Source organism: Equus przewalskii, chromosome 5 (genome assembly GCF_037783145.1).
Source record: "Equus przewalskii isolate Varuska chromosome 5, EquPr2, whole genome shotgun sequence".
Lineage (NCBI taxonomy): Eukaryota > Metazoa > Chordata > Mammalia > Perissodactyla > Equidae > Equus > Equus przewalskii.
The window spans coordinates 82,510,292-82,574,607 of NC_091835.1; the positions used below are offsets into that span (position 1 = coordinate 82,510,292).

The 64,316-nt window shown below is 42.3% G+C and overlaps 2 protein-coding genes across 8 annotated transcripts; both read right to left on the reverse strand.

Moving 5' to 3' along the window:
• Positions 1–24,915: 24,915 nt before the first annotated feature.
• LLPH (LLP homolog, long-term synaptic facilitation factor) lies at positions 24,916–32,013 on the reverse strand. 7 transcript variants are annotated; one of them, XM_070621969.1, is made up of 5 exons: positions 31,796–31,911; positions 31,222–31,376; positions 30,157–30,368; positions 27,144–27,231; positions 24,916–25,274 (listed from the first exon to the last, which is right to left on the reverse strand). In XM_070621969.1, the coding sequence occupies exons 3-5, from the start codon at positions 30,163–30,165 to the stop codon at positions 25,105–25,107; spliced, it is 267 nt and encodes an 88-aa protein (XP_070478070.1). In that variant the 5' UTR covers positions 30,166–30,368; positions 31,222–31,376; positions 31,796–31,911; the 3' UTR covers positions 24,916–25,104. The 7 variants fall into 7 exon arrangements, with proteins under 7 accessions (XP_070478070.1, XP_070478067.1, XP_070478072.1 ...); XM_070621966.1 differs by lacking the exon at positions 27,144–27,231 and having other exon boundaries at positions 31,796–32,013; XM_070621971.1 differs by lacking the exon at positions 31,222–31,376 and having other exon boundaries at positions 31,796–31,858.
• An 875-nt stretch (positions 32,014–32,888) lies between these two features.
• On the reverse strand, positions 32,889–60,468 carry TMBIM4 (transmembrane BAX inhibitor motif containing 4). The gene is made up of 7 exons (XM_070621965.1): positions 59,894–60,468; positions 49,787–49,895; positions 48,665–48,770; positions 45,262–45,295; positions 42,608–42,725; positions 36,968–37,013; positions 32,889–36,173 (listed from the first exon to the last, which is right to left on the reverse strand). The coding sequence occupies exons 1-7, from the start codon at positions 59,988–59,990 to the stop codon at positions 35,967–35,969; spliced, it is 717 nt and encodes a 238-aa protein (XP_070478066.1). The 5' UTR covers positions 59,991–60,468; the 3' UTR covers positions 32,889–35,966.
• Between the last annotated feature and the right edge of the window lie 3,848 nt (positions 60,469–64,316).

Genomic DNA, 64,316 nt, shown 5'->3' on the forward strand with positions numbered 1-64,316 from the left:
GAATAGGTTTTGGTCTGGACCTTTTGAGGATCATTCTCTTGTTTCAACTTTTCTAAATAAAACTGTCCATCTTTAAGTGCTATTTTTACTATAGGAAGGAGTTCAGATTATGGTAGAAAGGTACCCGAAACACTGCACACCCAAGGAAAATTGTTTCTATTGAATTAGAACCGTAATCGTATTTGCAACGACAATGAGGAGATTGTCTATAAGGCACAGAGAAACTGAGATTTTTTTTCCATGCCCAAACTCCTAACTATCCCCAGTGTTCATTCCTCTTTTTTGAAAGAAATGTGCCATTCATTCCTAATTTCCTTTGATCAATCCTTCTGTTATTTTCTGAGAATCTACTTGTGTCTGAACAGAGCAGCAACGGAAAAATAAGGCGTGTTGAATGCAGTGAACAAAAGAAAAGGTGAGGAATCGAAGGAGAGAAGAGACTGTCCAGAGAAAAGAGATACAGAAAAGGTGGAGGGAGGAGAGACAGAGAGACCAGGGAATGAGGGGGAAGAAGGCAAGAGAGTGAAAGGAGCAGAGAAAGAATCTGAAGTGGGGAGGGGGGCAAGGAGGGAGGCAGGGACCAGAGCAAGAGAAGGGTGAGACAGGAAAAAGGGGGAAAGGCCAGAGAGAAAGGACAGAAAAAGAGAGAAACTGAGGGAAATGACAAGGGGTGGGGGAAGAGAGATGAGCCAAAGAAGGGTGGTGCGGGTCGGGGGACAGAGACAACACAATGGTCATCCAGCCATCAAGAAACTCAGCGGGCCGAGCTGGAAGGAACGTCATGGCACAGCTCACCCTGCCCCGCCAAGGAGACGCAGAAACAGGCCCAGGGAGACTAAATGAGGAACCGGAAGTCACGTGGCTAGATATCATTGCTGACAAAGAGCCCCAGAAACCAAACCCTAGGCCCTTCGCAGCCTTTCCAGAAGGCGATGCGGGCTACACCCGCCCTCCGCCCCGCGCGGCGGGGAGGGAACCGGGGCTCCAGCGGCGCCCGGGGCCGGGGCGCTGCCCGAGGGACCCCAGGGCGGGACCTGACGGCATCTCAGAAATAAGACAGCAGCAGTAATAAAACGAATCCCCGCGGTGTGTGCAGGAGGATGCTGCTGGAACCCCAGGGCCCGCCGCCGCCTGGGACCCCCCCCGGAGCCACGGCCCGGGCCCTGGAAGGGCATTTCTCTACGTCCCGCTCCCAGGCGTCCCCGGAGATAAGAGTAGGCTCTGCCGCCCACGATGGTCGTGAGAATTACGTGACATCCTCGGGGCGGTGTGAGGCTGCAGTGCCGGGCACACCACGTGCAGGCGGGTTGGGCTTCCTTCTCGGATTTTTTTGAGCGGCAGCGCCACCCAGCTGCGTCCAGGGCGCGCAACGGGCTGCCTCTCCCGTCTGTGAAGTCCTGACTGTGACCCGCCTGCGGCATTTGTTGTGAATGAATGAGAGGGGACCGTCCTCGGCTGGCATCCAGCCGCCGAAGCCTCTCTCTGAGACACCCGCTCGGCGAGGGTTTCCAAGCCCACCTACCGGTTCTTGAGACCGAAGTGTCTTGGTTGCAAAGGGTAAACTTAATTTGGCATTGGGCTGGCTTGGCTGCAGACCTAGTGGATGCTATTTGTTTTGAAATGAAAACGGAAGATTTAAACTAAGGCAGGACTTACTGACTTACAAACACTAATGCTGCGCTGTTGCCTTTCCTATTAACATAGCCTTATATGCGCTCCAGCGGAGGTGCTGATCCCTCGGCGACCACCGCCACATCTCTCCTGTCACTTCTGAGGGCTCTTTTATTACAGGAAGTGCAGTAAATCAGTGGGGAGGCTGACTAGAATCCCTGTTAGAGGCAAGCGGATAAAAACGAGATTAGGGAGCGCGAGTGCATCTCTGAGCCACGGCGCTTCCCCAGACCAGGCGCTTCCCCAGACCAATCGCACTGAAGCGTGGTCTCCTTCAGGCCGGAGGAGGGAGCCGGCATCTGGGAAAGACTCGAACTCGGACTCGGGGAGTGCGAAGCAATGGTCACTGGCTTCTCTCTCTCTCTCTCTCTCTCTCTCACTCTCACTCTCTCACTCTCTCTCTAACACACACACACACACACACACACACACACACACACGCACACACACAAAGAGGAGGCACGATTTTCCTCAGGTGAAGTGGTATTTTCCCAGAGTGAAGTTTAAGACCTTCTCCAGATGTTCTGAAATCTGCTTTGCAATAACAATGCTTCCCACGTGTGGCGTACATTCTAAGTACCAGGCACATACTGGGAGTTTTACTTGTGTAATTTCATTTAATCTTCACAACAAATCGGTGACCCGGTTAGTGTTCCCCTTTTAAAGATGAGGAAATGGAAGTTCAGGGAACAATAATATTAAGAATAGTTACATTTTTTAATACATGTGCTAGATGGTTTTGTGTATGCTTCTTCATCTAATCTTTTTAACAGTTCTGCGAGATGCATTTTTGTCCCTATTTTAAAGGTGAGAAGAGCGTGGCTCGTAATTATGTATCATAGCTACCATTTACTGCAAACTAATTGTGTAACAGGCACTGTGTCACGTCTCTTAAATATAACACATTATCTTTTGTGATTCCTATAACCTAGTGACATGAATCTTATCATCTCCACTTTACAAATAAGTAAGTGAGGACACGGCAAGGCAGGCATTGTGCCCAATATCATTCAACTAAGACAAGGCAGAGCCAGGATTTTAACCAAGATTTTGGTGATTTCAAAGCCTGAGTACTTAACCTATGCCATGCACTCTCCCTACTTTATTACTGTTCTAATTTTGCATTTATCTTTTCCTTAGTCTCTATTTAATGTGACATAAACGATATAATGAAAGAAACTCCAAATCTAGAAGACATGGATTCAAAACCAATTTGAAGGGGCTCCCACTGTTCAAATCTGGGACAATCTGAGCATCAAAACAAATAATGACAGTAATGGATTATAATCCATTCAGTAAGTAGGAATCTGTGAGTCCATACTGATATGAATGAAGAGAAGAGAAAGCTCTTTTTTAAAGTAGAAAGCCAGCCAATAAATACAGAAAGAATGAAAGAATTAGAAAATCACCATAGTGACAATCACCATAGTAATAACTAACTCTTGCAAGAAACATCAATGGATGCCCAAACTAGTGGGTGAAAGTAGGAGACTCTCCAAGAATCTCCCCACAAAATATTTATTAAGAACAAGGGGAAAAATAACCTTACAGTGGAGAGACAAGGCAGACCCCACAATCTTCATCAAGAAGTAAAAACACCACCAGTAACAGGACAAAAAGATAAAGCTGCCTCTTGATCAGATGCAGTGAAAAGAATAAAGCATCCATGATACTGATGGGGTTCAGGGCAGGCCGCCCCAAGATGTGGCACTCTGGTGTGCAGACTATTTGGAGCTGAAGACAATAAAGGCTCAGACTCAGCAAGAACATTGGACCTTTCCCCACTATCTGCCTAAAAGAAATTTAAATTAAAGGCCCATCTCCAGGACAGGCCATCACCATAGATAACTCTGGGTTTTGGTAGACTGGGAGGATCCTTGCTAAGCCCACTCTTATCAAAGTTCTATTTACCAAACATTTGCTTTTCCATTTCCATGTGGGTTGCCTTCCTCCCCTTTGAAGCCCCAAACCACTACCCCAAACATCCTCCTTGTCTGTGGCTGAAGATACTTAAACAGGCAGCCTCAGCCAGTTGACTGAGTTGCTCAGTTTTCCTAAGCCTCTCCCATGTATACATGTTCTAAAGCTTTAAAGATTTTCTCCTGTTATTCTGTCTCATGTGAATTTAATTCATTGTGCAGCCAGAAGGACCTGGAGTGGGTAGAGGAAATGTCTTCCTCCCCTGCAATACCTTAGTCAAAAATGCACACTGGGGTCCAATCATGAGAACACATCAGAAAAACAAATTGAGAGACATTCTATGAAATGGCAGGTGTATAATCTTCAAAAATGCCAAGGTCATGGAAAGACTGAGGACCTGTTCCAGAATAAAGAGACTGGAAACACAACTGAGTACAGCAAGTGACCTTGGATTCGATTCTTTGCCATAAAGAACATTACTGGGAGAACTGGCAAAATTTAAGTGTGATCTCTGGGTGAAGAATATAGATTTCTTTGTACCATTCTTGCAACTTTTCTTTAAGTTTGAAATTTGTCAGATAAAAAATATTTCTTAAAAAATTCAACCTCCTTCTATGTGTCCTTGGGGAAGTCACTGAACTTCCCTGAGTTTGTTTTTTGTTTCGTAAAAGTGGGAAAATAATTCAGTAGTTTTGTTGGGACTATAAATGAGATAGTGCATACAAAAACACTTGGAACTTATTAGGTGATCAATAAATACTAGTTTTCTTTTTGTTTTCAACCTGTTTATCTAGTACTTTGAACTTGATCAATTGGAAGAGGAAGAGTTTGGAGGGAATAGCATAACTTATGCTTATTTCTCAAGGTGAACAAGTAACGCTGGTAGAACATTCCAGAAGCTTCAAGCTCAGTGCTTTACTTTGAGTGGCCTTATAATCTGTTTAGGAATTATCATTACACAGAGCAGTTTCCAAAATCAGGGTCCATAGACGTATTCTGGGAGGCCCAGAGAGTTTTCTGGAGCAATTTTTGTGTTTCCATTTAAATTAAGATAATCTCATCAGCATGATCACATTTAATTGAGTGACTTCAGTGTCCATGGCTGCAATCGTTTTTGAAATCCAGAGCCCACATTTACAATGGTGATTCTAAGCAATAGATACCACATAGTCCCCCTTTTATTATCATGGGTTAATGAGAAAAAGAAGTGGATTCTATAAGTAATTTATGAATTGGCACCAAGTGAAGGCTACTGCTAGTAAACATGGACCCCTCGTGTGAAAATAAGAAAGATGTCCCTTCCTCACGATATCTTACCTACATCTGTCAGACAAATTGTCCTACTATAAACAGTAAGCATAATAAATTAGTAAATGATATACTGCTAGCAGGTGATACATGTTATGGGAAAAGAAGAAGTGGAGCAGGCGAAGCGGAATCGGGAAGAAGTGCTGGCTCAGACCTGGGGAGAGGCATCGCGTTCAGCATTAAACAGACTGGCCAGAGTCGGTCCCACTGGGAGGCAATATTTGAGCAAAGACTAGATAGAGGTGAGGGAGATGCCTGAGACAAGCAGATCTCTGCAGAAGAGGAGTTAAGAAAGAGAAAGCCAAGTCACTAAGGCAGGAGTATGTCTGGTGTGTTCCAGGAACAACAAGGAGGCCAGTGTGGCTGGAGCAGAATAAGTGAGGAAGAGACAGCAAGAGAGATTGTCAGAGAAGTAAGGGTGGGGAGTGATAATGTATGGTGTTGCAGGGCATTGCAAGAACATGGGCTTTTAGTTTGGGTGAAACGGGATTTTGAGTCCAAGAGCAACTTGATGCAAATTACGTTTCAAAAGGATTACTCTGAAGGGACTGTAGGCGGCCAAAGGAGAAGCAGAAAGACCTGTTAGGATGCTGTCTTGTGGCCCATGTGAGGGATGCCCATGGCTCAGATGAAGGGGGTAGTCAGCGAGCATGATAAGGAGTGGCAAGATTCTGGTTCTATTTTGAAGGTAGAACCATGTGGATTTGCCTAGAGATCAGATAAAGATGCGAGAGAAACAGAAGACTCAATGATGGCTGCAGAGTCGTTGGCCTGAATGATTAGAAGATGGATTTTCCAATCAGTGTAAGAGACAAGGGTGTAGGTAGAGAGGTTTGGGAAGGGACAGCCTGACTGGGAGTTGGACACCCAAGAGGATATATGTTTTGGAGCTCAGAACTGGCTGGAGATGGAAACGCGCGCGTCCTCGGTATTTACAGTTGTGAGTCCACAATGTGATGAACAAGGGAACATAAGCAAATAGAGAGGAATGCAAAGAAATGAGTCCTTGGACTCTCCAATGTTAAATGCCTGGGGAGAGGAGAAGGACCCACAGAAGAAACTTAGAAGGAATATCCAGTGAGGCAGACAGAAGACCGTTAAGTGAGATGTCTTGGAAGCCAGATGAAGAGACAGATTACTGGTTCAGCTCTTCACTTGCTGGTAATAGGACTATACATGCATCCCATTTGCCATGTAACTCTGTAGCGCCCTCCCACTGTGGATGGAGATACTTGCCCACCTCCCCTGGGCACATGACTTTCTTTGATGTGTGTGAATGAAGCAGAGGCTTGAAGCGGACTTCCGTGGTTGGTTTTATCTCTTGCATTCCTGGCATTTTCCGTGAGAAGAACATGTTCTGGGCAGCTGCTGGTTGAAGGAGAATGCAAGACTCATGGAGCACACCGGAACCCAGCTGTAGCCTGAGCAGGTCTGCCCCACCTAACTCGCAGACGTCTGACCCTGAGAAATCAATTTATTGTAAAGCCGCTGAGCTTGTGATCTAGCATCGTCGCAGCAATAGCTGACTAGTATAACCACACGAAAGTCCCCAGCAACACTTATACAACCCAAGGAGAAGGGGAGTGCCTGACCTTGGTCAGAACTGCCTTCATTTGATTTAGATAAATGATGCAACATTTCTTGCACCTGCATAATGTGGTATAAATTCGTTCCTGCCAGTGTATCTGTGTGTGTGTGCATTTTAATATTTCTCAGCTGATGCTCATCACCAGGCTCAGGAACTACTAGACTAGATGACCTGTAAGGTTTCTTCTAAATCTTCAGGATTCTACACAACCCAACTCACACCATTTGTTCACCGCATTGCATGTAGCTCCCCCATTCTGGCAGTTTCTGCTGTAAGTCACGTGGAGGCCACTCTCTGCCTTACGCTTTAGTATCATCACTTCTGAGGTCCTTTGCAACCAGCAAAAGCAAGAGGCCTCCACCCTTCCAGAGGCTTGTGTCACAGCCTTTAGAGGAGGTAGCAGGAGGTGAGGACGGATGGAGCAGGATGTGGCGCGAGTTACTGCCTCGGGTGGGGAGGAGCGGGGAAGACACTGCTGCGTGATGCCAGCCTGCTTGCGATAGATTGGGAGGGGGTCTGCAAACAGGGCAAAATTCTGTTAATAGCACAAAAGTGGAAACAAAAGTACCATACTGGAAGTATTGGATAGATATCAATACCCAATGGATACTTAGTAGATTTGCCTTTTGAATAGAAAACATGATAGAGGAAAAATGAAACTATGTGGAATATTTGAAAGTCTCATCATCACAGATGTTCCACTGGTATCCTGGAAATTCCTAGACAGGGCCTGACCTGAAATGTAGGTGGATCCTGGGAAAATAACTGCTGGGTTATCTCGCTCTCTCTTCTTTAACAAGCCCCCTGTAACTTCTGGAAAGCATACAAAGTTAATGGGATTAAATTCTACCTTTTGGGAAACTCTCAAGCACTTTTAAAGTTGTAATTCATCTTAATAAGGTGTCAACACAAAAAACAGACCGGTATTCACATCAGCCCTGAAAGAATTCTTTCTATCCAAAGAGATGGAAGTTGACTGGATTAGAAAGGAATTTCCCTCTTTATCTTTAGAGATTTCAGAATTCCTTCTTTTGTTATTATTTCCTTCCCTTTCTCTCCTGGAAGGCTGATCTATTCCTACTTTTTGCTTACTGATCCATCTCAGCCTACTCCAAAGAAAGAGAGGTGAGGTTTAGACAGAGCACAGACGACGTTTCATTGCTCACCTCCCGTGAACGAGGCAGAAGGATCCTGTCGGCACTGCTGACTCTTCTGGAACATCTTTAGATGCTGGTACCATTCTTCTGTAACCTTTAATTCCAATGCAAGGAGTGCGAGTGTGTGTGTGTGTGTGTGTGTGTGTGTAGGCACACATGTCAGGGGTGATAATATATTTATTAAACACAAAACAGCTTTCTTCAAAAACATACCTGCTCTGGGAGGCCACGTGCTTATTCCAACTCTGAGATGTGCATTCATCAAGTAGACTTTAAAGGTTGGTTACACTGACCGGAATACAGTCTTTTGACAACACGATCTCTCTTAGGTTCATCAATCTCAGTTAAATAACTACATCAGTTAAATAATCAATTTCAGCCAAATAAAATTGTAGTACATACATACAATGGAAAGTTTTCTCAATTCTGCAGCTGTTAAAAAGAGTTAAACTCAACTTCCAAGATATATTATTAAGTGCAAAAAGACAGACTCAACACTGTGTGTAGTGTGCTACCATTTGTATGATGGGAAAAAGAATAGATACGTATGGGTTTATGAAAGCACACAATATTTCTGACAGAACACATGGGAAACTTTACCTGTGGTGGCCAGTGGGAGGGAGGCGTGGAAGGAGAAAAACCTGTGTGTGACCGTATATTTGAATTTATCATGCGTACGTTTCACCTATTCAACAAAAGAGCAAAATAATGAGAAAGAAGTCGCAGGCCCATTTTCTGTAGTTATGTGGTAGAGCCCTCTCCTGACAGAGGCTGGGCTTTGGGGCCAGGCAGGTTAAGATTTGGATGCCCGTGCTTACTGGGGGACTTCCTGTGGGTCCCTTGACTTCCCTGACCGTCCCTCTTCTTCTCTGTAAAATGTGGGGAACCACAACCTTACAGGATTGCCTCGGGATTAACGGAAACGATGAATGGGAAGACCCAGCAGGCACTCAGAAAACCGTAGCCACGTCCTCCTTGTGTGTGGGAAGGGGCCTGCTTTGCTTATATGATGTTCTTACTAATTTTTAAAGAGTTAATTGATTACAGCCCATTTTTTCCCATCTCTGTTACTGCCATCGGTTGTGAACAAACCTCTGACGAGAAGCACCTGCTATGCCACAGGGAGCACATCTCAACACCAGGATCTCGGTTGAGGCATTGCCTAGGGAGAAAAGGTGGGTTTGAAGAAAAAAGAGGGAAAGAAATTCTTACTACTTGTCTTGGACATGAAATTTCACCATTAAATTTTTCTCTTTTATATCTTGGTGGCTGTAAATCCCCAGCAGCCTTGGTGCAGATGATATTTAAACCTCATCTGCTAACACTTTGCAGGGAATTAGTTTAAGGAATTAAAATCTTTCCCTTTCCCAAAAACTGCCACCCTTAAAACAGAGGACTGTGAAAGGGGAGGCCAGCCAGCCTCCAGTCTATTTCAAACTGCAGCTTGCTGTGATTTTAAAAGTAACTCTCGTTGGGGCTGGCCCCATGGCTGAGTGGTTAAAGTTCCACGCACTCTGCTTCAGTGGCCCATGTTCACGGGTTTGGATCCCAGCACAGACCTACTCCACTCATCAGCCACGCTGTGGAGGCATCCCACATACAAAATAGAGGAGGACTGGCACAGATGTTAGCTCAAGGCTAATCTTCCTCAAGCAAAAAGAGAGGAGGATTGGCAATAGATGTTAGCACCTCCCGGGATTCTGGACAGAAAGCCCACACAACTGTGAGCAACGCCCTAAAACAGGCCTCACAGCTCTGCCAAAGGCTGGCGCTACTCCCGCAACACAGGCACCGTCACCTTCGGGTGTGTGTCCTGCATGAATTCTTCCCTCCAAGGACTTTCCTTGCCCGTCCATGGTAATGGACTGAATGTCGCTCCCTCCCCCAAATATTTGGAATATTCTATTCCAAAATAGAATATCTGCAGGCCCCCTTTAGGCCTTGTCAAAGACCCCCTCTAGGGTCTATGACCTCCCCAGGTGAAAAAGTTTTTACGGAGTGTGAATTCATCTTTCCATCATTGCTTGAGGCAGCACCATAAATTGTGACAGTCACGGGAGGTTGAATGGAATGCAGCCGTGCATGCAAGCTCTGCGGATGGGAATCACATCTGACTGGGTGCCATCAAACAAGGCAACTGGCCCCTGGAAACTCTGCTGAGGTCTCGGGGGCTGGGGAGCAGGGAGAGGAGAGGAGGGAAGCAGGCCTGTGGGGCTCGCACAGCCGGCCAGCTCCTCATCTCAAAGAAATGAGGTTTGGCTTCATTCTTTTCAACCCACTGATTGCTTTATTTCAAATTACCCTAACTACTTAGCATGGTAAATTAGGTTGAAACCCCCAAAAGTTTGCAGAGGATGTCATCTAATCTGATTAAAAGGAATATTCCCATCGCAAGCGAGGGAGGAAATGGAAATGACTCTGAGTGCACTGCTATTAAATAATTTGCATAGACTTGCATATGCTACACATCAGAAAAGCATATGCTTTTTAGATTTAATGAAATAATTTTCCCTCTCTATTTCATGTTATAGTCTCTGTCCTTCCCTATCGGTCTTTTTCTCTTCCCATCTGTCTCTTTTTGAATGTTAAAATTATTTCATTGCAAGGGTACATAGCTATGCACGAATTACATGAAATATGCTAATAGTCCCGCTGGCAGGGCTGGGAGGTCCTGAAATTGCATTGCCAAGCTTGCCATGTGCCCCCCTTTTGTCCCCCCACGTAATTAAAGGCTCCCTTTATAGCCCTTAAAAGGTTCACGTTGATTCATTTGAGGCTTTCATTGATGGGGGGAGGGTGGTTAAAACCAATCCTTTGGCTCCTCTTTCCAAGTGATGTTTTCCTCACCCTAAGGAATAGCATCTAAATCAAAATGAAAATGAAAGAGAAAATCGCCATCAAGCTCATGTCATCCATATCTGTTGAGTCTGTGAAGCTGCCATTGTGGTTGCACGTGTACAATAATCATCTTTGAAAGATTTTTGTGCCTGCTCTGCTTTTCAAGGTTCAAAACCCTTGACAAATGTTGGCTGCTGTTAAAGCGCCACCCCCATTTTTATCAATGGAGACAAGGAAGCCCAGATAGAAGAACATGATGCCTTAGTGGCAGGGGGTGGGATGGGGGATGAAATCTATCTATTTTTGTGTTCTCTATAGACATTCACTGGTTTTCGGTAATATTTTAGCAGATCTCATGTTCAGTTGTAATGTAGCCAACAGAGGAATTCTAGTGAATTCCCCAACAAAATTACATTAGGATCAAATGTGATCGTTATAAACACTATCCAGATGTTGGGGATGGACTGGATATAACTCTTTAAGCCCCAAATTACAGTATAATAAATGCAAGCATGGGGATCTGCCAATACATCTGAACTTCGTGTCGGAAACCAGGTCTGACCTTAATTTAACTCTATAAGAAACTAAGAGTTTCCCCACTTGTATAGTTAGGATGCATCCAGAGATCTCCAAGTGCTATATTGTCACGAGTTTTATCACTTACTTGAAGAATGACCGTATCAGATTCTGGAGTCAAGCCAATCTTAATGCAAGTATTTTATTAACACATTTAGAAAGGAAACAGAATTGCAAGTAGAAATAACTATTGAGGTTATGAAACAAACCTGTGAAATGAAATACAATATAATATTAAGATTACGTTTGTCCTCAGTAAATCTCAGGGACTCAAGACGCTATAATAAGCACCAACATATTTTACTACATAAACCAGGAATGCAAAGGAGCACAGGCACACAGAGAAAGATAAAATTTAGCAAGAAAGAACTCCATCCTCTGCCTCTGAAGTTTTTTTCTATCTGCAGGGCTGATATAAACTGATAACTTTGTGTTATAGCCCAAGGTCAGTATTGAATGTATCTTAATTAGAATGTCAGTGATCACAAGGGAAGATGAATATGTCAAATATCCTAGTGTCGAATTAAAAGAAAAAAAAGAAAGCAGCCACTTTGGAAAGCTGGAATCAATAGACTAACCAATTTGTTAAATAGTAAACTATAGCATGCCTACCATCTGTATGATATTTTGTTGGATGTTGCTGGAAGAAACAGAAAGTAAAAGAAAACGTTTTAAGGAGTGCCAAGTATGTATCAAGTCCTTTAAGAAATGAATGCTCTCTATCTGGATATACCAAATCCCAGAATCGTCTCCTCCCTGGAGAAACTTAAAACACAGCGCTGAAGACAACCCCCAAAATTCAGAAGTTAAATCACCCAACAAGATAACAGATATCACGAGTCAGCACACGTGCAGCACTGAGTGGCTCTGCGTATCTCCTCACCACCAACCTTCTACACGGAGAAAAGCTATTTGTAGCAGTGAAAAAGTATTGGAAAATGCATGAAATCAGCTACCCAAAAAATGCGAAACCTACATCATGACTATAGTAGTTAACTAAGAGTATTTTTAAAAATCATACATTTTTTTGCAAAAAGAAATAAAATTCTATCACTACCACATTTGTATGGTCTGTGAACTCTCCCTCTGCTCCTCCCCAAGCCCCTTTCCCAATATTTTTGTCACTCAGTATATGACTTTGAGGCAGACAGAGGGTACAGACAAAGGAGTTTCAAGAAGGGAAGTTTGCCTGCGAATGGAGAAACTGGGTGAGCCAGCACACGGGCCTCAGGATATTCTCGTCAGAACAACCCAGTGTCCATCAACGATGAGTGAGGAGCACAATGTGGTATATCCATACAACAGAATATTATTCAGCCATTACAATGAACGCACTTCCAACACGTGCCACAACAGGTGTCATGGATGAACCTTGAGAAGATTATGCTGAGTGAAACAAGCCAGATGCTGACGGACAAATATTGTATGATTCCACTTGTCTGAGGTATACTTAGGATAAGCAAATTCACAGACAGAAAGTAGAATAAGGGTTACTGGGGGCTGAGGGGAGCAGGGAATATGGAGTTATTGTTTAATGGGTATTGTTTAATGTTTCTGTTTCAGAGGGTGAAAAAGTTCTGGAAACAGATAGTGGTAATAGTTGTACAACATTGTAAATGTACTTAAAGCCACTGAATTGTACATTTACAAGAGGTGAAAATGGTAAATTTCATGTTATGTATATTTCACCATAATATAATAAAAAAATACAAAAGTAAAGATATTCTTAATGTTCTTAGGAGAAAAGCCAGTAGAATCTAAGAATGCCCAGCAACGATGGCACCAGAGTACACAGAGAAAGAAATCAGCCAGCAGGCAGAGCGGGCTTGCCGAAGGCGGATTTCCTCCAGGTCCGATCAGTGACTGCATAAAACGACAGGGAGCAGGGATTATTATGACAACTCAAAAGTGCTGGAACCCCCTGACAGCAAAGATTCAATCAGAAAACAAGGCAAACACGGTCTGTACATCACGGGACCTTCAAGGCTAGGGCACCAATGTCTGCCTCCTGATAGCAGACATCAGTGCAAAGCCAGACCCGACAAACACTGATGATGGGGCTCCTTCTCCAAAGCACGTCTTCCCAGAAACTGGAGGTCGAGGAAACCTGGAGAGTGAAGGAGAGAGATAGGAGGACGTGTGACAACAGAACCACCACTTACAGGAAGCTGACGTGTGCTAGGTGGGCACTGGGAGTGTTTCCCGTGTATTTTCTTATTTAATCCTCACAACCACCCTTGAGGTAGGAGCTACCATTATCCCCATGTGATAGATGCAGAAACAAGCACAGAGAGGCTAAGTCCTGCAGGTAGATAAGTGGAAGAGCAAGCTGGCTGGCTGTTCCAATCTACTCCCTGCTTTCGAGGCTTAAAAAGGGGCAGACCAGGGATGCTCAAGCTGGAACCCTTTCTCACGCATAAAGGTTAAAGGAGACACCATATATAAAGCTGTGACATATGTGTCACTGGTTGGCTGGGGATTCCACTCCACACTGATGTTCCTTCTCCGGGCCCTGAGCTCCCGGAACAGCCACTGCCCTTCCAACGGAGACAGAAGGAGAAAGGGCAGACGCGGGCCCAGCTCGCAGAAGACTTTGCACATAAGCGCATGTCACTTCTCATCGCACACTGGCCAAAGTCAGTCCTGTGGCCACACCTGAGTGAGGCAGGTGGGGAAGCGAAATTCCACCAGAAGCCTAAGAGGAGTCAGGAATACTTGGTGGACCGCACTAACAGCTACCCCACTACCCCCAAGAGGAGACTCAATTACAATATCACCCAGGACCCTCGCACAGCGTCCACAGATTAAAAACATTGCCTATGTCTATTATCTCGAAGGAGCCCCACAAATCAAGGTCTACTTTATTATTTCCATTTTAAAGCTGAGGAAACAGGCCCAGAGAAATTAAGTTACTTGCCTGAGGTCATATACCACGAAGTGGCAGGGTCAGGATTTTAATCCTAGTTTCCTGACACTTAGTCTGGCCCGGGGTTATTTCCTTGATGCCTCTGGGCGGACGGATGGGGACAGACTCCAGGCTGCAACAGTGGAGAAATCAGTTGGAAGGGAAGAAATGCAAGAGTGTACACTAAGAAGTTTAGATTTGATCTTGCAGCCATAGGTGGCTTCCTAGCTGGAGAGTGACATATTGAAAAGAATATCTCCAAGGCTTAGGTTATGTCCGGCTGTGTGCTGCGGATGGGCGGGCAGTGACCACCCGGGAAGGACCACTCATTGTTTCAGCTTTCAGGAGAGCGGTTTGGCCATGCAGATCAGGACCCTTTTTAAGAAAAGACTCTGAAGAAGACTCAGACTAAGAAAAGCCTCAGTGAAGAAGAAAATTCTCTTCTAGAACGCTTCTATAACAATCTAATCAGATAGGGATTAGTAACGCCATCAACACTACAGGGAAATACTTTAATCGCAAAAAAAATATTTTGAAAAAACTTGAATGTCCAAAAATAGGCAAGAAACAAGAAAATTTATAGTTACCCACAAGACAGAATATGAGGGCACTTTTTAAACAATGCTTTTAAAGAACTTTCAGTGGCACAGCCGGGGAAAAATCTTCACGATAGAAAGTTAAGGAAGCAGAATATAAAATTAGTGTTAAGACGATTATGAAAACTAAGACAATTATGAAAACATTCACATACGTGTACATATTCTCTTGGTTGGTGGCGTTATGAATGATTGTATTTCATTCAGATTTTCCTGGGTTTTCTTTTTTTTTTTTTAACGATTTTATTTTTCCTTTTTCTCCCAAAGCCCCCCAGTACATAGTTGTGTATTAGTTGTGGGTCCTTCCAGTTGTGGCATGTGGGATGCCGCCTCAGCACGGCTTGATGAGTGGTGCCACATCCGTGCCCAGGATTCAAAACAGTGAAACCGTGAGCTGCCAAAGCAGAGTGCGTGAACCTGACCGCTCGGCCACGGGCTGGCCTCATTTCCTGGGTTTTCTAATTTTCTACAATGCACACGTTACTTTTATGAGAAAAAAATTAGTATTATTTTAAAAAAATAAATTGACAGCTACACAGCTGAATTAGAAGAGAGTATAGACAAAGAAAACAATCCAGGCTTTTTTTTTTTTTTTTTAAAGATTGGCACCTGAGCTAACAGCTGTTGCCAATCTTCTTTTTTTCCCCTACTTTTTCTCCCCAAATTCCCCCAGTACACAGTTGTATATTTTAGTTGTGAGACCTTCTAGTTGTGGTACATGGGACGCCGCCTCAGCATGGCCCGGCAGTGGTGCCATGTCTGCACCCAGGATCCGAACCGGTGAAACCCTGGGCCACTGAAGTGGAGCACAGGAATTTAACCACTCAACCACGGGGCGGCCCCAATCCAGGCTTTTCTGAGGGGGACAGGGGAAGGGGGCAGGTTTGTTGTGTTGGTTTGTTTTGTTTTAACTGAAAGATGTTATACCGCCATGAGGCAGAGGCACAGCCACCAATGGGGAAGGTTGGGTTACTACCCACAGCGGAAATGGCCCACCAGTAACACACGGCAGATTCATTTATCAGTCCTTCTTTCTATAGAAAGGAAAGGAATAGAATTAATCTTGACATTAGTAAGAATGTTATGTTTGTATGGCTAGTGGTCACCACATTACTGTTTAGAAAAAGATTGGTCTGAGAATGAAGAGACCTGGGCTCCTGGACTCTGTTATGAACTCTCAGGATCTTGGGAAAATTGCGACCTCAGTTTCCTCATCTGTTAAAAAGCACAGGGTTAAAACGGGCGACGTCTAAAACATTTTTCAGCCTTAAATCCTATGACTATTTTAGTTCATATTACTTTCATGTTAATGAACCCAATCTGTAAGGGTATTTGTGTAAAACAACTTCAGCTAGACCACCCACCAAATCCAACTAAATGGGACTGCTGTTTCATGTGCCAGGATCCTAGGGGCCATATTAAAGCAGAACAAAGTCCTTTCCCCGGCAGCTGCATTCCCAAAAACGGTTCGTAGCCTTAAAGGAAAAGTTAGCCATCAGATTTTTGAAAGGATTTATAATGGAATCATCTGGGTTTTTTTGTCTTTGTCTTTTTGTTGTTGTTGTTCAAAGACTAAAAACAGCCCAGTGAGAGGTGGAAGGTGGGGAACACATCTGAACGTCCTGTACCCCACAATCTTGCTCTGTCAGTGAAGATGAGCTTGTCCTTTTTCTTTTGGACACCACTGCCTTTGAGTAAGAAATTTGAGGGGAACTTGCAAATATAAACTTGCAACTTAATTTCATTAAGTTAGAGATGGGAGACATAAAACAGATCCAACTCACCTGAATTTCCAAATAAAGAACACAAGCCTTCATTTAATAAATACAGAAAATATTTTAAAGGAGGATTCAGAAAACTTTTCCTTAAAAGGCCAGATAGTAGATATTTTAGGCTTTGCAGGCCAGAGGACGGCCTCATTCATAACTTTTCAACTCTGCCTTTGTAGCACAAAGCAGCTGGAGACAATACATGAACAAGTGGGCACGGCTATGTTCCAATAAAACTTTATTTGCAAAAGCAGATGGCCTGCCCGTTCGCCTGCCCTTCTTGTAAAGGGCAGTGTCCATTCATGCGTCCAGTTAAGGTTGGGAGAGGAGGGTGAAAAAAGGGGAAGAAAAACACAACGAGCGGTGAGACTGAGATGAAAGATGAAGAGCCAAGTGGGGAGGCAGAGGCAGAAGACAAGAAGGGTGGTGACTGGAGCCTGAGGAGGAGATTAAAGCAACCTCCACACCAAAGAAGAGGCCAGTGTAGAAACAGAAAAAAAGAGGGAAAGACAGGAAGAGAGAAAGACAAAGTGATGACAGGAAACAGCGCAGAAGCAGGGGATCTATTTCTACCATTGTCACTGGGCTGCAAAGAAAAATGCCAGGGGTCATTTATAAACAAAGAACCCTTGTAACTAAACTTGGTGGGGTTTTTTCCTCCCATTAGAAGTAAATAAAAAATGTCTGGGGGCTGGCCCAACGGCCTAGTGGTTAAGTTCGCACGCTCCAAGTCGGCAGCCCAGACTCATGGGTTCAGATCTGGGCATGGGCCTAAACCACTTGTCAGCCACACTGTGGTGGTGTCCCACATACAAAATAGAGGAAGACTGGCACAGATGGTAGCTCAGGGCGAATCTTTCTCAGGAAAAAACAAAAAAGTTTGACTCACAGCTTTGTTTTTATTTTTTAAAAAATAATTTAAAAACAAGTAATATGCAAGAAAAACAGACTGAAGGAGAAAGACTAACAGTGAAGGTATGCAAAGAAAAGGGAGGGGCACAGGGAGGTACCAAATGGGGATGGGACAGGCTGGTGATACCAGGAGGAAGAACAAAGGTCCATCTTCCCTCCCTCACAATCTCTACCCTCTGGAATTCCAAGTGCCAAGTTTGATCTACAACTCGGGGCTTGCTGGAGAGTTCCTGGTGAAAATATTCCACTGGCACATGCCCAGCAGTGACATGGCAGCTGTACTGGTCCCCAGCCCTCCAAGCCATCCCAAGCTCAAGCGGTCTCAGCCCACCCACCACCTGCCCCTCCAGAAACTGGGCCATGTCATGTGCCTCCTGGCACTGCGAGGTCAGTGTGTACACTGGTCTTTAATGACAGAGGTGGAAAAGTGACCACGAGTCCATGTCCTCATCCATTGGTCGCACCTGCATAGCATTTCCTTGCAATTAAGAATCACACCAAAAGGACCTCCAGACCCAGGGGTCCTCTGGCACTTTAGTTTTAATGACCAAAGTCTACTCTTCAGGTCTGACCTCTTAAGCCTCATAACCTGAGATGTGAGTGTAAGAAAAGAGAATAAAGGACTCATAACCATGGGCCAGAATTACATTTACACCATCTCGATTAAGTGGGGATCTCCCACTCTGTGCCCCCTTCCATTTCTTTCTCCAGCACTCTCTCTCTCTCCTCCAAGAGAGACAATTCAACAGCCTCTTTTCAATGCAGACTTAGCTTTAAATAACCCTCATATTCAGGAAGTTCCTCTTTACATTTAACCCGACTCCCTTCTGCTACAGTTAAAAGCTGTTTCGTCAGTGGAGATTTGGAACAGCTGGTTTCCATTCTCTTTACGGCAACTCTTCTTAAAGATTCATAGGCTTATAAAGGACATTGATACCAACTTCACCTAAGGCATATATAGCTTCCTTTTCTTAAGCACTTTCCTAGAATATTTTCCTATGGAGTCGTGTGCCGCATGACGACATTCCAGTCAACAATGAACTGTATATATGACAGTGGCCTCGTAAGACTAGTACCACAGAGCTTAGACGTGTAGTAGGCTATACCATCTGGGTTTGTGTAAGTGAACACTACGATGTTTGCACAAGGATGAAATTGCACAATGACGAAATCACCTAGCGACACATCTCTCAGGACGTATCCCAGTCATTAAGGGACTCATGACTGTATGGTTATCAATAACCAATTGCCTAGTCTGTGGAGAGTTGACTTGTTGAGCAGATTTCTACAGCCGAGGAAAAACACAGCCCCTACCCCATTCTTCACGGGATTACCTGAATTAGTAAATGCCTGTGCTTTTGCTAAGACACTGTCAATTTGGAGTTTGGGACAGAACAAATGCTAAAACTAGGGCAGAATGCTTCTGTCTGAGTAGGGAAGCACGTGGGAATGACCAATCTTTGGTCAACTGCCTACAGCTCTGCTCAGGAATATCACCTCTTTGTGTGGGAAAATTAGAATTTAATTGCAGAGGTAAGTAAACTTGCCCCAAACCATGCAACTATTAAGAGGTGAGCAAAGCTGTCCCAGAGTCGTTTTAGAATTTTGACCAATAGCACCCAATGCTGGTCTCTCGCTGAAATTTGTAACTCTGTCTTCCCCCCATCACATATCTCCAACAGTTTATTCTCTAAAGCATTATAAAACAAAAAACAAAACAAAAAAACCCTGGAGCACTACAAAAGATCTTCAGCTGATTTTTTAGGAGCAAACAACATATGTTCCTGAACATCTGTGCTTTTCCCAAGCTCTTTTTTTCCATTATTGTCAAGAGAAAAGACGTTTAGTGGAATGTTTCTCCACAGAGGCACAAATCTATAATACTCCTTGTTGATTACATATAAAAGACACAAAATATTAGTTTATTAAAAGCAGCTTCAACCATCACTGTACAAAGCAGTTCTCTGATGGAACAGATTTATGAAGTAACAGCTGAAAGGTATGCAGATCACAAGATACATGACAAATGTACTTTATTACATGGATCAGAAATACCATATGTACTCGCAGTTACTGTACAATGATACACAACATACAACTAAGACAATTTAAAGGTTTTGCTGATATTGAAAACTATAAAGAATCAATGTGAGAGTGAGAAAGTGTTTCATAAGATAGAATAATGCCAAGACAAGTCATCGCTTTAGGAAGTTAAATGCATTCTACATATTATAAACCTAATGTATTATAAAAATATGCCATTCTTTAAATTACAATGCGAAGGACTTTGCCCCGTTCATTGTTTAAAGATGTTTATAATGTTTTTCCATACTTTAAAGTGGAACTTAGTGGAATGAATACCAGACTTAACAACATTAACAAATTTAAGGAGATTTCAGATTTTGTTATTTCCACCAAAAAGATACTTAAGTCTGCAATCGTGTGGTGCCGAGAGACCATATAAGGGCAAAACACGCATACCGCTTCACACGTGACAACTTCCTACAAGGCATTTGCTAGCCGGAAAGTACTCTAGCAGCTTTTGACCCAAATTCCAAGTATAATGTTTGAATGCATTCTGCTACAGGTCAACCAAGTGGCCATCCAGCCTTAGCTTGACCAGGTGGTACTCCCAAGGCTGCCTGTTCCATGTTCCAACATGTCTATAAGGTTCTCCATTAGACTGAATCGAAGTCCAGGTCTGAGGCTTCCCGTCGGAGGCACTCATGCTACACTCTGGGACTGCTTTGCTCACCTTAGCAGCTGCATGACTTTGCACAAGTTTACTCACCTCTTCGAAGCTGTTTCCTCATCTGAAAATAGGGATAATAAGAGTACTGATCCCACAGCATTGTTTTAAGGATTAAATGAAATGATATCGGTAAAGCATGTAACACAGTGCACATTCTTTAAAGGTTGGTTGTTATGATCACTTTTATTCTACCAAATGAATCTTATTTGACATCACAATGTCTTTTGTGCAAAGACCCTTGGCAATAACTCTGCAAAATTTAGTGGGGTTGGTAAGCAAACAAACCTGGCCCCACCTTCCTCCTGCCTGACAGGGCCCTGAAACGGCAGAATGGCCTCTGACCCGGCCTGAGCGCGTAACAGTTGCCCACTCCCTCAACATTTCCTTGTCAAATTGATACTTGTCTGTTGCAATGGCATTTTTATATGCTGGCAAATACAAGGAAAAAGAATTATATTGTGTGCCCAGCAGGAATTTGAAACAGTCTGCCAGGTGGCATCAGGAGCTAGTCGCTCAGCTAGTAAACTTTACCAGCAGCCCAGTATCTGCATCTCTGTTGTAGTGTTGATAAATGTGGGGATTCCTTGAGGCCTCTAGATTCCTCCCATTTATTTTATTTTGTGGCTAGCACTTCACTAAACTACACACCACTAACCTCATTGTCACCAATAGTGCGTGTTAGATATTTAAATCAAATGTTTGTAGCCGTTACTTTTTCTCCTCCAACTCCTAAAAGTCATATCTCAGATAGACAGGTCCAAATTTTGAAAATACCCAAATTTCCTAACAAGTAAGTATATTCTGCTGCACATTTTTTCTAGGCAGCGTGTGCAGAGAAAAACATATCTACATCAATGTGACATTAGAAAAAAAAGTTGTGGTCAAAATCACCACTTGATTCTGCCTTCAAGCTTCAACTGCAGTTCCCATGTCTTCTCTGATTCGTAGCTTGGGTACCACTGACTGTGGCCCAGATCTTTAGGATGGAGTTGGCAAGTCCTGTGGGGTCCTATGTGAGGACTGCAGTCTGGTTTAAGCCCAGAGATTTGAGAATGGGTCTATAAATCATTTCTCTACTGAAACCTGCTCTTTATCTGCCCCTGAGCCTGCATCACTGATTGAACCAAAAATAGGTATTCTACCCGAAAATTGCCTTTCTCTCTTAGCAAAAGTTTGCACATCCTTGAGAGGCTGAATGGCATTGTAAGTGTATAGGCTCTGGAGGGCCGGCCCAGTGGCACAGTGGTTAAGTGCGCACGTTCCGCTTCAGTGGCCCGGGTTTTGAATCCTGGGTGCGGACATGGCACCGATTGGCACACCATGCTGTGGTAGGTGTCCCACACATAAAGTAAAGGAAGATGGGCACGGATGTTAGCTCAGGGCCAGTCTTCCTCAGCAACAAGAGGAGGATTGGTGGCAGATGTTGGCTCAGTGCTAATCTGCCTCAAAAAAAACCCCAAAAACAAACAAACAAAAAGAGTATAGGCTCTGGAGTCTGACTGCCTGAATATGAATCCATCTCTCCCAGTTTTAGTTATATGGCCTGTGTGCCTCAGTTTCCCCATGAGTAAAAAGACATAATGTTAGTACCAAACTCATTGGATTGCTGGGTGGATTAGAAGAGTTAATACTTTGATTGAAGAGTTTAGGATTAAATAATTTAGACTAAGGCCTGACATACACAGCAACCAATAAGTGAAAGCAATTTTGATTGTCCTTAAATATTTTAAATTTAATTTCTTAAGAAACAAAACTAAAGTGTTACATTCAACTCCTAATGTGATTTAGCCCACTCAGTCTAATTCCAGAAGTGACTTGGTGCTGAGCTTGAGCTCCACCTGGTGGTTTTACAGCAACTCTGGAAAACATCAGAATCAAATAAAAAGATGACACTTTCTTAAAAAAATAAGCTAATCATTTAAAAGATTAAAGGACTCTGCTATACTTCTCAGCTTATAATCTGTAGGAATAAAGCTGCAGTGAAGTGGCCATACCCCTGCACTCATTTTGGAATGTGCAAAGGGTTCCTGGACCCAGCTCCAACGTGTGTGTGGCTCCCCGACACCAACAAGCGATTCTGAACGCCAGCAACGTATCCGAGAATTCAACTCACTTCTGACACTGTCTACCCAGAGACAGATCCAATTCCATGAGGAGAAGGGCCAGTCCCACAAGACTGCCCTCCATTTCAATGCCAGTTGGAAGCCCAGGTTGTTATTGATACTTCTGACCAACTGGCTACAAATCAGAGGTTCCCACAACCCCCTCCTCTGGTTCCATTAATTTGCTAGAACAGCTCACAGAACTCAAGAAAACCCATTTACTCACTAGATTATTGATGTATTACAAAGAATATGAATCAACAGTGAGATGAAGAGGTACACAGGGTGAGGTCCCCAAACGAAAGAGCTCCTGTCTTCGTGGAGGTTGTGGCCTGGCACGGTGGCACATGGAAACGTGCTGGTTCCCAATGTGGAAGCTCTCCTAAAAATGGCTGACGAGCTGTCTTTTTCGGTTTTTATTGAGGTTTCATTACATAGTCATGATTTACTAAGTCATTGGCCACTGGCAACTGATTCAACCTCCAGCCCCACTCCATTCCCCAGAAATCAGGGGATGGGACGGAAAGTTCCAGTCCTCTAATCACGTGGTTGGCTGCATTGCTTTCCAAGTCACCTAACTACCATAGCCAAAGATGCCTTTGTCACTCTCAACACTTAGGAAATTCCAAGCGTTTTGGGAGCTGAGTCAGGAACTGCAGACAAACAGCAAATACATGTGAGAAATATATTTCAGTCATCTGACCAATTACATATATATATATTTTTTAAGATTTTATTTTTCCTTTTTTCTCCCCAAAGCCCCCCAGTACACAGTTCTATATATTTTAGTTGTGGGTCCTTCTAGTTGTGGCATGTGGCATGTGTCACGCTCAGCATGGCTTGATGAGCAGTGCCATGTCCGCGCCCAGGATCCGAACCAGTGAATCCCTGGGCCGCCGAAGCGGAGCACTCGAACTTAAGCGCTCGGCCACGGGGCCGGCCCCCAATTACACATATTTCTTATAAATCACAAACAGAATTCCAGTTTCCTGCCAAAATTTGGAGGAGGGAAGAATCTTGCTGGCATGCAGTTCGGGAACTCAGTGCCTTAGCGGACCCACTCACAACCTGGTGCAAGATAATCTCTCTTTAATGGCCACCTTTCCAGAGGCCATAGGGCACTTGAGAACATCTTTCCCAAATAAGCTTTTTGGTAGTGGTGTTTTGATTTTTGATTTTAACTTTGAAGTTAAATCCTGACTGGACAAACTTCATGATTGGACAAACTTAAGTGAATATCCTAACATCACTGAGGCCCCGGATGAAAGTTCAAAGCTACTACCACTGGAGTCAAATTGGAGGTTAATAGCCACAGAAAACGTGCACATACATATCCCTGGCATTGGCCTCACTTCAGCGTAAAGAAAACCCACTTGAAGAATACCTGAGAATGCTGCCAAAATTTAAAGAAGCACCAAGTGTGTAACATCACTGACGCAATTTCTAGAATGGGAAAAGAAGGTAAATAACTTAGCTAGCGTTTTTAGGCTCATACTGTGAATGGCTTACTTGGATGTGAGCACCCTTTTACTTGATGAATAAATATTTACGTATTTACTTTTTCCTCATAAACTGCTATACCAAAAGGCCATGAATGATATTTATTTTCCAACTCACATCTTCTATTAGCTTCTTTTGGGAAAATTTATTTCACGCATTTATCCACTAACTCCTCAGTAAACTAACCACTGAGTAAATTGAAGAAAGCCGATTATATAAAATAATTTTAGTATTTTACTGGCACTAAATTTTATAGATTCATCTCCTAAAAGAGTTGGGTCATGTCCTATTTCTCTCTATATTGTGCCCCAACCTAGCAGTGTGGCTGGCACAAAACTTGTGACCTGATTCTAACGGATCTCACTTTCACATGGTTCTCGTCTGAAGTTAACAGACACTTCTAAGCAGATGTCCATGAGGAGACACCTGTCTTGTTTCCACCTCCTGGCACCTGGAGAGTCCCTGGCACACAGCAGGCCCTCAACAAGAATTTGTTGCTCCAGTGACCACATGATGATGGTTGATATTCTTATAGTGAAATTTCAGAGGGAAGGCTAAGTTTAGCCTGCTTAACTCAAAGTAAATTTAGAGTGAAATTAGTAAACTGTAGCAAGACAGATTTGACACAAATCCTTTCATTACACCAGCATTTCCAACAGCATATTCTGTTCCTCAGAATATTAGTTTCAAAAAGGGAAAGAGGTTTCTTTATTGCATGATCTCTATAAGACTACAGTAATACTAAGCTAATACTTTTTGTGAATCTTCAAGTATGTAGCATTTCCTAAATTGAAGTGACCACAAAATGCATTTTTTCATCATGCACTCAGAAAAACTGATTCTGTGTAACATACTCTGGGAAATGCATTATGTTAGGCTACATAATGTAAAAACTGAGGAAGAGTAAACTAGGTCCCAGGATGTTCTGATCTCCCAAAAAGACGGAGCACACTGATTTGTACATATTAATATTCTAAAGAACTTACGATTTTTAAAAAAATTTAACTGAAGAATTGGTCTTCTCTACTACTGGAAAACCTTAAGAATATATGAAAGAAACGATCTTCAAGATCTACACACAAAGTATCTTCTATTCCGAATTACACAAAATCAGAACTCTAAACAAGTACTGCTTATAAGATCCACTAACATTATATTTTAAGATATTACATAATAGTTTTCTTTAAATATGAGTTAGCTCAATCTGTCAGAATAATACCATTATTTTTACTAAGAACAAACAGAACTACATTAATACTTGGTACAATTGTGATGTCTGATAATCCCTCCATATTGCACAGCACCCAATTATCAGTACGGCTTTCATTCATCACAGAAAATACTTTATTCGAGCTCCCAAAACAAATTTGAGGCGTTGTGTTGGGTCTGAATTGAAGAGAAGACCAAGTTAAAATATGGAAACGAAGTTTTCATTTGGTAGAAGCTGAAATCAATGTATACATTCTAATCAAAGATCTCCCCGTGGGGCATCTTCCAAGTTCTTAAGAGTCTACCAGGCCAGCCCCTTGGCGGCCTTCGCTTTGCTTCTCCCCCTCTGTTTCTGTCGCTTTGCCTTCAGCCGTTTTCTCTGCCGCGGGTTCATCCAAATGGGGTACTGTCCATGCTGGTCTAGAAGACTCTTTTTGTTTCTCTTAATTTCAGTCTCCATTTTCATGTCATCTGAATAAGAAAATGAAAAAACTATTAATACTCACTAATGAAAAAACCAACCTATGAGAAAACATATTAATGTGATGAGACCATCAGAACTGAAAGTGGTCTGAAACTACAAAAGAAAAACAGTCCCTTCTTTGTGGAATGTTCTTTGACCAACACTCTGAAAACCCCTTCCAGCACATTCAATGGAATCACACACATGCTGCCATATGTTCCTACAACCACGAAAGCTATGTGTGAGGAACTAGAGACATCATCTACTTAATATTCACTGAGGTTCCTAAAGAATGTTGTCATGATGGTCCTTCTGTGGACCAGTAAAGGTTAAACAGGACGCATTCAGATGTATGGCTTTGAGCCACTGCATCAAGGATAAGCGTACGGTGCTGAGCACATGAGTTAAAAGAACAATTCTCAAATCAAGTACTTTCTTGAGCTACACAAGATAGCGGAGCCAAGAAGTGCACCCACACATCTGACGGACAGGCCGTAGACGCACAGGAGCTGAGAAGGAACCACAGGCACTTCTAACGCAGTGAACTTGGAAGAGGTGGAGGAGCAAGCAGCAGGCTGGTGATGACAGATGGGCAGACGACAGAGAAGAAAGACCCGGATATATTGTGGGGTGCCACACTTTTCTCTCCAGGTACCACCTAGAGATCCAGCTCTACTAGAGGAGACTTGGCAGGAAGCTCGGGGCAGCCACACTGTGGCACATCCATCACTAACCTATCTACCGCGCAGGACGTGCCCACAACGTCCCTCCCTGGGAACTTCACCGGGCATCAAACAAGGTCTTCCATGATCTCTACTCTTGACGTTATATTAATTCATCTACCTGGTTTACTTTCTGTCTCATCCAAATACAAAGCAAATCCCATTAGGATGGAGGCCATTTCTCTGATACCCGTTTCCACAGTAAAGGCATCCCTCATTTTACTGCGCTTCACTCTATCAGGTTTTTAAAATAAGACCCTCCACCAGCAAAAAGATTATGACTCGTTGAAGGCTGACGATGGTTAGCATTTTTAAGCAATAAAATATTTTTAAATTAAGGTATATACATTGTTTTTTTAGACATAACGCTATCGCACACTTAATAGACCACAGCATAGTGTAAACATAACTCTTATATGCACTGGGAAACAAAAAATCCATGGGACTCGCTTTATTTCGATATTTGCTTTACAGCAGTGGTCTGGAACTGAACCGCACTGTTTCCAGTACACTTGCACCTAAAACAGAGCCTGGTACGTATCAGCCCTTCCACAACCAGTTGCTGGAGGATTATTTTAGGTGCTGTTCTAGGTTCTGGGGATGGAGTGGTCCAAATAAGCTGCTTGCTCCAGCGGAGTTTACAGAGTTCTGCTGAGGGAGAACAAAGCAAACTTCAGCCTCTGGTGAGCAGCTTTTGAAAGAGCTACTGGAGCCAGATCCAGCAGGACCTGGTAGACTCTGGTAAGCACAGGGGAAGACAATAAGGTGTGTAAGCGTGGGAATGACATAATTTGATTTAAATTCTAAAAAGATCACACAGGTTGACAGGTTGAAAATGAATCAGAAGGGAACTAGAGCTGAAGAGAGAAGTGAAAAGGCTACTCTCCCGGTTCAGGCAACAGATCATGGTCATTTAACTTGAAAGCAGGAGGAACATGGATAGATTTCCGATGTACTTTAGATACTCAAGAAGATATGCTAATGGCTTAGATGTGGGGACAAAGGAAAGAGAGATCAAGGATAAGTACTAGGTTTGTGACTTAAGAAACTGGGTGGGTAACTGAAGGAGTAGAAGAAGGAGAAACATGAAATTAACGGCTGAGTTGAGGAATCACACTGAAACCAGGTGGATGACTAAATGGGGGGGGCCCTCACCCTCAGTTCCATCCCCAGGTAGCTCGTGAAATACTCCAAAAATGAGGGCAGCCAGACATTGCCCCGGGGAGGAGATGACAGAAGTCCCCTGTGAGGATGATAAGAGAAGAGAGGAGACCTTCAGGTTCTGCTATAGGAGCTCTCCCACAAAAAACCTCCTAGCCCATCGAGTTTTTTCACAAGTCTAGCAGTTGATCAGCCCTCCCTCACACCATGTCCCCTCCCCATTAAGCTTCCAATCACCACTTAAGTGCCTCACTTTTAAACATACACCACCGATCACCAGAAATTGGAGAAAAGCCTCTAACATGAGAGAGAGACAAAAATAAAGGAATGGAAAGGAGCAGGAGAACCCAAGAGGAAAGAAGACAATGCATAAAGTAGACGAAAATGTCTAAAACAAGTTGTAATTAACACCTCCAGGGAGATCAGAGAAGACACAGACCCATGAAGAACCTCACGCTATGAAACAGAGACAGTAAAAGAAAAATACACTTCGGGAAATTAAAATAAGACAGCAAAACTAAACAACACAAGAAGTAGATGATAAAAGTTGAGAAAATCAGAGTCTATAACAAAAGAAACAGAAAACAAGATAGAAAAGAAAACTAAGAGGATAAATCCAAGAGACTCAAGAGTGAATGGGCACCTAGTATCCAGAAGAGATAGAAGACTCTAGCTCAAAAACAGAAACAATCCAATTAAAAAACAGGCAAAGGACTTGAATAGATCTTTCTCCAAAGATGATATACAAATGGCCAACAAGCATGTGAAAAAACGTTCAACATCATTAGTCACAAGGGAAATGCAAATCAAAACCATGAGCTATCACTTCATACTCACTAGGATGGGGCAATAATCAAAAAAGGGGAAAACAACAAGTACTGGCAAGGATGGAAAAAATTGGAACCCTCGTGCATTGCTGGTGGGAATGTAAAATGGTAACTGCTACAGAGAACAGTAAACATAGAATTATCAAATGACGCAGCAATTCCACTCATAAGTACATACCCCCAAAACAGTGGAAACAGGTACTGAAACAAAAACTTGTAGACAAATGTTCACAGCAGCACTATTCACAATAACCACAGGTGGAAACCACCCAAATATCCATCAAACAATGAATGGCTAAGCAAAATGGTACAGACATAAAATAGGCTATTATTCAGCTTTAAAAAGGAAAGAAGTACTAATACACGTTGTCACACGGATGAACCTCAAAAATATGCAAAGTGAAAAAACTCAGACACAAAAGGTCACATATTACATGATCCCATTTATATGAAATATCCAGAATAGGTAACTCCATCGACAGAAGGCACAGTATCTGGCACATGACTGCCAGATGAGGGCAAGAGAACCCTTAATGGGTATGGAGTTTCCTCTTAGGGTGATGAAAATGTTTTGGAAATAGAGGTGATGGTCGGGCAACATCATGAATGTACTAAATGCCACTGAACTGTACACTTTACAGTGGTTAAGTTTATTTTATGTGAGTTTTAGCTCGATGGCAAGAAGAGCGAACATGCAGGGCTGGTGTGCCTGTGTGGAAACAGAGACAGCAGGGGTACAAAGTTTCAAGGAGGCCAGCTAAAACACAGCAGCAGGTCGAGAGACATGTGAGATGGAGGGAGGGATTTTTCCTCCTTTCTTTTTGAGATGGGACGCCCCAGGACACATTTATGCTGCTGTGAATGACTCAGTGGAGGAGAGAGTGACAAGAGGGATGCATGAGCACAGCCCTTGAGAATGGAGAGCACGAGTGGAGAAAGTGGCCTCTGAGAGGGCATTAATGAAAGAGAGAACACAGATCACACAGTCCTCCCTCGGAATCTTTGCGGGACTGGTTCCAGGATCCCCTCGGATACCAAAATCTGTGGATGCTAGAGTCTCTCACATAAAATAGCATGGTATTTGCATATAACTCATGCACATTCTCCCATATAGTTTAAATCATCTCTACATTATTTATAGTACCTAATTCAATGTAAATGCTATATAAATAGTAGTTATACTGTGTTGTTTAGGGAATAATGACAAGAAAAAAAGGTCTGTACGTGATCAGTACAAACCTAGCCATCATAAGCCTTTCGATCTGTGGTTGGTTGAATCCGAAGATGGGGAGCCCGCGGTTAATGAGGGCTGACTGTACATTCAAACTCACAGACTTGGATAGTGAGAAGATGAGGCTATTTCTGTGGATTGCCCTTATTTTTCAAAGAAGTTAAAGTGGTAAAAAGCTTTTTGTAATTTTTATTTGTAGGGGATGGGCAAGGGGTAGACTGAGAGAGAAAATAGGAAATGACTGTTTTGAAGAACAGGAAAGGAAACTTCTACGACTGGAAGGCTGAGGAATGCCGCTCCCCTCCTTGACCACTGGACACCACATAAATATACTTCTATTTTAAGAGCCTGGGTCTTGTGAGTGCTTAATTGAGTTTGCTGTCAAAGTAGTATATTAGGATGTGAAAACCGGTGAGTTTTTTCCTGTGCTAAAACTAGTATTACATACAGCCTCCAACTTTAGACTATTAGTAAGACACAGAGGTACCTAGAATCTGTCCAAATCAAACACAGGGAAACTGTGAGTTTCAGTATAATAACATAAGGGCAAAAGGACTCTTAGAATGGGAACTAGATCTTGCAAAGGGTAAAATGCAGAAAGACCACCTTCCATCCTGCCTAGTCCCTGATGGAACTGTGTATCCTTTCAAAGGGGGTGTGTCTAGGCTAGTCTGCTCCTGTATGTCCATTTCTGAGACACGCAGGCTATCGTATAAACACCAAAGGCCCACTCTGAATAATCCAAAACACGCCCATTCACTTGAAGTGGCCTTCAAATAGTTCAGCACAGACTCTCCAGTAGCACTACGTGCCTTCAGAGAATTCTGCGGGCACGGCAGGTTTGTGGGGAAGCATGTGTGGGAATGACTGGAGAACAGACACAAAGTGAAAGCGAGTCACAAAAGGAAACGGAATCGTTTTTCTTAAAAAATGAAGCACACAAACTCACCTTTTTCATCGTTCACCACACACTGGGTTTTCTCTTGACATTCTTTGGGTACCACCACAGTAGCTATCTCCTGAACATCTTTCATTAAAACATCACTATCTACTTTAAGAATACTTTTAAGTCGGCTGAGCTCCTTCGGGGCATTCTTTTTCCTCTTTTCAGCACGCATCTTCCTTTTCCACTTACTCCGCAAGCTTTTAGCCATCTTTTACCTGCAAAGTTAACAACAAATATTCAAAAGCAAATATTCACTATCAAAGACAAAAAAGGCAAATCCCTGGAAAACAGGTCAAAAGGTATCTCTACAAAACATGAACGAATGGAAAGTAAAAGTCTTCACGACTTATGATGGCATGATGCACAAATTATGAGAGGATCCACATGGCAGATACAGCCATTAAATAATAATTAGGAACACCAAATCAAACTCCCTGGGGTCACTGGCAAGCTGTTAGTCAAGCCAAATCTGACAGCTCCTGGAGTTCCCATACAAGGTGCAGTCATCAATCCAGCTATTTTCAACCTGTCTATTTTCCACTCTTGCTTTCTCTCCACCCCTTAGCCTCGGCCCTAACTCTTCCATAAGGTAGTTAGTGTGAGCTTTTAAAAGTTTAGAGCATATCACTGCCTTTTTTGGAGTTCTGTAATGACCTCCCATCTCCTATGTTCAAGATCTACAAGGTTATTTGTGGCCTGGCCCCTGCCTCCTTCAACTCTGTCTCGTCTCATGCTCCCCGCTCCACCCCACCTCCAAGTACCAATTACATCTGAAACAAGTCCAACCAATGACAACCTAGGGACCCTGTGGGGATGTGATGAGGGGTGGAAATGAAAAGAGAATAGGGATTATATAGTTTAGAGGGAAACTTTCGGGAGTGATTTATAACATCATCTTGACTGCGCTGATGGATTTACGTTTGTATATATATCAAAAACTTACACTACACACTTTAAACGTGCAGTTTGTGTTAATTATACATCAACAAAGCAGTTAAATAAATCATTAAAACATGATTTTAACAAGAAACAAAGAAAAAAGAAGTCCAAACTGCGTCCACTTAGTACCTTTACACGTGCCGTCCCCGTGTCTGGGGGCTGATGTCCGCAAGCCTTGCTCCATCACTTCAGGACCTCAGAAAGGGCGCCTCTGACCCCGCAACCGCCCCCTTCTATTCTCTATCGCATGGTCCTTTCCTTTCCTTTCTAACACGCGCTGCAAGCTGAAATCACTGAGACAATCCTGCGTCGTCCCCTGGGCATGGGGGCTCCACGGAAGCAGGGCTGAGCAGTCTTGCTCACTGCGGACCCCCAATGCGCAGCGCTCTGCACCCAGTCAAGGCTGAATGGGCGTTTGTGGGATGGACGCCCAGCAACCACACACTCCCCGTGCCCCCGTCCACACAACCCCAGCCTGCGAGGGGCAGGGACCGAGGCCGCGGCAGACCACCTCGAGGGCCCAGCTTACCGGGCGGCACAGACCAGAGCGGCCTCCACTCGCACCGCACGGGGAACCCTCGCCCCCCGGGGCCGGGGCCTCGGGCCGGGCGCACGCTCGCCAAGACACGGTGAGCCTCTGCACCGGCGGCGGCGTCGAGACGCGGGTCCCACGCCCACCGCACCCGGGAGACCCTGAACTCACCTGGACGCCCAGACGCTCAGACGCACGCGGCGCACGCCGACAGGAACCCCACGCACTTCCGCCTTCCGGGCTGCCCTCCACTGCCCCGCCCCGGGTCGGCGCACTGCACGCCGGGAACCCCAGCGGAGAGGCGGGGTTCTGCGCACGCGCACCTTCTGCCCCGGGGGCGAGCGCGGGCCTGGAGCGCGGCCCCTCCCAGGTGGGTTCCGAAGTTGGAGCTGGGGAAGGGGGAGGAAAACCCAGGTGGAGGCTCCGGCGCCAGTGAGGCGGCGTCCCGGGCATGGGCGGGGCAGCCCCGAGACCCGCAACCCGGGAATGATGCTGGCCAGGTGCCCCTGCAGGTGAGGTGGGGAGTGCGGACCCCCTGAGATCCCAGGTCCGCCTCGCCGCTCTCAGCACTCACGGACCTGCTGGGACCGCGGCATTCCAGATCACGCCTTCTTCTAGAAGCCGAACTGAGATCTCTATTTGCAGCCCTTAAATTTTCTCATTTCTGGGATGGTCTCAAGGATGTACGCATATGCCAAAATTTATCAAATCGTTCACTTTAAATATGTGAAATTTACTGTATGTCAGTTTTGCCTCAAAGTTGTTACCAAAAACTCCTTTGCCATCCCAAAGACAAGTTTGAACTGGGCTAAAATGATCAAATGTACTTCCCAAACCAAAAAATAATTTTCTGAAAAGAATGGCATTGTTTTATATTTTTTAAAGGTCAAATCTGCTTTGGTTTATTTACTATCTTTAGTTCCAATTCAGTACATTCTGCCTTTAGACTGACAATAGTAATATTATTAATAGCAGCTGACATTAACACTGAGTTTATATGATATATCCATCTCATTTAATCCTTATAACAGCCCAATAAACTAGGTATTGTTATTGTATTGTAAAGATGAGGCAAAAGACCTAAAGAAGGAAGAATGAGCAACTGCCAAAGGAGATACAAGAAGGAAGCTGCACAGAAAGGATTCTAACTTATTACCTACTCTGCTATGTTAAACTTGAGTATAGTGTAGGGGAGGAAGACATTTCCTCTAGCCAAAGTGGGTTCGTCTGGCCGGAGAACGAATTAAATTCACATGAGACAGAATCGCAAGAGAAACAAAGCTTTATGAGGAACATGGTCTGGGGCCTTTCTTCCCGAAGGAAGAAAGGGCACCGAAGAAGTGGGGTGCACAGAGTGGTTATATAGCCACAAACAGGATATTTCACATGTGATTGAAATGTCCCTCCCACAATAGTCACAAGATTGCCCTGTCGCACAGCGCTTGATGGACACAGCAGATAGTGGGTCAGCTATCTCGGTGGGCATAGCAGGAGGCAAGTCTATTGTCTCAAGCTGGGTGGTCAGAGGTGAGCGCAGCAATCAGTTCCTAGCCTAAGGAAAGATGCTTAATCCTTAAAGAAGTGCCAACGTTGGGAGGGGGAGGGAAGTCAGTTACAGGAGATTACCAGATAAGCACAATAAACAAATGCAGATTTAAGTCCTTGCCTTCCCCATTGATTAAGAGTTTCTAGAGATAAGGTCATCTCCTTTCTTCTTCCTGGTACAGAGAGGGAGGCACCTTTACAGATAGAGATTTCCTTTACAACGTAAATGTCCCTTACAAAGGGTAAGTAAATTCTACTCCTCAGAGCCTCCTTCCCTGTCTCAGATTATCAAAAGCAATCAGCCTCAAATAATCCTCATGCCAAAGAGACATATCTTGGGGTGGCCAATTCCACTCCCCACAATAGCATCATGCAATTGGGTATTCAACAAATAACTGATAATGATGGAGTCAAATTTACATCTAAAATTCACCAGAGATTAAATCTATACTACTAATTTGTTTAAACTTTTCCATAGCTGGGAAAAGATGCTTAGTGAGTGTTATGAGCTGAGCTGTGTCCCCCCAAAATTCATAAAATGAAGTCTCTCTTAGTCTGTTAGGGCTGCCTTAACGAAACACTAGAGACAGGGTAGTTTATAAACAAGAGAAATTTATTTCTCACAGTTCCGGAGGCTGTAAGTCCAAGATCAAGGTGCTGGCAGATTCGGTGTCTAGTTAAAGGCTCTTCCTGGTTCATGGACTGGTCTTTTCGCTGTCACCTCACGTGGCCGAAAGGGTGAGGGATCTCTGTAGGGTCTCTTTTATAAGAGCACTCATCTTATTCATGAGAGCTCCATCCTCATGACCTAAGCACATCCCAAAAGTCCTACCTCCCCATACTGTCACACTGGGCTTTAGGTTTCAACATAAATTTTGGAGGGACACAAACATTCAGACCACTGCAAAGTTCTAGCCCCCAGCACCCTGGAATGTGACCATATTTGGAGATAGGGTCTTTAAAGAGATAATTAAGATAAAATCAGGTCATTAGGGTGGGCGTTAATCCAATATGACAGGTATCCTTATAAGAAGAGGAAATTTGGACAGAGACAAGTACAGAGAGAGGCCCATGTGAAGACACAGGGAGATGACCATCTACCAACCAAGAGCAAGACCTCAGAAGAAACCAGCCCTGCGAAACCTTGATCTCAGTCTTCTAGCCTTCAGGATGTGAGAAAATTAATGTCTGTTTAAGCGCCCCCGGCTGTGGTTCTTTGGGAATTTGCCAGTTTCATTGGCCACTGGTACACTGCTGTAATTTTAAAAAGGAAAATCTGTACTTGAAAAAATGTCAAATTTTATGTCAAAAACCTGACTTTCAGATTTTTTTTTTTTAAAGATTTTATTTTTCCTTTTTCTCCCCAAAGCCCTCCCCAAAGTACATAGTTATATATTCTAGTTGTAGGTTCCTCTGGTTGTGGCATGTGGGACACCACCTCAGCATGGCCTGATGAGCGGTACTGATGAGGATTTTAGGCTGCTTCATTTTAAAACTGCAGATGAGAAGCAGGCTCTGAGGAGTGGAATTTGCTTGCCCTTTGATCAGAGACAGTTGCATTTGTGAAGGAAATCTCCATGCCTCCCTCTCTGCGCCAGGAGGAAGGGGGGATGGCCTTATCTCTGGAAACTCTTAATGGGGAAGGCAAGAACTTAAGTTGTTTACTGTCTGGCAACTTCATGTAACTGACCCCCCACCCCAAAATCCTCCTTTGTCTTTAGCTGAAGATAATATTTAAGCGGTGACTTCTACCATTTACTCAATCCTGTTTGATTCTTATCTAAAAGTTGTGGGACCGCCCAATGGCCGGACCCTACCGGCACTGGTACCATTTTAACTTTTTTTTGTCTTGTAAAGAGATAACTCACATACCTATGCCTTAAATTTAGCTCTAACCCTCAACTTGGGGCAGCAGAAGCAGCAGCAGCAGTGGCTCCTCCTGCCCGTGGGTCCTGTCCCCACGCAGCAGCTCTGACTGCCCATGGGTCCTGTCCCCATGCTATTCCTTACTATTCTCTAAATAAAAGAGCACTACTGCCAGATCTTAACAGTCTAAGAAATCTTTCTTTCGACTCTTCGGCTCACCAACCCCGCATCATTTCCATGTCCGCGCCAAGGATCCAAACCAGCGAAACCCTGGACCATGGAAGCGGAGCATGCGAACTTAACCATTCAGCCACAGGGCCGGCCCCAAGACTTAATTTTTAATACATCATTTTATAATGAAATGTCATTGACATTTTAATATAATTTTAATATAGTACTGAACAATTCTCTGTGGAATTTATCTTTTATATTTTTTTTCTTTCTAAATAAGATTAAAATCTCCTAGTAAAAGGAGATTTATACTTTATATAGGTAAGGACAGAAGTACTTTAAAATCAAAATCAAATCTAATGTTAATTAAGAAAAAATTTAGATAAAATCACTAGACAAAGATAAATTGGTATTCTTAAACTAATCTACTCATGAAATTCTTTTTGAATTGCAAATGAACAATCTATATATGGCAAATTTAGGATTGAAAAATAGAATACTGATATCTCTTACCTGAGATTCTAAATCAAGGATTTAGAAACAAGATACCATAAAGAATAGTAAGATTTACAATTATATAATCTAGTAATTATATTATACATTTAATATTATATTGCACATAACTATATAATTAGTATATATAATAGTAATACATACATTGCTATTATACTATATTATAGTAATAGATCTGAAGTAATAAAAGTATTTAATAGTTAATTATATTTCAAACTTAATTACTTAATGAATCCATTTCTTTCAATCACTTTTTATTAACTGCTTCCAAAAACCGCAACAGGTGCAGGAATAGATTGATGATATCCAAGTAGAGGTCAATGGCAGCAAATACATACTCCTCGGGTGACAGCCGATGCATCAGCGAGTGTGTGTCATAGACAATGAATCCACAGAAAAGAAGGGCCCCTACAGCAGCGATGACCAACTCCACTGTCTCACTGTGAAAAAAGAACTACAGGCGAGAGATTAAAGTAGTAAGTTTATAGTTCAGAACAGGATTAAGAATTCTTAAGTTACATATGCTACATACATATGTAATAATGCTGTACAACTCTGAATACAAATGTTAAAAGGAGAAAAAGGCAAGGCAGGTCCACCCTCGCCTCTGTTGGATGAAAGAATGAATGGATGAATTGATGGATATCCTCCTTTCTATTAAATTACCCCCTTGACTTTGAACACTAGCATTCCAAATATAAATTATTTAAAAATATATTTCATTTTCAGAATTACATGTGCCATTTGGAGGTTAGCAATTACATGTGAGGGCCTCTTTCTGTATAATTTTGCTCATCTGTTCTTCATCTTTCACGCAATAATACTGATTAACATAAGACTTTGATTTTTTTTTTTTTAAAGATTTTTTTTTTTTTTTCTTTCCTTTTTCTCCCCAAAGCCCCCCAGTACATAGTTGTATATTCTTCGTTGTGGGTCCTTCTAGTTGTGGCATGTGGGACGCTGCCTCAGCGTGCTCTGACGAGCAGTGCCACGTCCGCGCCCAGGATTCGAACCGACGAAACACTGGGCCGCCTGCAGCGGAGCGCGCGAACTTAACCACTCGGCCACGGGGCCAGCCCCCAAGACTTTGATTTTTTAAGGATAATTTTATAATCATTCTATATACAAATGTTCCAGATAATTATAAGTAAGTGTCCTAACATAAGAGTACCTCTTATAGCTTTTAAAAATTATTTATATTGACATGACCAGAATTCTATTTCAAGTTACCATTTTAAAATAACTTACCTTCAAGATTCCTGACAAGCACAAAATCCACAAAGCAGTAAACAATCTATAAAAACAAAACATTCATAATTCAGAGTATTATTCCTTCCCAAAAACCTCTGTAAACCCATTCAACATTTTCTGAAGAAATAAATCCATCCTGATATTTGCCAAAGAATAACTGAAATATAAGAATTCATAAACATATAATGAATACTACAGAATACCCAGAAATTGAAAGAATAGCTAGCTATTCAATATTTGTTTTTAAGGCGTACAAAACTAGTTAAGAGTATCATTTTTAAAGTTTTTAATTGGAATACAAAGAAAATATGGATATAAGCAGAAATACCATTACAAGTATTTTAATTCATAGATCCATAAAACTTCTAGAAAATATATACATGAATAAATGACATTAATTGCATTTTTAAACCAAATAACAATAGTAAGTTATTCTGTGAACATGCACATCCATTAAAGTTCCCCATGTTCTCTCATTCTGATGTATTAAAGAACTTAATTTTATGCACGTAAACTTGCCACTGCTATAATTTTATGAGCTGTCATTCACACCTTTATATGAAGTATAATTACATATTATATATATAAAGTATAATTATATGACAAAAGATGTCTAATAACTCAGCCCTTGGTTATCAAATATGAGACTTGGAGGCCTCAATGCACATCTGCTGCTTCAGGCCACAAGGAAGTACAGGGGCCAAATTTACTTTCCCTCCTTAAATAAAAACCAGAAATAGGGCCAGCCCCATGGCCCAGTGGTTAAGTTCGTGCGCTCCACTTTGATGGCCCAGGGTTTCGCCAGTTCAGATCCTAGGTGCAGACCTAGCACTGCTCATCAGGCCACACTCAGGCGGCGTCTCACACAGCAGAACTAGAAGGGCCTGAACTAGAATATACAACTATGTACTGGGGGGCTTTGGGGAGAAGAAGAAGAAGAAAGAAAGACTGGCAACAGATGTTAGCTCAGGGCCAATCTTTAAAAAATAAATAAAACCAGACAAAATATATGAAACAACAGTTTTCAGACACTGCACAGCAAGCAGCACAGGACAGTGATTCCTGAGATAAGAGAAACAAAGGAGGTGAGCTCTACAGCTGGCCCAGCTAGAGAGTTTCGAGGCCACAGTGTAGGGACAGGAACCCATATGGAGCCTTGTGGTCTCTCTGAGTGGTGAAGACAAGAATTCAGAGGTCGGAGAGGCCAAGGTGGCTAGAATTTGCAGGCCAAAGTTCCAGAGAGGAGAAGCTATACAGACAGCTAGCTAGCTCTGGTGATATACAGAGGGCTCCTCTCAAGTCTTTAGCTGAGTACTGATCGATGCATACACGTGAGGAAATGACAAAGGCTGGGGAAAGAACCACCAGAGAGGAGCAGGCTAACAACCCTTAGAGTTCACACAAGGCCAGGTTCGCATTCACACAGAGCTCACACAGTTCACCTTCACATCAGCCAGAGTGGAGAGACCTCCTAAGACATGAGGCTTGGAGGAATCCTCAGAAGGACACTGTCTCAGTAGTGGGGCCAAATTAGCCCTAAACTAAAAGCTGTTGTGGACCTGCCTAACAGAGCTTAAAAGGAAGCCTCAAAAGGTTCAGGCAGTTTCCAAGGAAGTTAACTGTTTCCTGGAAGAACAAAGCCAAAGATATTTAAAGGAAAACAAAAAAATTCTGCAACCAACAATGTAAAATTTACAATGACCAACACCCAATCAAAAATTACAAGACACGCTAAAGAACCAAGAAAATATGACCTGTAACAAGGAGAAAAGTCAATCAATAGAGACAAATTCAGAAATGACACAATAATAGAATTAGTAAACATTGACATTAAAAAATATTCCATATGTTCAAGGAGGCAGAGGAAAGCATCACCATGAAGAGAGAAATGGAAGATATATATTTTTAAAACACAAAAATTGAACTAAATTTCCACAGATGAATAATACAATTTGTCAAATGAAAAGTACTCTGGTTGGAATTAATAGCAAATTAGACACTAAGGAAGAAAAGATTATTTAACTTGAAAATAGCAACAGAAACTAACCAAAAAATAATGAAGAGCGCATCAGTGAACTATGGGACAACATCAGGAAGCCTAACACCCCTGGAACTGGAGTCTTAGAGAGGAGAAAGAAGGAGGAACATTAGAATATCTGAAGAAATTATGCCCGAAAATGTTCCAAATCTGATGAAAACTTTAAACTGACAGATCCAAGAAGAAGGAACATGAAAAAAACCACGCCAAGGAATATCATAATCAAATTACTGAAAACGTTAATCAAATTACTGAAAATTCCTGAGGAAATGTTAAAGGTAGTTAGGGGATAGAAGACATATTACACACAGAGGAACAAACAACAGCAGACTTCCTGTCAGAAAAAGCCAGAAGATAGCGGAGTGACATCTTTAGAGCACTGAAAGCAAGAAAAAAAAAACCCCAATCAGAATCCTATACCCAGCAAAAATATTTCCTAAAATAAAGATTTTCTGCAGATACACAAATGCTGAGAGCAAAAGAACAGCATTATAAGAAATGTTAAAAGGAAATTCCTCAGGGAGAAGGAAAATATTAGATGGGAACTTGGACCTACACAAAGAAATGGAGAACAAGAGAAATGGTAAATATATGGGTGAACATAAAAGACTTCATCTATTTCTTAAATCTCTTCAAAAGATAATTTAATGTTTAGAGCAAAAATAATAGCAATGTGTTATGAGGCTTATAACCTACTGTAGAACTAAAAGTTATGACAACAACAGCACAAAGGTAGGGAGAGGAGATGAAAGTACAGTGGATATGAAATGGTCTATGATTTGAAGGTAGACTATGATGCCTTAAAGAGGTATACTGTAAAACCTAACTTCTATTTAAAAGAGCTATAGCTAATAAACAATAAAGGAGACTAATGGAATCAAATCCAAAAGAGGGAAGGATAGAGGAAAAAAGGAACACAGAACAGACTGGACAAACAGAAGGAAAACAAATGGCAAGATAGTAGGCTTAAACCCAACCGTATCAATAATCACATTAAATGTAAATACTCTAAACACACCAATTAATATCAGGGATGGTTAGACTGGATTAAAAAAAAGCAAGATCCAATGATATGCTGCCTAAAAGAAAACTACTTTAACTATAAAGACACAAATAAGCTAAAAATATAAGGAGGGAGAAAGATATACCATGCTATATAATCAAAAGCAAGCCAGGGTGCTATATTAATATAACAGAGTTTAGGGCAAGATTATTACCAGAGATAACCCCTTCATAATGATAAAGGGGTCATCAAGAGGACATAATCCTAAATGTTTATGCATCTAAAAACAGTTTCAAATAACGTGAAGCAAAACTTATAGAACTGACAGGAGAAACAGACCAATCCATAACTGTAGTTGGAGATTTCAACACCACGTTCACATTAATTGATAGGAAACATAGGCAGAAAATTAGTAAGCATACAGAAGACCTGAACAACACTGTCAAGCAACTTGACCTAACTGACGTTTATGAGACACTTACGTCTCAAGGTGAATTGAGAGCATGGTGAGATTCCAGCTCTCAGTTCTTTTGCTGGAATGGCCACAAAATTTCTCAGGATACATCTAGCATATCTAAGTGAGAATGAAGTATCATGCCACTTCGCAGTATAGATCCTTCAAGACTGAAGGAGACTCAGGACTTGCTTTTTCATACTACACCCTAGGGAAACTCCAAAGCTTCTTCACCAAGTAGTACGGGGAAGGTGGTATTAGGAACGGTAAAGCATCTGAGATTTTACCCTACTTGCAAGCTAATAAGTTAGCCTGGCACAGTTTCATGGATAAAGGTAGAAGACAGGAGACTCCTAGGTCTGAGATGAAGGATAGTTTATTACAGCAATAGCAGTAGCTGAAGAACAGGCATAGTAGATAGGTGTCATGGGAGTAAAGAAATGAGAGAGCTAGAAGGACAGAAGGTTGAAGAAAGAAAGTGGGACGCTGGCATTTAAGATTTCAGCAACAGCACAATCCCTAGTTATGATAAGGTCCACAATGTCGCCATGGCAGGGAGACAGAAGGTGCTCAAGTAGAAGAAGGCCAGAGATATTGAGAAGCTAAGGTGATGGACAGGCCTGAAAAGTGGTTCAATGCAAAAGTCTTCAAAGAATGAGGGAGGCTTCAGCAATAAGGGAATCGGTGCCAGTGCTGAGGAAGGGTGGGAAGTGCACAGCCAGACAGCGTAAGCGTTAAAGCAATGAATTTCCACCACGCTGAAGGAACAGTGAAATGGTACTAGAGGACCGAAACAGTTTCAACAGTAACCCCCACCCCAAACCACACAGGGTGTGAGACAGCAAGCAGCTGGAGAACAGTCTTCTCAGGGAGGACTCAAGTTTCAGCTGAGATAAGGAAGAAAGAATCTATCATAAAGAGGCTGAAATACAGGGGAGACTGTTTGGCGGAACAGGAGTTCTAGAGAGCGTGCTAGGACGGGTGGGGAGGAGCACAGTTGGAGACTGGGATGGAAAAGAGAAGCGAGAGCAAATCTTCCAGCACATCTCACACACAAACATGTATGAAACATCCCCCACGCACACACACAAGGAAATGAGAAACAGTGTTGCCTCTCCCTAAATCAATCTCCATTCTAATACAACTATTTCAGCATCTTGCACAATTGTCCATGTTGGCTGACCAACTATATTTTATCCCAATAGAGATTTCTGGCAATCTGGATTACCAGGGGGAAAAAAAGGGGAGGGAAGAAAGTTTTGCAAGAGTACACTTCTATAAATTTTCAGTGTTGTAACAGGAAAAAGAACAGAAAATGGTTGGGTGATTATGTGCCAACAGAAAGCCATTGTGAGCTTAGAAAAGAGTCTATACATTCTCAACAGGTGAGGGCAACACAGTACCATTATCCAAATATAAAAAGGATGATTCCATATATTTATTAGTTTGAAAAAAGATACAGGTTAATGTACATGGACCAAAAAGTTTTTAAAGTTCATGCAGACATCTCCAACACCTGGGTCAATTACCTTATTTTATTTATTTATTTATTTTTTTAGGAAGATTAGTCCTGAGCTAACATCTGCTGCCAATCCTCTTTTTGCTGAGGAAGATTGGCTCTGAGCTAATCTCCACACCCATCTTCCTCTACTCCATATGTGGGACACCTGCCACAGCATGGCTTGACAAGCAATGCTAGGTCTGCACCTGGGATCGGAACCAGCGAACCCCAGGCCACGAAGCAGAGTGCACAAACTTTACCGCTGCGCCACCAGGCTGGTCCCACAGTTACCTTGTTTTTGCCACAAAAATGTGGATGGTCTTGGTAACATTTATGTTAAGGCAGAGACCTAAATAATTTAGGTAAATTCCATACCATTCGTAAAGCACACAGTCCTAGCCACTCTGAAAAGACATGCACTTGCCCTTCAGTGTAGAGGGGAAGCAAATGACTCGAAGCCACTTTCCACCTCTTTCTATGCTCTGGGACCATAGGCTTTGGCCCTAATACTCAAAAAGATGACCTCTCATTACCCCTCATTTTAAAAGACAGTATCCAAAGCTAACAGTGTGGCACTTCTCTCAAAACCACCTATAATATTAAAGGTATCTATCTATCATAGCCAGGAATATATAACTTACCCCGCTCCAAATTTGCTGAAATCTCTCTTAGATTGTAGAGTGTATACAGTCAAACCAAGAAATACCGCGGTAGTCAGTACGAAAGCTTGCAGAACAATATATACATCATAGAAAGTAACTGTAAAATGACAAAACACTGATTAAAAACGCATATAAACATACTCATTATAAAACAGCTTTTTTCTGGCTTTTAACAGAAATGCTTTATTTTCTCCTGTACTACTTGCCAATAAAAATAATTATGAAAAGATGCCTTATTCACTCTTGAATATTGGTACAGTAAAACCACACCCCTAATGCAATAAACAGGCTCCAAAATATTCACTCATACAAAATAGGGAGGTCATATCATGAGGACGTTAAAGAAATGATGGTGAGAGAGGACACAGCTAGCCAGTTAGGAGTTCTGGGACACGGGGGAATGCTTCTCACCCATCCCCGTCCCAGCCGCAGTCTCTGACCATCTGTGGCGATTGTCCACTATAACTGCAACACCAACAGGGATGACTCTGCGTCCTGCAGCTGGCTGGGAATTCCGGACAGCAGCGACTCTAGCAATCACTTGGGTAACTACACACCCAGTTCATCAGCCCAAATCAAAAAAACTGGGCAAGAAAAATACTAGGGCTGTTTGGGCTCACCCGCCATTCACTGACCCTGCCGAGAGCAGAAACGAACCACTAACTGCTTCCGACCCACATCTACAGGACCCTGGAGGACATTACTGGTGGTTTACCGAATATATACCAAATTCCCCTTTGTAATTTTAGAAGGACCATCTGGATGGACTGGATGGACTCCTGTAAAACAACTGCTTAACATTTTAACAGAATGCTAAACTATAACCTCTTTAAAGCAAGTTAAGTGCTTTGAACCCAAAACCATTTAACCAATTTTTAATCTTTCAGCATTAATTATCCAAGTTCTTTCTATTCCTAAATGTTACATTATTGGAATTTCTCTATTTATGCCATTATAAGATTAGGAAGGTGACCAGAGAAAAGATAAAACATGAAAATACTTGCTTCTTGTCAGTAATTTCAGTATATGATTAGGAAAAGAATATTGTAATTAATGAAGAAAATGATGTTCTCAGATTAGCCCATCTATGAATTTCTGGCCCCAATTCCAATAACACTGAAATAAATCTCTCTCGTGCCCCTTATAAATGGTAGGAGCAGGGGAGGCCAGAGAGAGACTTGATAATAAGGTTTACAGAAAGTAACATTAATAGATAATAACACTAATAATAAGTAAATATTAATAATACTTCCTTTCTATGTTGATAAACTTCAATCCTATTTATTTTAGTAGTTATTTCTTATTATTTGCTTATATTCTGATTCTTTTATAAAAGGAAGATACAAACAATATACAGATTGAATAAAACTGGCGTAGAAAGGTTAAAAACAGTAATGACAAAATAGGGAGAGATAAATACATTAACCAAAAGGATTAACAATTTACTGTTGTTGAAAGTAATAGTTAATTCTGACTTTTTTGGTACACCAGGTCAATCATTTTGAGACAAGTGGAATTTCTGTTGTTAACAAATCATGACATTTTTTACTTGAGGCATTACATAGGGTACCTCAAGTAATTATAACAGACACTCCCTTTCAAACACATATTTAACACCAAATGCAAAACAGAAATTACCACTGTTTCTTGAGGCGCCATTTGACAAAATCCGAGGATATAACCATACAGCACAGTTCAGTGCAGGCAATTCAGAGGCTAAGCCCATGTGATGAACACACATGGCTCAAAACCTGTGTTTCTGGTTCCTCTAAGATCCCTTTACATTAGGAAAAAGACTACCCACGGTTGTCTTATTTTTATAAATGGATACATGCACATGAATACTGTTCTCCATTCTTATTGCTTTCCTAATTCCTTCCACTGCCTCTAAGCTCAGCTAAACTACGTGAATACAAACATTTAATTTTTGCTTCTATTTTAGGACATCTTCACCCTATGCCATACTTTTGAAATACGACATTCCATGATGTTAAGCGTTAGCCCCAAACATCTTTTTACCCAAAAGATTTTCCCACATTAAACAGTTACTGTAACAGCATGGAGATTTCTCAAAAAATTAAAAATAGAAATACCATATGACCCAGCCATCCCACTACTGGGTATCTATCCAAAGAACTTGAAATAAGCAATTTCAAAAGTCCCATGCACCCCTATGTTCATTGCAGCATTCTTTACAATAGCCAAGACGTGGAAGCAACCTAAGTGCCCATCAACTGATGCTGGATAAAGAAGATATGGTATATATATATACAATGGAATACTACTCAGCTATAAAAAAGGACAAAATCGTCCCATTCACAACAACATGGATGGACCTTGAGGGTATTATGTTACGCGAAATAAGCCAGACAGAGAAAGACAATCTCTGTATGACTCCACTCACATGTGGAAGTTAAACATATACACAAAGAAAAGAGATTAGCGGCTACCAGGGGAATGGGGGGAATGGGGGGGGTGGGGGGGCGGGCACAAAGGGTGAAGTGGTGCACCTACAACACGACTGACAAAGAATAATGTACAACTGAAATTTCACAAGGTTGTAAACTATCATAATCTCAAGAAAAAGTTAAAAAAAAGTTACTGTAACATAGAGAAGTACAATAATGGCTTACCAACAAAGGCCACAGTCAGAGCTTCCAACAGAGTCTACGAGAAAGAAACTGAAATTACACAAACATACATAAAATGTACCCTATGTCATGCACACGCTCTAATTTCTGGGAGTTCAATGTGACTCCATGCACAGGATCTCACTTTAACTTCAGAGCTGCCTTGTGAACAATGTGCAACAGATAATAAGCCCACCATAGCGAAAATGAGACCTCAACGTATTCAGAATATTTAGATTCTAATTGTGATCCCATCACTCCTTAAATTCACTGGACTTTTCCTACCTGTAACAGGAAGATTATAGAAATAACATAGAAAATTCTATTTTTCTCACTCTCTGTAATGCAAATAAAAGCAAAATTGCAAATCATGTGCACATTTACAAAAACCCCAATATCTCACACAAACAAACATAGAAGAATAGAATATTTAGGTAGTACTTTGGTGTGGGAAAGTCTTGAAACTGTCTCCTAAGATTCATTCTCTCTTCTCTAGTAACAGAATTTTTACCTGGATACATTAAACAGACTAAACATTACATTTTTAAGCCTCCCTTGCAGCTAGATCCGGTCACAGGACTCTGTTCTGGCTGACTGCATGTGAGTAGAGAAGTGTGCAACTTCTAAAAGCAACAAGGTTTGCTCTCCCCTTTCTCTTCTCATTTTTTTTTTTTTTTTTTAAAGATTTTATTTTTTCCTTTTTCTCCTCAAAGCCCCCCGGTACATAGTTGTGTATTCTTCGTTGTGGGTTCTTCTAGTTGTGGCATGTGGGACGCTGCCTCAGCGTGGTCTGATGAGCAGTGCCATGTCCGCGCCCAGGATTCGAACTAACGAAACACTGGGCCGCCTGCAGCGGAGCGCGCGAACTTAACCACTCGACCACGGGGCCAGCCCCTCTCTTCTCATTTTTTAAAAATAACAGGATAGAATGTGGACACAGCGGTGAGCTACGTTACACCGTGCAGCACTTGAGCAGTGCCTGAACCAAACCAGGTGCCTGGGCCCACAGTCATTCGAGTGTCACACAAATGAGAAGTAAACCACCTTGTTTAAGCCACTGTTATTTTGTCCTTGTTTAGGTCATGCCACAAGTAGCTGAACTCCTATCCTAAATGAAAGATTCAGGGATGTTGAGCTTTACCCTCTAGTTCTTTCCCCTTTAGTGACATATCTTTTCTTGTTTTATATGCTTACTCTAGTTAGATTTTATCAACCATCTGACAGACCAGATCATAAAGGCAAAGCCAAATTAAGAACAGTGGCTGTGTAATCACAGTCCGAGTAGCAGCACTCCCCAGACCCTCCCCTCCCCGAAATCAAGAAACCATCAGAACCACAGCAAAAATGGTATGAGAACTTGTATACAAATGTGGAGGCAATGAAGCCACTGCCACATTTTGTTATAACGTTGTTGGGTAGGGTCAGAGAAGTGGTGGCAAAAGATGACAGAAATATTTTTTCTGGGCACTATCATTATACTACATTCTTGATATTTGTGACATGATTTAGGTAAGAAATCCTACCCCATACTCAAGTATCTGAAGGAAACAGGACAGTGTAAACAGGAGAAAAGACTGGACTAGGAAAACACACCACTGCCCCCAAATAATGCCCCTTTTAAAATGTGTGTCTATACACACACAGACACACGACTTCTAAGGCGACATAAGATCCATCTCCTTTCCTATTTAGGGGGAGCAGGACAAAATCACCGAGTATCAGAGGTCTCTGAGATCTGAAGTGTATTTTACACGCTTCCTTATTTGTTAGGCCATTCTAGCTAAGGACATGTTCAACAGCTGCAGCAGTTAAATGATCACCTGCCCTTAAGCGTTTGGGTGATGCTTTTCCAGTGAGTCCTCTTTCTGCTGGACCAAAGGTGGTCCATGCCCTTTTCCCAGACAGAAATCAATCACGGTCTTTGAAAGGAGGCTGGCTCCATGTAGAGCTGAACAGGAACTCTATGATGCTGTTTCTTTTTGTACTTCCTCCCTCTCTCCTAGGACACAGCTGACTGAGACGGGAGTTGGCATCTAACCCAAAGGCTGCCAACCCATATACTGGCTAACAATCTACAATGTGACCCATGCCAATAATAAGCTGTGCCAATCAGATTCTTTCTCACTTAGGAATCTAAACTCAGAGAATGAAGCAATGGCGGCAGGAGCTAAAGCTAAAAGGTTAATTAACCATATGAGGACCCACAATGGACAATATAAAAACCAAAGACAGCAAAGGAAAAAACTATGTGTAAGGACAGATGTATGGTAGAGAAGAGATGTAATGGAAGAAGGGAGAGAAGACCCCAAACGCTTGCTGTTGAACCCCCTACAACAGCATTATTTCTAGAAACTTCCACTAGTTCCTTTTCTTCTTGAGGCCTGGTGGGTTTGGGTTGGTGGGTGCCCAAGCTCCTGTAACCTTAAAATAAACTCCCTGCTACCTGAGATAACTTGGGTTAGGGTATTGATCCCTGGCAAACAAAAGAGCCTAAGATTTAAATGAATAACCTTTCTTAGAAGCTCCAAAGTCATGAGCTTTTCTTTCATCTTATTAACATAAACTTGCTATCAGAATTCACAGACTTCCTTTAGTTGAAAGCACTTTAATCTGATAAAGAGATTTTCACTCTTGTTTGACGATAAATATCCTTAATATTAGTTTGCAATGTTTTGAAGTAAATGTTGAGGTCAGAACCCAAAGTCATATTAGATATGAGAACAGAAAAAATAATTTTTCAAATAAGCAACCTGAGCCTTAGCAACTCCTCTGGTCATATTCTAAGACTGAATTTTTAGGTAGTAGTTGCGTTTAACTTTCATTAATATCTCAACAAACATGACTTAAGGCTGAGTTGTCCCAACTACGATTTTGAAACAACTTAGTGGAGCATATCAACAGAGCAAAGTGCTCCTTTAAAAGAACAGAGTGATATGATAAAAATAACAGAGTTAATCAGAAAGATTTGAAGTTAAGGTCTATGAAATTAAGGCCACAATATCAAGGCCACCTCCTTTTTCCCAAGAAAATTACAGAACATTATGGGTCAAAAACATCAGAGGGATAATCTACTTTAATATTTTCCTTTTACAAGTGAGAAAACTTGGGTAGAGACAGGTAAAATGCCCTGCCAAATGTCACATAATCAGAGAGTGGCAAAGCCACGTTATGTGATTCCAATTCATTATTTTTCCACTATATCATAATACTGACAGGAAAAACAAGGAAATTGATGGATGGTAAAAATTCTAAAAGACTAGAAAATTACAAGTAATTTCCTAAAATATTTGAGTTTTTTAAAAACTCAATTTTGTTCTGCTACTGTTATATATGTATATGCATTTAATGAAATAAATTTAAAACTCAGGAATAAATGTTAAAGGGACAGATACTGTGAAGTACTCACAAATCCGGAAAGCAGGTACAGGTTAAGCGGATGCTTATGTCTGTGCAAAGTCAATGCCAGAAGCACACCGAAGGATCCAAGGGAAAGCACCAAAATTAAGACAGGACTGAAAGACATAAAATTAAATGCATTTTCAAGATAAAAAATAGCATAGATAGTTTTATCCAATTTAATAAAATCTGTCTATTTTATGTGTTTGTGAAAGTACAGGAAAAAACATCTGGGAGGATTCACACCAAACTGTCAAAAGCAATTATTTTCCCATCTGGGAAGGTGCGGAGTGTGCTGCGGGAGGAGCAGCAGAAAGAAAAGAGCCCCCAGTGAGGGGGTAGACTTTTCCTTCTACTGCATGAACTTCTAGCATATTTGAGGAATTTTTGCAATTAGCATACTGTTTTTTTTTAACTAAAACACAATAAAGAAAAGTTATTAAATAATAAATTTTATACCTAACTACTTTTTTAGGGTATTTACTACATAGCTGTAATTTAAAGAACTTCACCCCAAATAGGAAACTAAGAGAGTGAAGCCCCCCTTTCAGAGGGGAAGGAGGACAGAAATTGTCTCCTTCTAAGAAAGTATTCAGTCTTTATTTCTCCTTTCCTTCAATATAAAGAATCTACACCACTTCTAGCCATGGAAATCATCACTCTGGAGGTGAGATCTTAAACAAATTAGGGCTGAATCATACGGGGCTCCTCTGAAAACTCCTGGGTGAAATTATCCTACTTAGGAGCCAATACTGACATAAATTAAACACACATTTTCTAAGCACCTTTATTTTTCAAGCACTGTCTTAGGCTTTGGGGACAGGGCATAAGTCTAATAAAAGCAAAAAAATAAGACAAAAAAACCCGCATAAAGTAAAAATCCTTAATGCTACTCCAGGAGATGAGGATTTAGCCCAATGAAACCGTAAGCTATACAGTGCAGAGGTAAATACCATGTTGTAGTACAGTTTCCTTATCAAAACAAAACTAACCTTATTTATAGAAGCTAATAATGAACTTTTTTTACATTCTAACCTCAAACGTTAATAGAAAAAATGAACTTTGTTTATGGTATGCCCTTTTGATCATATGCAGTGGCTGAAAATGATTCAGAATCATTGCATTACCTTACCTTTCATGTACAAATGTCCGTATAGATTCAAAGTACAAGAAAAGTGCAGACGTCACTGTAGTTAGGAGAACTTGCAGAGAAAGGATGGTGTAGACCTTTCTTAGAAAGGCTGAAAGAGAAAACAATGACACGTGACTATTTTCTTAAGCATTTATCATAGAACAGCGAGATCAAATTTCTTCTTAGAAACATTACATTTTTATATGTATTCTTTCTACATTTTAATTCTTAATTCACATAATCTGTAACTAAAACTAAAAAAAAAAAAAGAAAACACTTCTAAAGGAATAAAAAATTCTAAGTGATAACTACCCTCCCAAAAGTATGAGCATAAAAAAAACTGTTAATGGGGTGGAAGGCAAATGTTTTCATCAAAATAAAATGAAAATATTAAATGCTTATTTGTACACAGCAGCATACAACAAAGCAAAAGTTTAAAACTGTGACTTTTTTTCCCGGAAGATTAGCCCTGAGCTAACTGCTGCTAATCCTCCTCTTTTTGCTGAGGAAGACTGGCCCTGAGCTAACATCCGCGCCCATCTTCCTCTACTTTATACGTGGGATGCCTACCACTGCATGGCTTGCCAAGCGGTGCCATGTACGCACCCTGAATCCGAACTGGCGAAACCCAGGCCACCAAAGCGGAACGTAGGCACTTAACCGCTGCACCACCAGGCCAGCCCAAAATGGGACATTTTTAAAGAACAAATCTATCTTGAAACTGAAAAGCAAGAACAGAAAGCTTATGGCTGGATATAAATTGAAAAAAGAAATCTTAATTTCTAAGCAGTAGAAATGTTGCCCCAAAATGAAACATCCTTAAAAGGCAAATAATATATAAATTTATTTTCTCTCACCTATTTTTACTTTTCATTTTTAGTACCTCTGCCTCTGGTTTTTTTTTTTTTTAAGATTTTATTTTTCCTTTTTCTCCCAAAGCCCCCCTGTACCTAGTTGTGTATTTTTAGTTGTGGGTCCTTCTAGTTGCGGCATGTGGGACGCCACCTCAACGTGGCCTGACGAGCAGTGCCATGTCCACACCCAGGATTCGAACCGGTGAAACCCGGGACCACTGAAACGGAGCCTGAACTTAACCACTCGGCCACGAGGCCGGCCCCCTGCCTCTGGTTTTTATACAATAAGAAACTCTCCCTTTCAGAATATTTTATTATCAACATCTCTAAGTCGACTCCAAGGCTTAATGATTAAATAACACTCATTAAAGTCTTCTGATGCATAGATGATATAAGTAATACAGTGGCCACCCAGCTCACACCAGCTTCAGAAAGAAGACAGCAACAGTCGCACCTCCTCCATGTATACGCGATGCCAGCACCACCCTCCCCACTCCCTTAGCCGACTGCTAACAGTCCTTCGAGATTCAGCCTTTCTCAGCTCCCCAGTCTGAATTAAATGTTCCTCCTCGTCTGCCCAAGGGACCCTGAACACACTCCACGTCGCTTTCCTCTCTAACTATTAACTACTTGTCCTTCACTCCCAGGAGACTGCAGACTGAAAAGCTCCCTGTAACAGGGCACGTCTCAGTCATTCTCCCACCCCAGCACCCAGCCAAGTGGATGGCACGGAATAAATACTCACTGAATCTTATTTACTTTTAAATAAGTTTATATTGAATTAATGAAAGGTGTATTTTGCCAGTCCGGGAGAGAAAAGGTATGATTCTGAAGCAACAATGGAGCCACATAACTTCTGTAGAGCGCTGTGCTCAGGCAGGTGCCCAGCAGAGGAAGATGTGAGGTTGTCTCCTGCCTCTCACGGCAACATCTGATGACAAATGTTCCTTCTGAGACCAGGCCTACTGAGGACCTGGCTTCCCAAGGAAGGAGCAAGTGCTCTGATGGCATGTCAGCCAAATACCAAGTAACAAAGAAATATTTTACAAGAGTAAGAGGATCTTCATAAACACTAAAGACTTAATCCCCCAAATTAAATCTTAATCAATGTTTCCTCTGGCACCCTTTCCAAAATATACAGTAAGGTTTTCCTAATGTCTTAAACAGGTTTTCCTCAACACACAGTTTAATTAACCAATGACTCACGTAACAGTGAGTATCAGCTGTATTTTGGCCTAGGTGTAGGAATACATCTGGAACAAAAAGGAGATAAACCGTGCTAATCTCCACAACAGATCTACAACTTACTTTCTTAAAAGGCCCTGATGGGGCCAGCCCGGTGGCTCAGTAGTTAAGTTTGCACACTCCGCTTCAGTGGCCTGGGACTCGTGGGTTCAGATCCCAGGCACAGACCTACACACCGCTCATCAAGCTATGCTGTGACAGGCGTCCCACATACAAAGTAGAGGAAGACTGGCAGAGATGTTAGCTCAGGGCCACTCTTCCTCACCAAAAAAAGAAAGAAAGAAAGAAAGGCCCTGATGTCTGCATGCTTTGGGAGGTCATGTCCACTTTTTCCGCAAAAGCAGACAAAAGAATATATTACTGCCATGGGCACTCTTCTTTGGGCTATCTTTCTGTGAATCTAATTCCTAAACCAAAGGTCAAACCGTATTCCCCCAAGGGATTTTCTGGACTGCAAAAAACTCATATTGTTTACTTTTGATACACTATTACATACCTCATGTAACTCAAATCTATTCCATTTAATATATATTCTCAAGAGTGAAAGTTAACGTTAATCCTTATCATTTCACAGAAGTGTCCTACAGTTCAAAACACGTGTTTAATGTTTATTTGTATACGCATGTATGCCCCAGTGCGTACATGAAAAAAGACTGGAAGAACAGACATACACCAAGGTGTCAACAATGGTTTTCTCCATGCAGTATGACTGAGGATGAGTTTCATGTTCAGTTCTTTGCTAATCTGTGTTTTTTATATATCACCAATAAACACTACTTTTATAACAGAAAAAATTTTAAAGAAACCTGGCTAAGCCAATAGATTCATCACAAAAATAATCCTTACACAGATATTCTAGATCACAACTTTCCTATACTCTTTAAAAATGGGACCTTAAACCAAAACCCAAGAAAAAGCAACACTTGACACCCATTTTGAATAACTAATATAAAAAGTGGCAAAGGATATACTCACAGGGAAAAATAAAAGATCCGATACGAAAAGAACATAAGCCAAACAGTAATATCTTTCCATTTTTTTGGAATCCTGGTTTCTCCCCTTCTACCTTTCCCCTTTCTATTTCTATTTCTCCCCTTTCCACTTAAACTTAACGTGGCCAAAACAGGAACTCTTCATTTCTACCCACATCTGTGCAGCCTTCTCATCAGTAACCAGCACCAACAGCCCCAAGCCAAAACCCTCGGAGTGCTCTCCGGTTCCCTGCCCTTCTCCCCTCCAGCAGCAACTACTGCAGCTTCCACCTGCCACGCAGAGCACGTGCACCTCCTTGGGCTCCTCGGCCACCCCCCTAGTCAAGGTCGGTATGATCTCTGGCCTGGACGGGAGCAGCCTTCTACTGGTCTCCTTGCTCTCACTTGTGTGCCACCTACTGTCCCAATCCACTCTCCACACAGCTGTCAGTGATCTTTTCATAAAGGAACCATATCACGTGACTTTCTGCTTGCATTCTTTTAATGGCTTCCCTTATACTTAGAATAAAATTTAAAAGCTGTTACGGGGCCTCCAAGGCCCTGCGTGGTACGGAACCTTTCCAACCTCCTCTCAAGCCACTGCTCCTCTTCCTCACTCTGTTCCCCCACAGTGGCTGCCTCTCGGTTCCCCAACCACGCCCAGTCCTTCCTGCTTCGGGGCCTCTGCCCTTCCTGCCTCCTCTGCCTGGAACGCCCTTCACTTTCTTCACACGGAATGGCGGTTTAAAATACGTCCACATGCTCTGACACTCCCTTCAAGTGACTCAATTCTAACCAAAAAAATAAGACAGAAGTCACAGTGTGTGTTATTTCTGAGACTGAGTCACAAGAGGCAATGCCTGTCAATTATACCTCGACAACCACAAAAGGCAACAGGGCACCTACCTGCTCCTTCTTAGCTCACTCGCAGCAGGCAGTCCTCACGCTTTGTTCCATCACTGCCCACCTAGGGAGAGCCTTCTGGACCTTGCTTTCCTAACAGCCTCTCAATCAAACTTTAATGCCACAGACATACCGTCCATCTGGTTATGTACGGCCGCTCTCTGGAAGGCTGCGAACCACTGCGGTATCTGAGATTCTTCTGCCTTCTACCTCAAGAGCCAATTTTCACTCCCTTGGAGGCAAAACTGTCCCCACTGAGAATGACAGCTTCAGGAGAAGCCGCTGCCAGGAGCCCCATGGAAAGATCCACGTCGTGGCGACAGCCAGGGAGCAACTGAGGCCTTCTGCTACTCGTGATGAGTGAGCCTTCTCGGACGCACGTCCTTCAGCACCGGTCAGGCCTTCCGATGACCACAGCCCCAGCCAACATCTTGACCACAGCCAATGACAAACCCTGAACTGGAATCACTCAGACACCTGACTCTTACAAACCGATGATAAATGTTTACTCAAGCCACTAAGTTTTGTGGTGATTTGCTAACACACAGAGAACTAACAGAGCTTTTGGTATGTGGAAGTGGGGTGCTGCCATACCAAAAACCTAAAATATGCAAGAGTTTTGGAATCACTCAGTGAGTAGAAGTTGGCAGTTCCTTGAGGTGAAAGCTCAAAAAGCCTTAAAGAAACTGTTTGTAGAAGGATGACGCCTTTGAGGAGGCTGCGGGTCAGGGCTGAAAGGAAAGTGAGGAAAACCTTACGAAACTGCAGGGAAGAGAATCCCTGTTATGAACCGACAAAAAATGTAGCAACACTGTCACCTGTGGGAACACGGAAAGTAGAAAAATGTGCCTAATGAAGTGGGTGATCAAACTAAGGTGACTTCCAAACAAAGCACTGAAGGTGCTTGCTGGCTTCTTGCTGCTTATACCAAAATGCAAGAGGAGAGACAGAGGATGCGATTTTAAAACCCTTTGTTAAAACCTCACAAATATCCAACATTGTACCTCAGAAAAACCATTTAAACAATAGGGCTTCTGGGAAGCTTGAGGATTGTCCCTCAGCAGTCTCAGCCAAACTCACTCTAAGATATTTTCGGGTGTGGCTTTTAGCTAATAAGAATCATGGGAGGGGCCGGCCCTGGGCCTAGTGGTTAAGTTCGTGCACTCTGCTTCAGCGGCCCAGGGTCTCGTCAGTTCGAATCCCGGGCGCAGACATGGCACGGCTCATCAGGTCACGCTGAGGCAGCGTCCCACATGCCACAACTAGAAAGACCCCCAACTAAAAATACACAACTATGTACCGAATCACAGGAGACCCACAAAGCTTTCTGAAGAATTTTATTGGCAAAAATACCCACCAAATTATGCCTGTCCTAACATTGGATGTATAGGTACAGATAATTTGTCTCTTTAGTTCCAGAGTCTTCAAGAGGAAATGAACTCATAGGAGCTGTTCTTAAGGAACTATATCCAAGACAGGTGGACAGAGCACTCATCTGGGGATTATGAAGCCTGGTTTCTAGGCCCCCCAGCCTCACTGCAAACAACTGTGCTGTTTTAGATAAGTGTTTTGAAACTTAGGTTTTCTGAAAAACATATGTATATATTATGTTAGGGACTGTAATTCCAAGGAAAATTATAATGTTGTTATTACAAAATTTGTTTAGCACTCACATGTCCAAACCCAGCTCTCCACTGGGATTCCGCTTCCTCCGTGAAGCTTTCCTAGATTATCCCAGTTCACACACTCTCACTTCCCTCCCTACACTCCCTCTAGACCTGGCACTTGAGGATTTAATCGACCTGCTATCACAGATTAGTTTGGCTACTGGCCAACCTAACTAATGCCTTAAGGACAGCAACTGTGACTTCCAAAACTTTATTTCTCACTACCTTTACATGCAGTAAAAAGGGATGGCTTTAAAAATAAAGCATTTTTTTCATTAAATGTATATTAATGATCCAAATGTTTCCTTAATGGCAGTACCCTGACTCAAGATCTCTCTAATAAATGCCTTCTTTTCACACACCCAATACCATCTCCACAGAAACTTAATGTCCTGCAGTGGCTGCCATTTTCTCTCCCTGCCCCTCCCTGAAGGGACTCATTCTCTTTCTTTATCACTTCTGGGATCAGCAGAGAACTTCCTTCTCATCTGACAGCCACGAGACAGCCAGGAGTTCTAAACCACCCCCAGTACTTGCAGCACCAGTTCTCAATTACGTTAACACATCACATCATCACTGTCCATGCTGTAGATGGATGTAATCTGAGAATGCCTCACTGGTTTAAAAAACATATAATAAAAAGCTGAGCTTTAACACCAATCCTCCTCAAACTCTTATAAAAAACCAAAGAAGAGGGAATACTTCCAAACTCATTCTACGAACCAGCGTTACTCCAATACCAAAGCCAAAGACACCACGAGAAAAGAAAACTACAGATCAATATCGTTGATCAATACTGACGCAAAAATCCTCAGCAAAAAGACTAGCAGGCAGAATTCAACAGCAGATTAAAAGAATTAGCAACCAAGTGGGATTTATTCCTGGAATGCAAGGATAGTTCAACACACAAAAATCAATCAATGTAACACACCATTTTAACAGAGTGATGGGGGGAAAAGAACACATGATCATCTCACTTGATGCAGAAAAAGCATTTGCCAGAATTCAACAACTGTTCAGGATAAAAAGACTCAATAAGATAGGAAGAGAAGGAAACTAACTCAACATAACAAAAGCCATATATGACAACCCCACAGCTAACATCATAGTCAACAGTAAAAACCTGAAAGCTTTTCCTCTAAGATCAGGAACAAGACAGGATTGCCTGCTTTTGCCACTTCTGTTCAACAGAAAAGTCCCAGGCAGAGTAACTGGGCAAGAAAAAGTAGTAAGAGGCATCCAAACTGGAAAGAAAGAAGCACAATTACCTCTGTTCATGCACATGATCTTACATGTAGAAACCCTAGAGATTTCATAAGCTGTTAGAACTAATAAATGAATTCAACAAAGTTGCAAGATACAAAACCAACATGCAAAACTCAGTTGAATTTTTATACGCTAACAATGAGCAAGCTGGAAAGGAAAAGGAAATTAAGAAAAAACTCCACTTACAATAGCATCACAAAGAATGTTAAATGCATATTACTATGTGAAAGGAGTCAATCTGAAAAGGCTACATACTGTATCATTCCAACTATATGACACTCTGGAAAAGGCAAAACTCGGAGACAGTAAAAAGATCAGTGGCTGCCAGGGGTTGGTGGGAGGGAGAGATGAAGAGGTGGAGCACAGAGGATTTTTAAGGCACTGAAACTATTCTGTATGATGTTATAATGGTGGATCTGTCATCATACATTTGTCAAAACGCATAGAATGTACAATACCAGGAAATGAAAGCTAATATAAACTATGGACTTTGGGTGATAATGAGGTGTCAATTTAGGATCATGGATTGTAACAAATGTCCCACTCTGGTGCACCATGTTGATAGTAGGGGAGGCTGTGTGTGTAGGGGCAGAGCTATATGGGAACTCTCTGTACTTTCCACTCAGTTTGCTGTGAGCCTAAAACTGCTTTAAAAAATAGTCCATTTTAAAAAATGGGCAAAGTACTTGAATAACATTTCTCCAAAGATCTACAAATGGCCCATAAGTATATGAAAGCATGCCCAAGGTCACTAATTATTAGGGAATGCAAATCAAAACCACCATAAGATATTACTTCACACTCATTTGGATGGCAACTTCCAGGGAAAAAACAAGCATTGGTGATGATGTAAGAAACTGGGACTCTTGTGTAAGGTTGGTGTGAATATAAAATGGTGCAGCCATTACGTAAAACAGTATGCTGGTTCCTCAAAAAAATTACAAACACAATTACCACATTGTGAGATAACAGAAAATATACCCTGGTCTCTGTCCCCAGTTCCTGGCACAGAGCTCCTGAAACCCTTGTAATTTCCTGAGCCATAGGAGTGTCTTTTGTTCTAATGAGGTGACTCTAGGTGGCCTCCTGCATGAAGGCTGGAAGACCTCACCATGATTCGAAGCTCGGGATTTTCAGCCCTGCCTCCCATTCTCTTGAGAAGGGAGAGAGGCTAGAAATGGAGTTGATAATTGACGATGCCTATATGAGGAAGCCTCCATAAATCCCAACAGTACAGGCTTTGCGGAGCTCCCAGGTTGGGGAACACATCCACATACTGGGAGAGTGATGCACCCCAATACAACAGGCTTGGGACCCTCTGAGCCCTCATCCTGTTTATCTCCTCATCTGGCTGTTCGTCTGCAGCCTGTATCACATCCTTTAATAAACTGGTCAATGTAAGTGTCTCCCCGAGTTCTGTGAGTCACTCTAGCAAATTAATCAAACCTAATAAGGGGGTTCTGGGAACCTCCAATTTGTAGCCCAGTCTGACAGAAGCTGTGGGGAACCTGGGGACCTGCTACTTGCAACTCCAACCTCAAGTGGAGGGGGGCAGTCTTGTGGGACTGAGCCCTTAACTTGTGGGATCTGACACCATCTCATACTAGATCGTGTCAGAATTGAGTCAAATTGCAGGACACCCAGCTGGTGGTGTGGAGAATTGCTTGGTGTGGGGAAACACCCCCATGCTTTTGGTGACCAGAAGTTTCAGAAGTTGCGTTCTGTGTAAGTAGCACAGGACAAACACAGGAGGAAGAACTACTCAGGAGAGGAAAAATGAGGTTTCTCACTAAAACACACATGATCTAGCAATTCCACTTTTGGGTATAGATCCAAAAAAGCTGAAAGCAGAGTCACGAAGAGATGCCTGTACACCTATGTTTATAGCAGCATTATTCACAAGGAGGTGGAAGCAACTGAAACGTCCACCAATAGATGAATAGATAAAACAAAATGTGGTCTATACCTACAATGGAATATTATCCAGCCCTAAAATGGAGGAAAATTTTGACACATGCTACATAACGGATGCACTCTGAAAACACGCTAATGGAAAAAAGTCAGCCTCAAAAAGACAAATACTGTACGATTCCACTTATACAAGGCATCCAGAGTGGCCAAATTCACAAAACAGAAACCAGAACGGCAGTTGCCAGGGGCTGGGGGGAGGCGAAAAATGAAGAGCTGTTCGATGGATGCAGTTTCAGTCTTGTAGAAGGACAAGTTCTGGAGGGCGGTTGCACAACAACGCGAATACACTTAACACGACTGAGCTGTACACTCAAAAACAGTTCCAGTGGCACATTCTTCACGCTATCTGTATCTCACCAAAAATCAAAATTTTTAATTAAAAAAACTGAGCTCACTTGCCAAAATAATCCCAAAATTCGATTCCAGAAATAGAGATGGTAGGGATAGAGATCACTAGTTTATCAGAGCTTCACAGCTCCTTTTCCAGAACAAGTTCCAGGTGCCCAGACAGGAAGAACACCGGGGGACGCTTCTGTGACCCACTGGCTGAACCAGAGCGGATGATGAATCCCCCCTACGGGAAGCTGGGCATTTCAAATTCATAATAACTTCTGCCCACTGGAGGTTGCACAGCAACTTGAAACCAAGCAGGCATCCTGATCCACCTGGGAGGCCCGCGGCGCCCCGGGAACGCTCGGACACACGCTGCCTTCCAGGCCCCGCGGGGGACACAGGCCCCCGCGCCCACCGTCCTACAGTCCCGCAAGGACACGCAGACAGACCCGAGACAGGCGGTCCCCAAACCGAAACCGAAGCCACGCAGCGGGGACGCCGACATTCGGGCGGACGTCACCACGGTGGCCCAATAAACCTATTTTCACCGAAAAAGCAACCCCTAGTTTCTTTTAACTGAAAGCTGCCAAGCGAAGGCGGCCGAGGTTCTCCGGGGTGGCCGTGTAACCGAAGAAGACAGGGTTCCAGCGGGAGGCTGCCGTTCGGGCGCCCGGCTGGGGGACCCCCGCCCTCGGGGCGCCGCTCCGGCAGAGCCTGCGTCCCCGGAGCCCCGCGGGCAGCGGAGGCCGGAAGGGCTCTGCCCCGGAACCCCCGCACCCCGCTCGCCCTCCGAGCGGGCCGGGGCGCGCGGGCGCGAGAACCCGGAAATCCGCCTCCCCGGGCCGACTGCGCAGCAGGGCCGCGAGGGGCGACGGGCGCCGGGGAGCCGCCACCTACCCATGCGGATGTGCACGCTGGCCGAGGCCACGCAGCTGCCATAGTTGAAGTCGTCCTCGATGGAGGAGCAGGGGTAGCGCGCGTCTTGGGGGGCCATGTCGGCAGTGGGACTCCCAGGCGGCCCGCTGCTCCAGGTCGACGACGCCGACGCCTAAAGGCCTTCAGCCCACTTCCGGGATGCCGCGCTCCAGCCCGAAGCAGCGGAGCGCCGGGGCGGAGCGAAGCCCAAGCTAATCGATGTGATGTCGCCTGGACAATCCAGTTAGGCTGAGAAAAAGATTGCTTGCTTCCAGTTGGGGTGGGAGGAAGAAAAATTACATTCGAGGTCGCATCTGAAGTGAAACTTTTCTCAGATTTTCCTCGACAAGGTTTCGAAATCCTCTGACCTGTGTCCACCTACAAAAACAGAAGCCAGTTGAAGAGGCAAAGGGTTTATTTGGGATCAAAGAATTGCAATTCCGAGAGCACAGATTCAGGTGGAAACTGGGACATAGCGTCCCAGTTACAGGAGAGGGGCCTGGGGTTCTGTAGGGGAAAAGGAGGATGAGGTGAGTTGTGTTAAGGAGGAGTTCATTGGTGCTGATGAGATAAGGCTGGGTTTGTACTTCGTTGATTGGCCTGAGATTCCATCATCAGGCAAAAGGCTAGACTTGTGCTTCGTTGATTGGTTAGCAATCTGGTCATCAGCAAAGGCCAGTGCCATCAGTTCTTACAAACAAGATATTCTTGTCTTTGCTGATTTCTTGGAATGTTGAGGGTTTGGTCCAGTTTGGAAGATAAAGAAGACAAGCCGTGCAAGGCAATTCCTTGGAATAGAGCTGCCCTGGCCCTACTATAATATGGCTCCAGTCGTGTCATCTGTCACACCTGGGGAGTTGCTAAAAGTGACCAACTCGAAGTCCCGCTCAACAAATACCCATCTCATTCAATAAGCACTAGGAAGACACTTAATTTTATTATTTTTAATAATAATAATGATCCAAAAATTGAGCTCTTTCTTTAAAGCAGCCCTTCTGAATGAGACAATGCTTACTTCTAGAAGACAAGTAGGAGCCAATGAGAGAAGAGTAGAGTGATGTAAGCAGGTTCTCAAGGGACCAACCTCCACCAGGGGTCGGGGAGGAGGCAAAGCTCAGTCGGAGTAGCGTACAGATGTCAAAGCATGAGGATGGGTAGATATACAACAGCCAGACCACTGTGTGCCAAATGTAGAAAACATTGGAGAGTGTCATGATCAAAGGCAGGGAAGAGGGAATATTGTATTAATCTAAAAGAAATGACCGTGGCAAATACGATGAATCAGAGTGAATATTCATGGTATTGCTGTCATTCCAATACAAAGATGAGGTGTAGATATACCCAGAGTAATATCATCCCAGGGTCCCTTGGGATTTTTTTGATAAGTTTACTTCAACCCACCTGCATTTTCCCAGTCCCCACTTTAACCATAACACTCAAAAGATGTACTATGTGGAACTCAGAATAGCTGTGGAACTGTCTGTTCTGAAGCTAAATCCTTGATGTTAGTGGCAGCTTTTGTCAAAAGAACTAACTTCACTTCCTAAAGAGCAAAAAACCTTACCTCTTATGATTTTTACATTTTACAAGCATATTATTCATTTTAATATGAAATCATAATAATGGGATTTATTATATAGGAATAACTGGAGTTGAACTGGGAACCCATCTTTTTATTGACCAAAAGCAGCATTAGCAAAGTTTGATCCCCCACCTCTTGCCAGTTACAAAATATAAATTCCAGGTGGATCTAAATGTGAAAGACAAAACAATAAAACTCAAGATGATGATATGGGAGAGCATCTTTATGATTTGAAGGAAAGCAAAGATTTCTGAAACCAGATACAAACCAGCAGTTAACCTCAAAGGAAAAGATTGATAAATTAAACAATATTAAAATTAGGAACTTCTAGTCATCAAAATATACTATAAGAGAGTGAAAAGCAAGTCATAAAATGGAGGAAGATACTTGCTACACATATTATTACATAATGCTCCTTTCCAGAATATAAAAACAATTGTTACAAAGAAAGAAAAAAAAAGACGGAGCCGATAGAAAAATGGAGAAAAGACTCAAACAGGCGTCAAACACACACATAACACACACACAAGCCAAATGCCTAATAAATATATTAAAAAGATCCTAACCCTCATTAATGATAAGAGAAATGCAAATAAATGGCACAGTGAGATATCCCTACACACCCACCAAATGGCTCAAATTAAGAAGTTGATAATACCACGTATTGAAAAGGTTGTAGATTAATTGGAACTCTTAAACTAGAACTGGCACCACAGGCATGCAACCTGTGCAAATGCCCTGCAAAGGCAGCTATGCAAAGGGCCCTGCTCTCAGATGGACCTTGTACCTGGTTTAATGGTCAGTTGTCACCATTTTGAAATTCTTAATGATGTTGCCTTTGAACTTATGTTTTATAAGTGAAAGCACAATAGCACATGAGCATGAACAGAAGAGGTACACACAATATAGGAGTGTTCACTCTTCCTTGCCAACCACCAGCATTCAGCATTCACGATGCCCCATGAGCAGAGAATTCTATTGGACCTACAGTGCACGGGAGTTAGGCTAGACTCAAAACCAGTACAAGATAAGTGTGTTACATCTACGACTTAGCAAAGGGAGGAGGAGGTAGGGTGCAGACAGCCCCAAGAGACCAAGCTTTCCTTACAAATCAGAAGTTACTTTGAATGCAGAAAGAAGGCAATGATGTTCTAAGAAACAAGAATTACCAAGGAATCCTATCATATCCTTTTTGACTTGTGTACTTCCCAGTGTTACCCAACAACTTACACTAAAAACGAAGATACAGAAGGAAGGGGAAAGAGGGCAACTGTAGTTTCTTTTCCTTTCAGTCCATCCTTATCAGTAAGCTGAAGGTAGAGTGTTGGTAGAATGTGCATGCATCAAGAAGTGAAATAAAAATATTTGAGTTAGTTTTGGGCAGCTTTTCCATAGTTCTAGTAAGAATGAAATACATATGCATATACGAGCTAGGAAATACAAATTGTGTAATTTGGTGAGTTAGCATTTAAAGCTGGCATTGCACAACATAAAGATGAATGGTAAAATGTTTTAATATTTTTAAATATTTTTTCTTTACTTAAAATGACATTAAATACCAAGTAAAAAAATCATAGGAAGTCAAGAGACTCTCTAAGAAATGAAAAATCTTTATATTTTAGTACTTTTAGTGGGACTTTTTCCTGCTTTTTTTGAATAAAGCCCCCACATTTTTATTTTGCACTGAGCTCCATATATTATGTAGCTGGCTATGCTAGAGGGAGTGTAAATGGAGCCAGCCCTTTGGAAAATTGTTTAGCAGAATCTACCAAAGCTGAACATACACAACAAGTTCTATGACTCAGCAATCCCACTCCTAGGTAGAGTATATACCCAACAGAAATGCATGCACATGTTTATAAAAAACGTCCAACAATACACATGGCAGCATTATTCATAATAACCAAAAACTAGAAACAAGCCAAATGCCCACTATTGGGAAAATGGATAAATAAATTGTGGTATATTCATATAATTGCATACTTTCTACAATGAAAATGAACAAATTACTACTGTGCACAATAGGAACAAACCTCACAAACATAATGCTGAGCAAAAGAAACCAGATACAAAGAATATATGCTGTGCGATTCCATGTAAAGTTGAAAAGCAAAATCTCTCCGTGGACTTAGACGTCAGGAAATGCCTTACCTCTGGGGAGGATAATAACTGGGAGGAGGCACTTAGAAAGACTTGGGGATCCTGGTAATGTTCTATTTCCCAGCTGATTACGTATGTTCACTTCGTGATAACATAGCAAGCTGTTTATACTTAGGGTTTATGTCCTGTTCTGTGTATTATACTTAAATTGTTTAAATTGTTTTTTAAAAAGTGAAAAAAATATTATTTTCTCCCTCTCAGTTTAGATAAGAAAGGTATCACAATAAGCATTTACTTACAGATATGGAACCCAATAACTCAGTATCCGCTATTTCTTTACAGCTGAAATTTCAAGGAAAGTGCTTTGTAAATAAAGTCATTGATCTAAAAGGATTTTTAGTGGTTTTAAAGACCTATTTGCATCTTTCCTCTTTCTTATACCCATTTCTTCATCTTTCTTTCTTCTTTTTATCTAATATGTTTGTTCTACCAACTCCAGGCTAAAATCTCTTCTAGATTATTCTCAGACTATAATTCTGTTCTATTCCTGGATTGACTAGAAAGCATATAATTTTCTTTTTGGCTTTTAGATAATAACCTGCATTTGACATTTAAAGCAGTGGAGACTTAACTACTACCATCTTTTTAAAATTTCTTATTTTGAAGTTTTATCTACAACTCAGCTTTAGGGGTCAGAACAGTGGAGGTTTGTAAATCTCATGG

Excerpts from the sequence above, each read along its gene's own strand:
- LLPH (XM_008534269.2), bottom strand. The coding sequence starts at position 30,361 with ATGGCTAAAAGCTTGCGGAGTAAGTGGAAAAGGAAGATGCGTGCTGAA. Across the intron at positions 25,275-30,156 it reads TGTGGTGAACGATGAAAAAG|ATGACATGAAAATGGAGACT; the intron begins GTGAGTTTGTGT and ends TTTCTTATTCAG.
- TMBIM4 (XM_070621965.1), bottom strand. The coding sequence starts at position 59,990 with ATGGCCCCCCAAGACGCGCGCTACCCCTGCTCCTCCATCGAGGACGAC. Across the intron at positions 49,896-59,893 it reads CAGCGTGCACATCCGCATGG|CCTTTCTAAGAAAGGTCTAC; the intron begins GTAGGTGGCGGC and ends TTTCTCTTTCAG. Across the intron at positions 36,174-36,967 it reads GCTTGTCAGGAATCTTGAAG|TTCTTTTTTCACAGTGAGAC; the intron begins GTAAGTTATTTT and ends TCTCGCCTGTAG.